We start from the raw sequence: 71,840 nt of genomic DNA, 5'->3' as shown, positions 1-71,840 counted from the left end.
AATACAAGTTGTATAATTCTATTGAAATGAATACCCCAGTTCTGCAGGCCAGACAAGCTGGGTCAGTTTCTGATCATGAGTTCCGTCCTGAAGTTCTTTTTTCAAAAAACAGCTGCAAATGACCCTCTGGTGCGATTCTAGCAGATAGCATTCAGTTAGGTATGGAAGGTCCTGGTTAAACTCATTTCTATCCTGTCTACATCCCCTTTGCTGGAAGGACTAGGGCAGGGTGTGACCCGTTATCTTGGTTTAAGCCTTCTTTGCTTTAACAGCCCAAAGTAGGCATACAGATGTTCAGGGAGGCAAGGGGGAGGCTAGATCGTGTTAAAAATGGCTGCCCAATCTAACTTAGTTAGCCCAGATGCGGACCTTACACTTAGATCCCTAGTTAGGTGGATCTAAATGCAAACAGTATAGAAGATCAGGAAGGTTACATACGTCTAAAAATGGCCTACCCGATCTAAGTTAACTGTACCTCAGAGGTAGTTTAACTTTGGATCCAGTGAGCCCAAGCTAATTAAACTTCTGTATAGTTCCCAGCACAGTCCTGGGGCTGGGAAAGCCTAGCTACTGGTCCCAGCCCTGAGTCTGCAAGACCCCCAATCCTGCAAGCCACTCCCAGTGCCAGTTTTACCGGAGTTCAGCAGTGCCAGTTGGGCTGGGAGGAAGGGCAGGCAAGACTGGGTGTGGGTTGGTTTACTGGGGGGAGTTGTTCATCTGGGAGTGGGGAGAGGGATCAAATGGCTAAAAATAGCCCCTTGTCCCAGGGAAGGAAGAAGAGAACCACCCATTCCACCATCTGCAGACCTCACTTGCTCCCCCAAACTGCACATCCCCCCGGGGGACCACACTCCCCTGATATCTCCAAAGCCTCCTACAGGCCCCCCTCCCCCTCCCAATCTCCCCAGGGCCCTCAGCTACCACCCTCTTACCTTAGATTGGGTGGCCATTTTTAACTTAATCTAACCTTCCCAAAGTCTGTATGTATCCCTAATGAACCAAAGAATCCCATCTAAGGGGACTAATTTCACAGGTAACAGGAATCTATTTAACCCTCATCTTGTGGATTTAAACTCTGCGCTTTTATTTAAGCAATATTTTGCAATGTAGTGATTTTTAGTTTGGCACAGTGAAAATGTGTGCTTTAAATTAACACAATCTTTATTATGGAATTGTATCTTTAATGGGGGCTGTGTTACAACCTGAGCCTTCAAAGTACTTACTGAGTGCTGCACTGAAGTCAATGGGAGTTAAGGGCACTCAACAAATTTCAGGATCAAGCCCTTATTCAAGATCAGCACATAACAGCACAGAGAGAGACATATAAACACATCAACCCTTCTAGTCAATTCTATTCTATTGAGCTTCTTCTAGCACAGTCATCACTACAGTATCTGAGTGTATTCCAATAGTGCATTAAGTGATGTGCTGTTTGTTCTCTCTCCCTTTTCCCTGAGGGGAGAACAACATACTCTGGAGTATCGCATTTTATTAGACCCTTTACAATATATATTTATAAGAGGCGAGTCAACAAAATGCACCTTGCACTGTGGTGGCAGCTGGTGAAATTTGTAGTCATTCCTGGAGGAGTTCGTTCTACAGTCTTTTGGACCACACCCTGAGAAAGCAGTCTCATCAATATTTTTCTTAACTTCTTGAGCTCTTAAGAATGATGTTACTAATTAATGATAACATTATTGATTGTAAAATAGCAAGATAAAAAGCATCAGGATAGTTTAACTGTTTTGTTAGACCAGTTTTCTGATATAATTCTAATTCTGCTGATCTGAATAAAATCTAGTAAGATAGTGGAAGAGTCCCAGTAAATAGGTGAATGTTGGTTAGTATCATGTTTATCCTGAGCCAGTTACGTATATGAGAAAGGAGTTCAAGACTAAAGCAGGGAAAGCAAGTTGCATAAGGGTGCAATAATATCTTAGACTCTTGCTACCCAGCCTGAAAGTCTGTTCCTTGTCTTACAGTGCACTTCTGGGTCCAGCTGCAGAGTGAAGGGAGACCTATTCTGTTTCTCATGTAAATTAAGTTTGTGCTGTTTCTTGCCACTAGACTGCTTCCAGTACCCAAACATCTCTACATTACAGTATAGGGTAGACATCCCCATGGGAAATACCCTGCCTGACAACAGAGCAGTTGAAAGCTCCACCAAAACTGAAACTCTGGAAATTGCACAGCTGGAGAAGGTTTAAACAGTTCTTCACTAGGTAACTGTAAGCAATGTGTGCTAGCATGATGGCAGAAAGTAGCTTTAGTTCTCCCAATAGCTGTTTAAGAAGCTGTTAATAGCTTTGTGTGTTTTTTGTTTTGTTTTGTTTCAGGCAGAGGAGGCAACTATGAAACTGCAATACAGAAATTTGAGGAGTATGACACACCATGTAAACATGAAGCATACATGTGGTATAAGTTTAAATAAAATATTGAAAACAAGGTAAGGATGTAAAAGAGTTTGTGAGTGATCTAAGGCTAAAGAGCCAAGCTTGAAATTTTGGAGGGCTGTTTGAATTGCTGATAAGAAATCAGGTCGTGATTGGGATCTGGGATAAAACATTCAAAGATAGACTGCTGGCAGACCCAGAATTAACTCTTAACAAAATAAACCAAAAGGAAGTCATCCAGTCTAGACTGAAGCTTATGAAGGGTGGACAATGCTCTGACACTATGGACATAATAAAAGATTTGAAATCACAACATCTGCAAGAAAAGTGACCTGAGACAGAAAGGTAAAGCACAAAATTGTAGGCCACAAAAATAGCACATGGAGCTGTACAAGGTGTGGCAAAGAAAACACATGGCAAAACAATGTCAGTGTTTGTAAATGGTTACAGGCACTCCAGTAGATAATAGCACTAAAATGTCATTGCATGGAAGTTTTCTAGTGCCAGCAAAGTGTTTACTTCCTGAATGAACACAACAACAGGCCCAAAAAATTCTTAATCGAAACAACAGCCAGTGCTCCAAGTCATGGTGACTTGATCATCCATTTGAAAGTAAATGAGACGTTTATTAATTTTAAATTGCACACAAGCCAGTGTGGTGCCAGAAAAAAAATAACATTAGTACCAAGAGAAAAGCCACAAGCAGACTGAGGTAAATGAGTGAAACTTGGGACTTGCCGAGGTGAGCTGTTCCACACAAGCAAGTATATGAAGTAATTTTCTGGGAAAATAACACTATGGAAAATAGACTATCACGAAAAAGTACCCATTATTGGGTTAAAAATATGTGAAGCCCTTGGTTTCATTAAGGGGATGGAAATGGAAGGTAGGCCTCACATAGGAGCTACTTGGCCACCATTTCAAGCAGGATAGAGGAGCGGCACCCAGGCTGCAAGTTCTGTGACAGTTGGGGAGGGCAGTTGGGGAGCGGGCAGCAGCGGGACAGGGCAGGGCAGGGAACCAGGCCATCCTATGGCTCCTTTCTCAGCCTGCATGAGCCTGGTTTGGGGGCAGGGCACAGAGAAGGGAAAAATGAAAGATATGGAAAGCAAAGTGTGGATGGAGAGAGCAGGAGAGGTCGAGACCAAAGAGAGATGCAAAGCTATTGAACAGTCAGTGTAAAATGGAAACAGAGAATTTGGCTGGGATGAAGAGAAGCAAGAGAAGCCTTTGGATGGCTTGAGACACATGAGCAAGGACACAAGTCAAAAGGGACTTCATCCAGATGCAAAAGAGAGAAAGAGAGTGGGACTGAGGGGGTGGATAGAGACGTAGAGGGACACATAGGGAGAGAGGAGGTCTGAGGGTTGTTTCCAGACACCACAAAAGGATTCTGACAGCTGCTTTAAACACAGCTTGGTCTTATACATGCGACAGTTAAACCTTCTTCCAAATGGGATGAGGAAAGAGCCATGTTTGCAACCTGTTATTAAGTTCTTTTCAAACACGGGTCGTCCCACAGTAGGGACAGAGGCCAAAGAGCCTGTGAAGAGGAAGTGTGATAACGGGCATCACCTGCAGAGGATTTGGGGAATAGAAGGGAAGAAAAGGTCCACAATTTTGGATCCCAGCCCTGGTAAAATCTGTGGGCAAGGAAGGAGCCCCCCAGGGGGCGCTTGCCTGCCTGTACACAAATGCCAGGAGCTTCGGGAATAAGCAGGAGGAGCTCATCCTCCTGCTCAGTGCAAACAATTACGATGTCATAGGGATCACGGAGACCTGGTGGGACTCCACCCATGACTGGACCACGGGGATAGATGGCTATACCCTGTACAGGAGGGATCGTGCAGAGAAAAGGGGCGGGGGTGTAGCTCTCCCTGCTATGCGTCCCTGCAAGCCGATATTGGCGACCAGGGTGGACGGCTGGAGACCCTCTGGGTTAAAATCCGTGGGGAACACGGCACAGGGGACACAATGGTGGGAGTCTATTACAGACCTCCCACCCAAAGTCCTGAGCTAGACCAGGAGTTTGCCCAGGAACTGGCTGAGGCAGCTTGCTCCAGGACCATGGTTGTCATGGGTGACTTCAATTACCCAGACATCTCGTGGGAGGATCGCTCAGCAAAATCTGAGTGGTCGCAGAGCTTCCTCTCGTGCGTGGATGATCTGTATTTTAATTACAATGGTTTTCAGAGAGCTGCTCTAAATGAAATGCCGCAGTATCACATGTATTAAGCCCCCAAATGTTTAAAAATGGCTGCAGGATACTTTAACTAAAGCTCATTTGATGAACTTTAGTTTTAGCTAAAGTTCCCTTGTGGCCATTTTGAAATGGAGGCGGGAGGGGCGCTTAATACACGTGGTGTTGTGGCGATGCCAGAGCATTCTAATTAGAACTCACGCAGGTTGAGTCTGCTTCCAAGCATTCTAACTAGGACATGTTGGAGCACGTGTATAGACAGTATGAATGACTGGTATCTTGAGCAGTGAGTGGGGAACTCCTCTAGATGCTGGCATCGGTGTCTGCAGCAGTGAGTGGTGAGCAGGGACTGCCCACAAATGCCGATGTTGGTGTCAGCAAGCGGGGACCACTCACAGATGCCGGTGTCGGCAGCAGAGGCGATGAATGGGGGGTGCATGCAGGTGCACATGCCCCCCCTGAGCATGATGGCACACCCTTTACAAAAAGGCACTGCTGACACTGCCGGCAGCATCTGCAAGCAGTCCGCAATCACTGATGGCCACCAATGCTGCTGGAGGCATCTGCGGGTGGTTGCCAGCCCCTGGTCGGCACTCACCACAACCCCCCTCCACCCCCCGCCACCGACAGTGCCAGTGGTGTCTGCGGGAGCTCCTGCTTACCACCGCCATGCTCCCGCCGCCGCTGTGCCCCCCCAACCATCAGGGGCACACATTCATAGATTCATAGATGTTAGGGTCGAAAGAGACCTCAATAGATCATCGAGTCCGACCCCCTGCATAGGCAGGAAAGAGTGCTGGGTTTAGATGACCCCAGCTAGATACCTATCTAACCTCCTCTTGAAGACCCCCAGGGTAGGGGAGAGCTCCACCTCCCTTGGGAGCCCATTCCAGACCTTGGCCACTCTAACTGTGAAGAAGTTCTTCCTAATGTCCAGTCTAAATCTGCTCTCTGCTAGTTTGTGGCCATTATTTCTTGTAACCCCCAGGGGCGCCTTGGTGAGTAAATCCTCACCAATTCCCTTCTGTGCCCCCATGATGCACTTGGCAGCCACAAGGTCGCCTCTCAGCCTTCTCTTGCGGAGGCTGAAGAGGTCCAGGTGCCCTAGTCTCTCCTCATAGGGCTTGGCCTGCAAGCCCTTAACCATACGTGTGGCCCTTCTCTGGACCCTCTCCAGGTTATCCGCATCCCTCTTGAAGTGCGGCGCCCAAAATTGCATGCAGTATTCCAACTGTGGTCTGACCAGCGCCCGATAGAGGGGAAGTATCACCTCCTTGGTTCTGTTTGTCATGCATCTGCTGATGCACGATAAAGTGCCATTAGCTTTTCTGATAACTTCGTCACACTGACGACTCATGTTCATCCTGGAGTCCACTAGGACTCCAAGATCCCTTTCTGCTTCCGTGCCTCCAAGCAGGTCATTTCCTAGGCAGTAGGTATGCTGGACATTTTTCTTCCCTAGGTGCAGCACTTTGCATTTCTCCTTGTTGAATTGCATTCTGTTGTTTTCCGCCCATATGTCTAACCTGTCCAGGTCTGCTTATAGTTGTTCCCTGCCCTCCAGCGTGTCTACTTCTCCCCACAGTTTTGTGTCATCCACAAACTTGGACAGAGTACACTTCACTCCCTCGTCCAAGTCACTGATGAAGACATTGAAGTGTATCGGTCCAAGGACCGAGCCCTGCAGGACCCCACTGCCCACACCCTTCCAGGTCAATACCGACCCATCCACTACGACTCTCTGGGTACGACCCTCTAGCCAATTCGCCACCCATCGGACTGTGTAGTCATCCAAGTCACAGCCTCTTAACTTGTTCACCAGTATGGGGTGGGATATCGTATCGAAGGCCTTCCTGAAGTCTAAGTAAATGACATCAACCCCTACTCCTGCGTCCAGGTGTTTTGTAACCTGGTCATAAAAAGAGACTAGATTAGTCAGGCATGATCTGCCTGCTACGAACCCATGCTGGTTTCCCCTCAGCATAATTTGTCCTGCCGGGCTCTCACAAATGTGAGCCTTGATAATTTTTTCAAAGACTTTGCCAAGGATGGAGGTGAGACTGACTGGTCTATAGTATTGTTCATGGTCGTCATCAATGAGTGGTGAGTGGGGACCGCCCGCAGACGCCACTGGCAGTATCGGCAGCAGGGGCCAGGGTGGTGAGTGGGGACTACCTGCAGACACCAGCAGTGGCAGCGAGGTGGGGGGCAGGTAGCGAGCAGCAACCACCTGCAGAAGCTGGCAGTGGCTTTGGCGATGCCAATCTCAGGGGGGAGCACCCCATGCCTACTCTACACGTTGCCTATGATAGTCAGCCTTAGTCAAGAGGTAGATAAAACCTAGTGAAGTAGTTTAGCTCAGCAGACAAACAGGTAGAAAGAGGCTGCAAGTTGTGTGTATGGCAGTAGATCAAAATCTCTAAAATTGTGAAACTTCCTATCTGTACAATATAGATCACATTCACATCTTGATTAAGATAATGGCACACCTCTCACAGCTTCAGATGGAGATGTGGGGATGCTAAAGAGAACTTTCAGATAAGGTGAAAAGAAACAGGAAAAGAAATTAGACATGAAATATCAAGAATGTACTGTAATGTATTGTATTGCCAATTGGCCAAAAGCTCTGATGGTTTCAAGATACTGGTCATCTTACACAGAAGAGATATAACCCAAAAATAAACATACAAGATCAGAAAAATCCTGACAATAAAAGCTGCATCAAATATGAAGCAAAAAGACATTACTTCTTATTTGAAGAGGACTGCAGCTAAAGAAAGAATTATTTGTTTAGGCTAAACTGGCCAAGGTCATTCTCAGGCTCTGGGTTTCTTCTTTAATGTTCTCCTAAAGGCTTGATCTGAAACACTGTTGAAATTAGTGGAAAGACTTCCTTCTGTGGGCTTTGGATCAGGCCCTCTACTCCTGATTCAGAAAAATATTAGAATTTAACTCTAGTCTTACACTGGAAAACACTAAAGCAGGTGCTTAACTTCAATTGATTTTAACATTAGTTTAAAAAGTGGTTAAGTTCTTCCCTGAATGAAAGTGCTTTTCTGATTCAGGACCTATATCAATTAAAAGAATATTGTCCAGCACAAAGGAAACAGGAGAGAAGGGAATAAAGCCCACAACTGAACAAAAAAGATTTGGATAAGCAAAAAATTGACCTAGTCCGTCCAAGGAAATAGTAGCGGTTAAAAAAAAGGAACTATCTTGCTAAGGAAACCTGTAAGTTCTCACTTAGAAAACATCAGTACAAGGAAAATAAATATAGTTGCAACCTAGAGAACTGGTGAAATGACTGAATCTGCATAACAGCAATACTTTAACAGAAGACAATGTGATTGATCTGTTTAGATGGTTAGTCTGCTGCTGCTGCTGCTCTTGCTTCTCTCTGCAGTAGGGTGATAGGTAAGCCAGGGAGGGAAAGGTGCTGTGATAGTAGCAAACCTGTAAGTCACTACTGTTTAAGCTGCTGGTTGTTCAAGGTGACTAAACTGTGGCTTCTAGACTTGCCTGTGTGCAGTTGGTCTGTGTTGGTTTAAAACTAATAAGACTCATGTACACATTGTCAGTGTGAACAGGGATACAGTGTAAATAAATAACCTGCATCAAACTTGACTCACTGACATCAATCATTCTCCAAAAACAGAAACTGACCTGGTTTCAGGGTCCTGAAATTGGCCAACAGTTGGCTAAAGGCAACAATACTAAACTAACTTTAATGTTTACACAGACCTGGAATGCTTGCCTCAAAAGTGCTGACTTACTTAAAAGAAAAGGTAGAGAGTAATCACAATTTGTTTTCTATATTATACTCATAGATGTGATGGGCTAGCTGGTAATGATTTAGCCCAGGGGTTTTGAAAGGGTAAAAGATGATTGCAGGGCTTGGGATTCCCTTTCCTTGCCAATCAGGCCCCAGAGACTCACCCTCCATGTCCCCTGATTAGCCCCTTGGGTCACCTGGAGGGGGACAAAAGGGGCAGCACAGCTGACTCAAGAGAGACCAGCAAGGGACCACAAGGAAGGACTTTCAAAGAGCTGGCAAAGAGCTGAGCCAGCAGGGTGGGAGCAGTTGCCCCAGAAGAACTTGAAGGAGTGGGACCTGCAGGCAGCAGTTGGACCCTCAGCAGTGCAGCATGCAACTGGCAGGAGTGGCTCCTCGCTGGGCTCCAGCCAGCAGAAGAGGCTCCCCAGCTCCAGCAAGGATCTGAGCAGCGGCCTGAGAGGTTCCCAGCTCTGCTTCCAGCTCCTCCAGTAAGAGGTCAGGAAGTTTGATGTGAGGCAGGGGCTGCTGCAAGGTCAAGACCCCTAGCAGTTAAGAGCAACACCAGCACTAGTGGCTGTGTGGTAGAGTTTCTGTCTCCCATGTGGGGAAATCTGAGTTCAAGTCCCAGTTGGGATGACTTATGGTGAATGAAATGTTAGGGAGAAGTTTTTGTTGCAGTGGAAAGGAGTCATTGTGTTTTCCCTTTCCCTACTTCCAGGTACCTAAGTCCTATATTCCTTGTTATTTGGCATTTTGTATTTTGCGCCTTTTATATTTCTCCAACCAGTATTGTTTGTTCTGCTGTTTGTGTTTTATATTTTGTTAACCCTGTCTTTTGTCAACTGGATGAATATGTCTATGATTGTAAGTGTCTAACCTTTATAGAATCCTGCCCCCTTGGGGCGTTGTAGTGTCCTCTATACCCCCTGGTTTATACTGGTTATGTTCCCAGTACTGTTCTCTCATTACAAGGTATATGGTTAAGTCCCCATTGGTGATCTGGCTCTGCTCTATAGGGGGAGGAGGGTCCCTACACCTCCCACAGCACTTGTGCACCTGCTCTGATCCCTTCAAGTGGAGAGGGGGTACCTCTTGTAGTACCACCCGGGTTACATATATATTCCATGTAGAGCTTGTTTCTCACTAGGTAAGGCATCTTTATGCTGTTTGAGCAATATAACAGGGCCTTAAGATTAGCAGCAATAACATTTACAGTTACTTTAGGCCCCTTTTAAATTGCTACTCATGTACAAGTGTCTGGGCATAAATGAGAATCAGACCAGAAATTTAGAATAGGGAAAAGCCCAACAGGTATATTGTTCACTTTACATATAGAGTATGATCATGCAAACTTTGGTGACTACAGGTCCACATATGGGTTATTATTTACCCTTCCTACCCTTCACTTATACCCTTCACTTTACTATACTTCACCCGCTCTATATTTACCCTTCTCTTATAAGATTGTTAGATAGAAAGAATGAAAGTATTTAGTTCTTACCTTCATTTAACTTACTACAAAGAGCGTAGGTTTCCTGCTTCTGCTTTTTCATCATGGTCCCAGCTAACACTTCATGGGTTTATAAAGTATATTTTCAAATCCTTTTCTCAAGAACAAAGTCTGCAGCTCTGTGAACAGGCATGATAGTACCACATTTAGATGTGTCAAAGATAGCTTTAATCTAATTATCCTGAGCACCAAAAGTAGTTAGTTCATGGCAGCATTTCAATATGAACTATATAAGTCTGGCAGTGACCCAGGGCAGTTTTTTGGAAGCTGAAACCATACTACTAGATTAAGGCTATCTCAGTTATGTTATACCTCTGATTACAGTGTAGCCATAGCCCCAAACTGTAATATTCATGGAGTGAATTTTCTGAGTATATCTCTTCTCTCTTTCATACATTGCTGTCTTACCTTGTTGGTATCTATTCTGTATGGAATCTCTCCTTGGTAAACTATTTTTTCTAGTCACATTATAACATGGCTTCTAACATTATTTTTCTTTTTTACTGGTGAAGTATGCACTGGGAAAATTCCTCTTCCCCTTATGTTATGAGGAATGGGCATTCACTTCTAGCATCTCAGTGGGTACGTCTACATGTGCAATTAATGCAGACCAAGAAACTCCAGAACATATTGCTCTGGAGTTTTTGCTCCTGGGCATGCCGTCTGAACATGTGCCTGGGAGCAAAAAACTCTGGAGCATATTGTTCCGGAGTTTATTCATATGCACCACATGGTGCCTGGTAGGAACTGGCAGGGGACTCAGAGAGTCAGCCTGCCAACCCAGGATTGCTCCAACAGGGCTCCCTGTGCTGCTGCAGAGGGGGCTGACTGGGGCACAGGGTGCTTCAGCACAGGGGCTCAGCATTATGCAGGGATGGGGAAGCATCCAGCCCTGAAGCACGCTGATCCCCCATCTCCACATGCCTCAGCACATGGGCTCCACACACTGCACCTCAAGATGGGGGCTCTGTAGCCCCTGGGCTGGCTGCTCTGTCATCTCCACATGCAGCTGGACAGCTCCACATGCCTGCTGGCTAGCCCCACACTGAAGCATCTGTGCCCCAGCTAGTTGGAGCAGTGTTTACATGTATGCTGCTGCACACAAAAAATCTCCACAGCAGGGTAGCACTTGTATTTTAACTGCTGCAGAGTTAATTAGTGTCTGCAACCTAATAGGGGCACATGTATAGACTCTGACATGTTACTGCACAGTTAATTAGTCAATTGCTCTGTCAACGTCTTATGTAGACATGCCCAAATGTCTCATGTAGATTCGCTGATTCCCATATGATCACTTCAACTGCAGCCCACAGTTAGCTAATATACTCCTGTCTCTGATGTAACTGTCCTCTAGCCTGAGAGCTGAAAGAGCTCTCTCTTCTATCAGTGTCTTTCTTGGCTGGAAGTCTAACAATGAGACACAGATATCTGAACATATCTTTAGGAGCTTTGCATTTAAGGTAGGTATGTTAATTGAATTTTGCTTTTCATATCTCATTTTTAACTGATTTAGGATTCATCAATTCTACTCTTAAAAACCTATTTTCCTTGTAAATGTACTAGTAATATAGATGGAATATGCACACATGATCCAGGATTTAGATTAGATCTCAACAATTTTGGGACCTGTCTTGAATCAGTTAGACTTATCACTGATCAGGAAAAGAGCTACAAAGTCAAACTGAGACTTTTGGCACAGATAATATATCTTCCAAGATCTAACTTATTGGGTACGTGCACACCTTTGTGGTACCAGATTTATGATCCTGTGGTTTACTTTAAATGGGTGTTGGTGGGACTGGGGGGCCTGCTGGGTCTGTGGGGAGGGACAGTGTTGTCCATCAGGGAGGAGGGGGCTGGGACCTAAATATAGCCTGGTGAGGGTGAGACAAGGTAGGAAGAGTGTAGCCCCGGAGCTGGGGCAACCAGCTGGGTTTCTTGAATGTGTACAAATGTTCCCTATATCAGGCTAATCCATTCCCAATCTAACATGGCTCACATCCTCAGGTAAGTTAGATCAGGCCAGGTGATCTCTGTATTGAGGGAACTTCAGAGCCAAATGGAGAGCTTCCAGGGGATCAAAGAAGCTAGAGGCTGGCATTCAATGCAGGCAAGAAAGCCAGTCAGTGAAAATAGAAATAGAGGTGTCAGCGGGTGAGGGACAGGCTCGGGTGGGCAGGGAGAAGGGGGATGTAGCAATGCAGGTAAAAGCGGGGTGGTACCTGGGGAGTCAGATGTCCTGCAAATTGTAGTGTATCAGAATTCCAATGTCTGTATTGAGTCCATGAGTTTCTGCACCTAGGAGTTTGATGAAGTGCAGTTCATAGACTCTTCTGTGAAAAGTGGTTTGTAAATTCAAACAAGCACTGAACCTCACTAACCTCATCACCAGAAGCCAACTTCCTACAGCCCAAAACACACTGAATCCAGGCCATGCTGTGATAAGACGTACAAAACCTGCCAACAATATCTCCAGTATGGAGATATCTTCACAGTACAATACATATCTCCATCAGGGCACCAACTGCACACCAGAATGAGCGCACACTGAAAATCTATCAAAGGCAACAACAGAACACCACCTGTCTCCAATCTCTCAGGCCTGATCCTCAAAAGGAATTTACAAAGGTAGTAAGTACAGAAACTCATGGACTCAATATAGACAGTGGAATTCTGACACACTGCAACCTGCTGGACAGCTGACTCCCCAGGTACCTCTGCACTTTTACCTGAGCTGCTACATCCCCCTTCCTCCCCACCCCAGCCTGTCCCACACCCCGATGCCTCCATTTCCATGTTCACTGACTGGCTTTCTTGCCTGCATTGCATGCCAGCCTCTGGCTCCTTTACTATTCCTTCCATCCAAGAACAGCACACACACAAACCAACTGCAGGTGCTTTCTTAGCCTGATGAAAGGTTTTTCAATGTGAAACTTGCTAAGATATATTTCTGTAACTATTCAGTTGGTCTACTAAAAGATACCAGATTAGACTGACCCAAAGAACCTTGTCTGCCAGTGCCATGTTCTTAGACTAACACCCCTAGCACCTAAGCGGAAGGACGCAAGGCCCTGGGCACTTCTAAGCTCCAGGGCTGAGGCTGGCAGGGAGAATTCTCTGGCAGCTGCTGGAGAAGATACTCCTTCAGGAAAGGGAAGAAACGCTCTGTCATAGTTTGGCTGCCTGAGATGCTGCTAGTGTTACTGTGCTGCTTACTTATTACCTGTTGTTATTTAAAGTGGTGGACTGCACTGAGGCTGTAGGGGAGGAGGAGACCTCATTGGGGCACACTGCCATGTTGTGTAGAGGCCCCAGCACCAGTGAGGGTGCACCTTAACACACATACAAAGTCACACGTCATGAGTTTTGCTTGTCAGAAGCTTGAGGTGCAGTTTCCCAGAAACCCCTGTACCTATTTCCTAGAAACTTGGCAGTCTTCATGCCCTCAGAAGGGGCTACCATCCCTGCTGTTTTTATTCAAATCTTCCAAAAAATGACAAAGTTGTAGGTAGTTTCATGAGTCCCCATTATAGCCTATGGGCAAAATGTCGAAACAGCATCGAAACAGCGAAACAGTTTTGACGAAATGAAATAGAACAGTGCTTCGAAACTAAACAAAACTCGAAATGAAACACTGTCAAAACAGAAGTCGAAACAAAATGGAGCTGTTTCGCACAGTCTTAAAAGAAGCCTAAAGTATCTCAGTAGAAAACATTATGAGATACACCCCAAACACACATTGGCAGGTACAGTCACACAGCAGATAAGGCTCTTCAGTGGATATGCCCACGTGCGGGTAAAGCTAACCCAGGTGTTTGAGACAAAAGTCAATCACACAGGCTAACTGTAGTGAAAATAATAGCTCAACATGAACTTTGCATCTACAAAGAGTTTGACATAATAGCTCTGAAAGATTTGAATTGCCCTGATCATCCCACTCAGTAGCCCATGGATTCCACACGAAATGGAGCCATAAAATTTATCATTATTCCAAAATACTACAGAATTTAGCATTTTCACAGCTGAATACATTCATCTGAGGCTGTAGCAATTTCTTCTGTCTTTCTGCCTTGCTATCCTCTGACCATGCTTCTCCCTGAAAAACTGGGATTAATAGGGTTATAATGCACTTTCCCTTTCAGTATGTTATTATATAGAATCAGACTGGACAGAGGTCATAAAGTTAGAACTGGAGGCCTAGTCTACACTACAAAGTGTTCCTGTCAAAACTCCTGTTGTAGAAATATAAATATGTGCATACTCAAACCCCACATTGTGTTAGCAGAGCTATTCTACCTCTGCTAAGTACAGTAATATTTCTGTTGCCAGTCAACTCTCGGTTGAAAGTGTGTATAAACACTCTTGCACTTTAGCTTAGCTACCATGGACCACTTAGCCCTCTGAGAGTGCATCCAGATGAGCACAGAAGTGCGGTATGCGACACTGCAGACCTGTTTGCTGGATCGCACCTGCCAAATATGCAGGTGTTCCCTGCACTGCTAATTTGCAGTGCAGGGGAGTTTTTTGATACTGGGAGAGCCCTGTGTCAAAAAAAACTATGCCTTAAAACAGTAGGGTAGTGCATGTGGGGCAGTGTATGCCTCCAGAAACCAGAGCAGTGTATGCCTCTAGCAATGTGAGCCTGGCCAGCTGGAGCCATGCTCCAGAGCTCAAGCACCCACTGAAAAAATTAGCAGGTGCTCAGCACCCATGAAGCCACTTGCAGACATTAAAAAACAAAACAAAACAAAACAAAACATGCACTTTATCAGAAGCAGCAGCATGTTACTTCAACTGGGTTCTGCAGCATTTGTAAATATCAGGTGCTTCAGCGGGACATTTTGGCACTTTTAGCTAAAGGTGATTCAATCAGCTATTTGATAAAAAGCCCCACTAAAGCACTCAACCTTTACAGGCACTGTAGAACTGGATTGAAGTAACATGCTGCCTCTTATGGGCACTGCTTTATACTGCTTTTTTTTATGCCTACAAGCACCCACAAGCAAAAAACAAGTTGGCACCTATGGCTGCAGGCCCCAGAGGCCCTCAGGGCCTCAGGTAAAGGTTGTTGGGGCCCCCACCTCCCTACCACATAGGGCATGTCATGTGCCAGAGCACATGTGCATGGCTGTTTCCTGGTGACAAGCAGCAACGGCACATACTGTATTGTGCCACTGATGTTTGTCCCCAGGGAAACACATATTCCTACTCTTAGGATTGTGACCTGAGAGTGATCTTCAAGCTCTGGTGGCCCAACTGCTGAAATGAAGCCTTACAGAGCTACCACTAGTATACAGGTGTGCAGTCGAGAATTGGGAGAACTAGCTGTGTATGAACCCTGGGCAGGTAAGTAGCTTAGATACCAGAGTAGTATTTGAGGCCTGGGAGACTGAGAACGTGAACTACTGAAACTTTTCATATTCTCCATCTTCCCAATTGGAGGAAGAAGATTCTGAGTTTTATTACTCAAACAATGTTTTGCTTACTGAACCACACAGATCCTGGCTTCCAGGAAAACATAGGAAAAAGATCACTGCTGAACATGAGTTGCAAGTCAATGCAAATTAAAACCTATTAACCATATTTTCAACTCTGAACCACAACATTTTCAATTCTGAACCATAGCACAATTTAAGTTTGGTATGGGAGGGATGTAAGTGATGAGTAATTCATGAAAATAAATAACGGAACGCATATTACCGTGGAATTCAAGAGGTTTTTGCTGCAGAGTGTAGAGGTGAATGCTATAGTTCTTGGTCTCATGGTGCTATGAGGTACATGGTGTGCTTTTTATAGCTCCTCCATCTGGGCCCAGTTCCCTAAGGATAAGTGAGAATTGTTTTAACAGTGGAGTTTATGTTTGAACCATTCATTGAAATGCCTAGGATTTGACCTGTGTGTTACTATTTGAGTTGCCAGGAATCAGAATTTTCATGAAAAATTCCACAATTTCAAAATATGTTTTCATTCTGAATCAGAACAAAACATGTACTATTTTGACATTATTGAAATATTTCTTTTATATTTTTTCGCTAAACAATTATTTTCAAAACCAACACATTCCTACAGAAAGTTTAGATTTTAATGAAAAGTACATTCAGATGGAAAAATATCCTGTAACATTTTAAACTGGCTTTAGTTACTACATTCAATAACAAAAAAAAAAAATGTTAACACATAGTTAAGGTAGTCCAGTGACGTCTATGCTCATCTGAAATGTCAGGTTCAACAAACTTCAAACTTCTGAAAATTAGTAACTATAAAGTTAAGATATAAAACCAGCACAACCTTGTAGCTGGCAATAGACTCTAGAATTATCTTTATGCACTTCAGTTGCATTCACTGTATTAGTTGTAGAGCTATCAAAGGTGGAGGGACTAACTGGAGCAGGTTGGCAGATGAGCAGAGGTTGTGAGACAAATTGATTTGTGGGGACTTTGCCCCTCCCAGTTGGGTCTGAGACCTCCATTCCTGTGTTAAAAGAAGAAGTAGACATGTACCCTTATTAGATGCGGTATACCTCATTTCAGCAATGAGTTCTGTAAATTGTGTCAGTAGTGATATGTAAGAGTCTTGTTGCCATTGATCCCAATGTTAACTAATAGCACGAGATATCAGAGTGGTTTGTGGGAGTAATGATGTGCAAGTAAAAGTATATTTTTATATGGACTCTTCTACCAATACTGGGTTTTTCTAGAGCAGCTGGAGGGGCTTTGGCCTAACCTCAGGGACAGGGTTATATCCATTACCTCACAATCAGAATTTTCCTCCTTGGCATCTTCATAATCTTCTGCTAAGGTGACATCATTTATGACCTTTCAGCTGTGTCTCCATACCCATTGCTGAATCTCCAAATATAGGTCTCAGGGAAACACTACCAAGATGATTTGATCTGTTACCTCAGAGGTAGATCAAACATCAGATTTCAGACAACACTAAGTGAGGTTTGTAAACTTGCAGGCAAGCATGAATTGTGACCTATCTGGAAGTAGCAAGTTTTCTCATTAATTACTAGGCAATTTAATATGATCACTTTCACCAACTCATACTTAAGAGCAGTCTGCCTATTCAGTACAGTGCCTATCCAGTGCAATTCATTGCCTTTCTTACAGGTATAGGTTGTAGCTATATTGATCTAAGGACCAACAAAGCTTGCAAAGAAGAATGTTTCTAACTATTTTAGTTGGCCTAATAAAAGATATCAGATTTACCCATAGAACTTCGTTTGCTTTTCTCAAGTAACGACAGTGCCAGATGGAAGATCCATGAGTCAATTTCCCAAGGGGGCAAAAGTAGCCATTTTTTCAAAGGTCTTAAGGGATTTCAGGATTGTCTTTAAAGGGTCAGCATTGGCAAGGTTAGAGATCCATTCCTTGTGCAGAGCTGAGGTTATACTCGGGGCCACAAGTTGTAGCGGTTAGTTAGAGGTTCATCCACCAGTTGCTGCTATACTCAGGCATTTGGGCTTCTTGCTGCCCTTCTTGGGCTGCAATGTGCACATCCATCTGTTTTTGCTGTGCCTGCATCATCTTCGATATCATGGTTTTCTGCTGCTCCTGGCTTGCTGTTTGTTGTTCCACAACAGGAATGTTAAAGACACCCAACACTCTGCTTCAGATCCATACTGCAGGTCTTCTTGTAGGCTGGATCTCCAGATACGCCAGTGGAAGCGGAGAAGGCAGTGGTGGCAGGGCAAGCAGCAGCAGCCACAAATATTAATGCAGTGGTTATTTGCCCTTTGCTGATGACACATGTCCCCAACTGGCTCCATATTCCAGAGTTCAGTGGCAGGCCCTACCCCCCTCACTTCACCCCCAAATCCCCAGGCTTTCTGGGAGCCCTGCAGGTCAAATGACACAGCTCCATTGTCAGCAGCAATCCCTCAATTCAAGGATGATCTCTACCACAGCTCACTGATGGGTCTTGAGATAACTTAAGAGTACAGTCCTTAAACTATAGACTAGTCTGCAGAAGTTACAGATCTCTCTGCAGGGGAAAGTAGTCTGCAGGCTAGGATTCCTCTCTTTTTCTTCCTCTTTTCTCCCTTCTCTGCTTCAAGGGCAAGACACTTTACCTCAAAATGGGCTGCTGCTTGGTTGGGGTTGTGCTCGATGTGCCACTGCAGACTGTTGGCAGCCAGGTTCTCCCAACTCTTGATATCAGCATCCATTTTCTTGAAGTATGCCTTCAATGTGTCCTTGTAGCATTTCCTCTGGCTACTGAGATCTCAGGCTGTTACTAAGATGGAAGTAGAGTACTTGTTTGGGGAATCGAGAGTCAGGCATCCATTCACAATGTCCAGTTCAGTAAAGTTGGTGCTTGAGGATCACCAACTCAATTCTGTGGTAACACTGGCTTCAGCAAGGATGCTAGAATCCGTGCAGCAATCTTTCCATTTCCTAGAGATCATTTTCTGGAGGCATCATTGGTGATACCTCTCCAGGCTCTTGAGATGACAACAGTAGGTCACCCACATTTCACATCCATAGAGGAGGATGGGGATGCTAACTGCATTGTAGACCTGGATCTTAATGTCTTTCTGGAGATTGTGATGAATAAAGACATGCTGAAGCAATTCCCCAAAGGAGGCACTTGCGCACTGGATCCTGTGCAGGATCTCCCCATCAATGTTTACTCTCTAAGGCAGGTGCCTACTGAGGTAGGAAACTACCTTCCCTTGATGGTAATTTTGGGAGGGGGATCACACTCATGGCCCAGGGCAGGCTGATAGAGGACTTCAGTCTTCTCAATGTTGAGAGAGTCCCAAAGTTCGGTAGGCTTCTCCAAAAAGATCCAGAGCAGTCTGGAGGTTTTACTCAGTGTGTGCAAAGATGGCACAGTCATCACTGTATTGAAAGTCAAGGATGGTTGTTTTGAGTACTTTGGTCTTCAAGCGAAAATTTCCCAGATTGAAGAACCCTCCACTGTTCAGTATTCAATGACAATTCCAGAAAGGAAAGTGGTCCTTTATGAGAACCAGGATGACTGCCAAAAAGAATGGAGAACAGAGTTGGAACAATGATGCATCCTTGTGTGACTCCTGTTTGGATGACAAATGGATGTCTCCAGTCTACTACAAACACTGGTCACAGTCATCTGGTGGTGGAAAAGCCTCAGGACCCTGATGTACTTTTCAAATCATCAAAATCTGACCGGTACTTTCCACAGGGCTTTGCAATTGATGAAATGAAAGGCTTCAGTGAGGTCAATGAAGGCCATATACAGGTAGTTCCTGACACTTTTCTTGGACCTGGCAAGCAAAAAAGATTATGTCAATTGCCCCCTGGGATGGTTCAAAGCCACACTGAGATTCTGCTAAGACACAGCTGCATGGGGTGACTGTGGATCATGTTTGGCACTCCTGCTTTAGATCATTCGTCTGTTGCTGGGGCATTTTACCTCTTATCTGGATTTTAGATAAGTGTCATATGACCCCTAAAATGACAGAAAATCCTATTGCTGGCATTATGTGCAAGGGGGTTCACCTTGATTTGAGTTCTGTTTTTTGGGGGATAGTATTATAGTAAGTCACAATACAATAGCATGTTCTAGTAGACCAGTGAGATCTTAAAATGCTCTTTCCAATCTAAAGATGCTCTTTCCAATCTAAATGGAGTAAGGTCCATTTAACACCAGCATTCTAAATCCTCTGCAGGTATAATAAGGTCCTTGAATAGGAGGACTCAGGCTCTTTCTGTTCCCAAGTCCAGGGGCCCCAAGATTAGGTTTCCCAGCAGATTCCATCCTTAATTGCACTCTGAGCTGCTTTTGCCTGTGGTCCTAATTAGTTTCTTCCTCACCCTGTTCTCTCGGGAAGTGCCTAAGACACACACTAGTTCCATAACTTTCATCTGCTCTCCTGCAAGGTTCCAAATCAAAACTTCTATAACCTGTAGAGGTCACCGTCCGCTCCTGAGTCAGGGAGAGGATGCCATGCAGGTCAAGTACATTGGAGACCTGAAGGCAAAACCCAACCACAGCAAAATCTTCAACGTCACCTCAAAGTGGGACACCAGCAACTACTTCATGCCCCAAGGGAACTTCATGCACTTTGCAGACTGATGCTTCATCCATCTTATCAACTGTCTTCTACTCAGTGATACCATCCATTAAGTCCACGGAGACGAGAGGTGCTGGTGGTGCAGCTATAAGAGCAAGACCCTGCCCCACGTCCTGTGTGGCTGCAAGCCCCATGCAAGAGCCTGGCAACTCCTCCACAACGCCATATAGGACTAATGGTAAAGTCCATCTTGGCATTAGTGAATCACGCAGTTCCAGGCTGCAACAGGCAGCTGCATCCAGACATTGCTAATGGACATGGACAACAAAGAGATCCTGATGATTGACATGACCGTCCCATTTGAGGAGAGGTACTACATGATAGTACAAGTGCTAATTGTTGGGGTACCTCGAGCTTGGAACCTTGAGGTGAAAGTGTCCTGAATGAAAGTGTCCTGTGAATGTGCTGTGAGTCTGCAGAAAGTGTCCTGTGAGTCTGCAGAGTACCCTGCTGCTACTTTAAACTAATGAGGCATCTCATTATATCCAATACCATCCAATGATCAAGGGACATCTGTGCTAAGGATATCACGGGCCATCACCAATATGAAGACATTTGGCTGAGATCACCTGCCAGAAGCAAGACTGAAGGGAGAGAATCAACCTCCCCAATACACATGCCATGGACTTACAGTGACAATGCCTTTGAATATTCTCCACCCCAGCAAGTATGCATTGCATACCAAAAATAGGGTCTTAACAATGTCCTAAAATCTTATAAACCTGTAAAAATATATTTACCATGTTCAGGGTTTTGTTTTTCTCCTCTCATTATAGTTCTTTTCTTCTCTGAATCTCTTCTGTCTTTCTTCTTCTCTTTACAACTACTTAACCCCCTTTACCTCAGGCTACCATAGACTGTATTACTTAGATTGCGCTAATATACATCAACTATGACTGTGCACAGGGTCCTATATTGTCTTCCAGCTCTACAGAGCCATGAAAATTACCATAATTATAAACATTTTGTAATAGTTTTTAATATGTTCCATAATGTTTTATGCTTGAACATCTGGTGATGCAGCCTCATAAGGCATAAACTAATACCTTTACAACGTGCTGCATAGCTGTGTGCTAAAAATATATGACTCTGTTTGCCAATGTGTAAGGGGGGGGCTGAATGTGAGACAACATCAGGTGCTGCTGCCCCCCAAGAAAGTATGGGAGGCAGGTTGGGGACTGCATGTTAGTTGGATGTTTCTGCAGTTAAATAGCAAGGGTGGGACATTTGAAAGGTCAGTTTTAGGCAAAGTTAGCTCCCCACTGTGATGACTAGGGAAAGTTGGAGCTATGGTTTCAGGCTGCCTGCAGTTTCTGACAAAATTACAGTATTCATTTGGGATTTTTTTTTATGTTGGGTTTTACCCTGACCACTGAAGGCCGGGTTTATTTTTCAAAGAAAACACCTTGGACTCGATGACCTCGGGAGGTCCCTTCCAGCCCTGCTTCTCTATGAGCACTTCTCTCAGTTGCTCCCACAAAATGTGGGACTGAGGAACAGGGTGGCCATCATAGAGGACACCTATCCTCTGCCCTCTATTGATATGAAACCCAGCACCCTTATGGCCTCTCTTTTTCTCTTGAAGAGAGGACATAAAGGTGTCCGGTTTCATGCCAGTAGAGGACAACCGACCATCCTCTATGGCCACCTACTGAGGTGACAGGGGGCCGGGGGTGACCTTGAGGTGTGAGTCCCCCAACCCAGAGCAGTGCCCTGGCCGGCCCAGGGGTAGGACAGGAGCCCAGCAGGGAGTCCCGCCTCGAGGTCTCCCACCCGTCCCCCCCCCCGGGTCAGGACGGGCGCGGGGCGGGGGCGCGGCCGCGCAGGTATAAACACGCTGGGAGCGCGGCCATTGGCTGGCAGTGATGTAAGAGGCTGTCAAGGCGCCGGGCTCGGAGCAGCACGTGCGCGCCCTTTTCTTTAAACCAGCGTTGCACAAGAGGCGGCGGCACTGGGGTGTGCGCCTCTGAGCGCCGCCGGCGCTGGGCAGCGCGCGGCGGGGGCGGGTGAGGCGCGCCACTGCCCTGCAGACACTGTTTTTCCTCACACGCCATAAGGGCTTGGGCCGCCCGGTGGGGCAGAAGCAGGGGAGCGGGTCGCCCTCGCGCCGGGCTGGGGGCGCCTTGCGGGGGGGGCTCGGACTGACATTGCACCGTACGCGGGGAGGGCGGCGCGGGGCGGGGAGGGCGGCACCCACGAGTCGCCGCCACTCCCCAGGCGCGGGGGCCTCCCGCCCCCCCGCGCGGCCTCGCTCCCTCCGCCCTCCCCCCCCCGGGCTCCCCCCTCCCCCGCGGTGGCGGCCCCGGTGCATTGTGGGAGCAGTCCGTTGTTCATTTGCCATTCGACCTGGGCCGGGGCCTGTCGGGACGGAAGCGCAGTCGAGCCGGATCCATTGTGGGGCAGCCTGCGGCGGCGGCGCAGGCCGGTCCCTTTCAGCCTCTTCTGCAGCCTCGGCGGCCGGGCCCTCTCCCTCCCCCCGCGGGCAGAGCAGGCGGCGGGCGAGGCGAGGCGAGGCGAGGCGCGGCGCGGCTGGCGGGGGGCGGGAGGGGGCGCGCGCCATGTTCGCGGAGATGAACCGGCGGACGCTGGCGTTCCGGGGCGGCGGCCTGGTCAGCGCGGCCGCGGCAGCCGCCAGCGCCGCTCCCCCCTCGGCCAGCGGCGGCGCGGGTGAGGCGGAGGCGTGGGCCGGGCCCGAGGCCGAGCCGCTGAACGGGCGGGGGGCGGACGAGGAAGTGGAGCTGGAGGCGCTGGAGGCCGAGGCGCTGGAGGCCGCGGAGGAGGGGAAGGAAATGCTGCTGCTGCCCCCGCCCCAAGACGCGGCGTCGCCTGCGGCCGCGGCCGGGCCCATGCTGGCCGAGAGGAACCGCCGGACTCTGGCCTTTCGCGGCGGAGGGGGGCTCCTGGCCGGCCCCTCCGCCAACAATGGCTGCGAGGCCGCGGCCTGGCCGCGGCGGCACTTCAACGGGCGGGGGGCGGACGAGGAGCTGGAGCTGGAGGGCGCCGAGGGCCTGGAGCCCGAGGGCCTGCTGGAAGGGAAGGAGCTGGTGCAGGACGGCGGCTCGCTGAGCGACAGCAGCGACGACGAGGAGGACGGCGAGGGGGGCAGCCTGGGCGACGGCAGCGGCGCGGAGGGCGGCAGCTGCAGCAGCAGCCGGCGCTCGGGCGGCGACGGGGGGGACGAGGCGGAGGGCAGCAGCGTGGGCGCGGGGGAGGGGGAGAGCATCAAGCACTTCCCGTTGGCCGCCCGGCCCAAGTCCCTGCTGCAGAAGCTGCACGTCTCCTTCCAGGGCTCCTGGCTCAAGGAGTTCCCATGGCTGCACTACTGCCAGGAGACCGGCCTCATGTCCTGCGCCTGGTGCGCCACCCCCGCTGCGCCCGCCGACTTGGCGGCGCCCGCGCCCGGGGGCCACGACGAGCTGTGCAAGGGCACGCGCAACTACAAGCGGGCCCTGCTCCTCCGGCACCACCTCTCGGCCGAGCACCGCCTCAACGAGCCCGTGTCGGCGGAGCAGGTAAGGCGAGCGGGGGGCGGGGATCGCGGCTTCGTGCCCACGTGTGCGTTGAAATGGCTTCCCCGGGCTCGCCCTGCCTGCCTCCGGCCTGGGCCTCCCCCGCTGCGGGGGGGCTGCCGCCATCGCGCCCTCGCAGTAGGCCCCTGCGGCTGCTATTCGCGGCCCGGCTGCCCCTCGCCTGGCTGCTTTTGTGGAAATCAGTTGGTGACAGGCATTTCCAGAACAAAAAACTAGCGGCTTCCTCCGGGGGAAGGGGGGTTTCAGCAGGGTCTAGAAACAACCTTCTCCAGATGCCTGCTAGGAGGGTGCGTTTCTGGTGGGGCCTAGATGACAAAGTGTGTACCCTAGCAGGGTGATCGCTCCAGTGCTGTTCCTGCTCTGCTTCTCTTGTATTCTTCCTCTCTCTTTTTTTTCTTGTTTTGCCTAGCAGTGATTTGGATTTCGTGTTACTTTGCATGAAGTGTGAAATTTCACGATGTGGATCTCAGATAAACATGTGGTTTCCTGAAAGCCTAGTTAATATGCCACCTATCTTTGAAGGCTTTGGAGCATTCGTTGCATGTGAAAGAGTTGTTAGAACCTCTTCCTTGGGCCTTTTCCCTTAATGCTTGGCTCTTTCATGGGCCTTTTGTACCAAATTTCTGAAGGGTCTCTGGAATGTCAGCACATTCAGCCCTTCTAAAAAGCCTGTAATGTTTGTTTGTGCTGGGCTTGATACTCGGGCAACAATCCACAGGTTGTACTTCATTTCCTGTGACACTGTTATAATGCAAGCTATATATTGATAGTGGAATGAATATGTGACAGAATTAAGTGGGAGGAAAAGGTTTAAGTTGCTTTGAATGTCTTTCTAACCAATCAAGGGTTAGATCTTAGAAACTAAGTAGGGCTAACTTGGGTGTCTAGGTATAGGTGTACCTAAGGAATACTACATCATTCTCTGCAGTAAATTTTTCCCTGAGGTTATGTTGACACAAAAATAAGAAGTTTTGTTAATACAAGTTAAAATAAAGCTGACTTGGGTTAGTAAACTCTGGTTCAAACAAAGTTACTTGTGTATAAACTAGAACTTGAGTCCTGGCCCAAGTTAGATTCACTTCACTGCTAACTTCACTTTAGTTTAATTCAGTGTTTCTCAACCCGTGGGTCACAACAGGGTTGTAAACAGACTTTAAAAATGGATTCTCCTTTTTAAAGGAGAAAAAACATGGGAAACAGTGGCTTTTCCCTTGCAGGCTGGTAGCGTTCCAGCCTGTGAGGGGCTGCTTGGGACCCCTCTGCACCACACACTGGGGATATTGGGTCAGGAGTCTGGGGCACTCAGTCAGGACTAGTCATCAATGTTTCTGAATGGGTCCTGGTACAAAAAGGTTGTGAACCACTAGTTTAAGTAATGCTGAGTCAGAGTTGAAACCATGCCTTTGGGCTCTTGAAAGAGGCAGGAGCACTTCTGAGAGGAGCAGGCATTTCCAGCATGTGGGTGGATATTTGTATTAAGATGTGTATGTTAAGAGAATCTGGATTCTTTGGCATGCCTTCAGTTGGGTTGGATATGCAAGTTTCACTACTTATGCAACTTCCTATGTCCAGGGGCTGTGTTGCTGATCAAGGTGGCTGTTTCTGTATTAAGTGAAGTGACTTGAGTCATCCCTAAGAAATTTTTGGTTTATATATTGCAAATATCCACCTTCAGAGCAAAGTATCTTATCTTTCTAGTAAAACTGGGAGCAGCAGAGCTTTGGTTTTTGAGATTTGTGTGGCAGTGCCATGAAATGTTCAAGCAGTTTGTCAATTATCCTGCACTTTGAGGCTTACTTGTCAGTTTCCAGTATCTTTTATTTTAAAGTAACTTTACTTTCTATTATGATCATATTTTCTTTCTTAATTTCATGACTACTTGTTATCCTCTTTGCTCTAGAGCCATTGGTTTCTTTTTCTTGTTTATATCTTTCAGTTATTTAAGAGTGATTTGTCCTGTAGTGTAGTAAGCCTGGCTCATGTCACATGATTCCTCCCCCCCTCCTCCATTGACCTTGATGTGTCACTGGATTTTGCTGCTTTCTTTTGTTCCTTTTAAACAAATGGAGTAGAAAATAGAAAAAACCTTTGTCTCAAATTGGCCACATGTGTTCTAAGTATTTTCATTGCTAGATATTTAACATAATTACTTCTGTGGACTTCCTATAGTCTATATTAAGATCTTTTATACTGAGGGGTATATCTTTGGCTTACATAAATTCATACTGGCTTTCATGAAGCAGTGACACAGTTATGACTCATACCACTGGAGGGTCAGGGTGCTGGGGATTTTTTCATAACATGAAATGGCCAGACCAGTCATCTTTTCTTTAAGCTGTCATGAGTACCCATAAATTTCTAAACATTTGAATAGGTGGACCACAATAATACTTCCATATTCTAAATAAGGGGAAGCAGACTGATATTTGAAAACACTTGTAAATAAAGAAAAACATAAAATTTAAAAAATGGAGTATTAGTACACTTAGAATCCTCTAAGTTTAACTTCATAGGTTAATATTTTGGAGCTACTGGTGCACAGGGGTACTACTCACCCCACCCCTTCTCTCCTCTCTTCTCCTCTCCTCTCCTGTCCTCTGTTCTTGAGGTCAGTAACTGTCTTCTACTGTGTTCCTGAGTATTACCTTGGATAGTGTAAGCCTCTAAAGGGTGGCTTCAGGAATTGGCCTTACAAATTGGAAGCCGCCCCTTGCATCCTTAAACAGTCAATGTCATAATCTCACCTTGTCCTCCGGAGAGCTTTTAATTTAGATGAATTTTTCAAACAATGTGTGTGTGTTTGATGTTTTTTCGCATCTAATCTCGAATTTGGTTAAAAATCAACTCTGCATTTTTTCTTCTGTGTTTGAATTTCCGTGTAGCTTTACACCTAAGATCTCTTCCAGTTCCTCATCTCTTAGGTTACTGCATTCATATTAGCATAAACTTATTTTTGTAATAGCCCTCTTCAAGTACTTAAAACACAAGTATGTGATTTGTGCCCCTTCTCATACATTCTCTCTCTCTCTCTCAAAATTTTAAGAAAATATATCAAGGGGGGGAAAAGGGGTTTAGCATTAATGAAAACTGAGAGAGCTTTCAGTCTTTGTCTCAGAAGAACAGCATACATGTATTCTTCACTTGACAAGCTTCAACTGCAGGGCATGTTTAACAGCTGCTAATAAACATATGGCATGATGCCACTGTTCAGACGTGGAAAGGAAATTGTAGGTGTTAGATACTAAAACACTGGAAATTTCTATAGGTTTGTTGGCTAATACACATGGAAAAAAATGAATAGTGATTTCACTTTAGTTTAGGGATACACTTAATTTGGAATGCCAAAATAAATGACAAGTAGTTGTAACTGTAAATTCATGTGTTTTGAGCTTTGAGTTGATGCCTTCTCTTTGAGCCACTTATCTCAACTCTTTCCTTTTAACCTAGCTTTTAAGTAAACTGTAGTGGACCAAAAACAGGACTTCGCTAATATGTGGTAATTTAAGACTACCTTCAAGATTTTTTTTTTTTTTTCCAAAGTATTTGGACCCTTTCAGTGGAACACATTTACAGAGGGGATTGAGAGTCAGGTTAACTTGTGATTTGCTATGCTTTCTTCTGCTGTTAAGTAGATCCCTGAGATGATGGCATTCCTTCCTCTATTTCCCTCCCTACACACACAGTCCATGCATCTTAAATTTGGGCCTTGAAAGTAACATCACAAAGAATCTTCCTTTTGGCATCAGACAACTTCTTTGAAAGTAATACCACATTAAATGCTATTCTACTTTTTCCATGTGAACTGATTGCTTCATGTTAGGCAGCAATAGGAAGTAGTATTAAACAAGCTGCAGTACTAATGTTAGCTGCTTTGATTACTGCTTAGTCACGTTGATAATCCCCCTTCTAAAGAACTTAGATTTAAAATAAAAGTGAATTATTACATCTCTGTGGTGGGTTTTACCACAATGGGGACCAACCAGACTGAAAACATGTCACAAAACTATAATATTAATATTGACTACACATTTATGTTATGCTAGTGCCTACTAGACAATCAGCTGGCTATTGATGCTGCATTCTGCTTTAAATCTCTTGGATTCTACTAAGACCCTACCAGTGATGAGAGTCCTGCAGTCTCTTCCTCTTACTGGGTCTGCTTGGGGTTGGGGGTGGTGAATGAAGAAAGAGTTGATCCCATGGGATAAGGATGGAAAGGTCCCGCAAGGCAAAATGGAGCAATATATGGAGAAGAATTTTTAAAAACGTGACTGGTACTTTTGTTAGACATCTGTACAGAGAGGAATAGAGAGCAGGGTAGGACCCTCTGGTTGAGTTCGTTTGATTTCTCTTGGACGCACGGTAGTAGAGAAGTATTCAGGTGGTGAGGAAAGGGGTAGCATCTTCAGTAGATCTCTTAGTAATCTGTTGTATCTCTCTTTCTTAACCTTCTTATTTAACATATTATGCACACTAAATAGCCAGTTACAACTGGTAGCATTCAGTTGACTTCAGTGAGTCAAGAATCATTTTGATACTAATTTTCCCAAAACAATCCATATTTCATAGATTCAGTTTGATATGTAAGGAAGATGTATTAGTTTTTACACGTTTGTTATTTTATGGGTTCTGTAATCCATACCAACCAACAATCTTGGCTTTCAAGATTTTCTAAGTACCTCATTTGGAGTTGAGATGGCTTGTGCTTGGAGGACATTGTCTCTTCATTGTGTTTCATTTGAATCTAGACAAGTGTATTTTTTTAAGAGCCTCCTTGATTCTGTTTCATAGCTGAACAGTGCTCTTTAGATTGTCATGTGCATGTGTGCTGTAGCATACATCTTGAAGTATATTCTTGTATTTCCCTACAATTGTTACCTGAAACAATTCTACGCTTAAAAGGAAGCTAGTGGGTTAAATCGGTTAAAGCCCCTGTCCACAGCTTGTTAGTAATTCATTTTCCTCTTGAGATGCATTTTAAAACTTGTTTTTACTTGGTTCAGACAAATTAGGTAGTGCTCTGATTTTTAGATGCTAATATAATAGTTGGTTCACAAATACTACAAAGAGTTGTTTTCTTACAAAGAGAACATAAACCTTTTATGTCACTCTTCTTGAGTTGTACGTTTTGTAAAATTTTGTCTAGATCCTACATCGGTGACTCTCAACCTCATTAGCACCCCTTGGACAATGCCAACTCTTAGGTTTTTTTGACTACAGAAAAATGATAGAGCAGCTCTGCTACAGCAAAGAACTCAGACCACAACAAATCAGAATGCTTTTAACATTGAGTTCCTTTTGAAATCTCTGGGTTTATTGTGTGAATCATGTTTGTATTAACTATGCTAGCACTGTGTGGAACTCCGTGGCACCTTGAAAGGATCTCAAAGCACCCCATGGCACTGGCACACTAGTCGAGAATCAGTCTTAAATATTGATCCCTCTAACTACCTCTGTCTCCCTTTATTAAATATGACTGCTTGCTTGTCAACAGTTAGTCATCTTATGTTGTCTTCATAGTAAACATTTTAAACTTGTGTACTTGTACTAATCTTATAAGTCTCTGTTAGCCAACTTAAATTGATTTGACAGTCATTTCCCTGAAAAGGCATCTCATAAATCTTTTTTTTTAGTCTTCTGATGACTCTCTCTGGATACTGTCCTATTCTGAATTGAAAGTTACTCCTTCACAACCATATATCTGGGCCTCTTCATGATGCAGTACTTAAAGTCTTACTATAGAACAGGAGTGATTGAACTGCAGCTTGAGTCAAATATTGCTCCTATGCAGGTTAAATGTGGACTCTTGGAAAAAAAGAGAAGTAGTTAGAAAAAAGAATCTTTATCTGTTCATCAGGGTGGACTTGATTTAAATCAAATCAACTTTAAAGCATGATTTAAATCACTGGTCAGGAAGCTTCGATTTAATCATTGTTTTCTACAAAAAGTGCGTTCTTGTTTGATATCCTTTATTCATTTTAACTTCTTGAAACTTTGCACTTTCAGAGAAAGGTAAGGTCTTGATTGTGTTTACACACTTGCAGAGAGACAACAGGGCTGATGGGTGGGTAATCAGGTTCATTATCTCTCATCTTCATATACTGCTGTTAACAAGAATGTTCTCTCTCAAGACACAAATCCACGGTTTCAGAACTGAAACTAAGCATCACATGCTTAATGGGATCTTCTAGCTTGAGCACTGAGTCCCATTCAGTAGAGTGGTTTTCTTTAATCTATAGGGAAGCCTCTGGAAACGCCATAAGATTGGGCCCTTAATATAGTCCATGGCCTGTTGTGACCCATTTCCAGGGCTGTCCCTGGGGAGGCGAATCAGGGCAGCCACCCCAGGCCCCACGCTTTGGGATGCCCTGTGGAGCCAGCTAGAGTGGCCGCAGTGACTCTGTGCTGCTGGCTTTGCATCTGGCCACTCGCTATCCTGCCACCGCTGATGTCACCACCAATGGTGGTGTCTTCTTCATGTCCTGGGGGCAGGGCCCCGCACGAGCTCATTTGCCCTGGGGCTCACACCCTTATCTGGTTGGCTCTGCCTATTTCTAAAACTTTTTCTAAAAAGGTTACGTTAATATATTGTCTCAAATTATATATACAGGTTTCCCTTGCTTTGTTGTACATGCATTCCTGGAATGTGCATAAGGGGAACCCACTTTACAGTGTAACAGATGGGGATATGTTCCAAGACCCTGACTGTATTGACCCCCAGACCCATTTCTACCACTTCTAAAAGACAGTTTTGGTACTCGTCAACAGCAGACAGTACACACAAGCACAAGGTGGCAGTGAATGTTACCATATTGGGGATGGCAACTACAGAAACAGGTGTCGCAGATGGTGACGTATAGATCCACGCAGGAGACTATATTTTGCTGTGCATCACTCCTACAATGCACTGCACAAAGCAGCTGACTGTAGGCTTCCACTGCACCAATCACGTGAGTGAAGTTACCTTGCGTGTAACAAATTTTAGTATAAAAAGGGTAATTTCATGAAAGCAAACTTGCACATACAGAACCTGCATAAAGCAAGGGAAATCTGTAATTAGAAGTTATAATCCCTATTCCATGATGAGTTTTAACACATCTTAAATTAAAGCTATATAGTTTTGTTTTTTTAAGAAAAGTGTCTTAAAAATTAAAAAAAATATGATTAAATAAATCCAGTATTTCTTTATTTTATTTATATATTTTTATCCACCCTGCAGTTCATTGTATTTTATTTCTTTAAAGTTTTTGCTGCTAATTTACTCTTAAGTAGTAGTTTAATAAGTTATTTGACATGGAAAAGTGTGCAGGTAACTGATTCTGATACACAACTCCAAAACTTGTCTTGTGGCTCATGACTACAAAATCAGGTTTGTGACTAGAAGTGTTAGGAAGTTTGGGCACTCCTGTTTTAGAACTTGCTATAATAGCCTTTCACAAATAATAAACTTTGCTTGTTGTGTCTGCTTTCTGTTTGCTGTGCCAGTTTTCCAAATAGTGAGTTAAATGTTTATAAGCATCTTCAGGTGTTGTCACCTTCATTTGTTTTTGTTCTTGCTACTCCATGGACCCATGTGACAATCTTTCTGTCCAGGCTTTTGGAGCCAGCAACACTGTCCCCAAATCCTTTAAGAACTTAAATTTGCAGAATTGGAGTTGCCATCAGAAGTATGGTACACTGTTGGTGTAAAGCAAAGTCTTGTTGAGACCAAGTTTGAGGGTAGTGCTCAGATGTACCAAATAAGGTATTGGCAAATAGTGAGGTTCAGGGGAGAAATCTTTTCCATCAGTTCTTAGCCGCAGCCCAACTTTCTACCTCTTTTACCAATGTCATCTCTGAGGAGAGTAATGGTTTGAGAAAGTGAAGACTAACTTAGCGTTGGAGCCACTTGATGTTGCACTGCAGCAGAGGTTGAGACTCTAATCCTTCTTCCTTCTCCCTTTCTCTGTCCCCCCAGATTGGGGCTGTAAACAGATTACTCATTTCTTCCCTTCCGGAAAGCCTCTTTGTCCCCAGATGCTACAGACATACAGGTCCACTGTGAAGTTTGTGAAAGCTTACAGATGCACACTGCGCATCTTTCAGGCTGTGTCCTTGCTTGCCACTGACTGGCAGAAGAGCAGCAATACAGCTTGGAAGGCCTGTTGCTCTAGTTTTTGATCTGGGCCAAAACCTAGGACTTTTGGGACCACTTCAAATGATATGTCTGTTTACAGCCTAGGGGGAGAACACTTTGAGCAGTTGCTTTTTGATTTATATGAAGATTTGGTCATGGGCATCTTGATTATCCATGTTGAGGTTGCAACACTTGTTAACATGTTAGGTCACCAGCTCAACATATTACTGTGGTGAGAATGCAGTCTCTCTGTATTATGGTAGGAATTGAGGCATTTTTGTTGTCTTCAAACCAGAATGATGCAAGATATCTTGTATTTGGTCTGGGGGGAGAGTGTTTCTTGCTAAGTATGGGGTTAATGGTGATGATATTTTTATGATTTCTGTCCCCTGGATAAGGTCTTAATAGTGTCTACTGGCCATAAGTCTGTGAATTATACTAGCTGGCGATCATACTATTTTTCTCTTCATAATTTGACATCTGAAAACCAGTTTCTTGGTCTCTCAATTCATTCTAGTTTTTGAAACATCTACTTTTCTAACCAGTAAGTGGAAAAAAATTCCATCTGCTCTCACCTGGAAGACCATTTTTTGCTCTGCTATGAAATTGCTGCTGTAACCTTCAGTCCTGTTTTTGGAAATGCCTCAGCAAAAAGATGGCTATACTAAGTATCCCATCTTGCTCCCTTTCCAATTTTTTTTTTTTTTGCTTCTTGTTTCGAAGATGGTCCTTTGCTGCTGTTAATCTGCTGGTAACTTCCCCATCCATCTTCTTTTTTTAATTTAGCTCAACTCTGCCACTTAACTTCTCACTATTTGAAGTAACCCTGAGTAACATCTTAATTTCTGGCATCTCTTTGTCTGATGTCATTATTTTTGTCTTCAGTAATATAACATGGTTCTCTGAAATTCCCTAGTGAAAAATGTCCTATAAAAGCAAAGTATTGTAATTTTCCATCTGTACCATAAGTGTTGGATTTTAAGTTCTGTTATTGGCAAATCCATATTGAATGTTGATTCAAGGCACTACTCAGTTAAGTATTGTCATGTGTTGATCCTTGCAGTAATTTTCTTCAGTACCTGTCCCTTTTGAGCTACAATGTAACGTTAGTCTGCTACAGTTGGCAATTAGACGATTAAATATTTTTGTCAAACTATTTCTAGAAGTTAGAAAACTTGTGTTCAGTGGATCATAGCATATTGCAGGTGATCTCCAAAGGAGGTGGAGGGTATTGGGCATTAGTTTTACTTACCAAGCATTCTACATGCAGTATTGTAAGGAGGAAGGAAGGAGATACTGAGAATCTGTTGTTCAAGATCCATCTTCCTATTAGTGCTTCAGGCCTCTGAAAGAACAAAAATCTAGTGTATAAGAGGCTTCAGTCTTTTTCCTGCCCCTCCCCCCCAATCCATCTTTACCTGGATGAATGGCTAGGTGTATTTAATGGAAGGAAGTTCTTTATACTTGAAATGTATACATTTGTGTTAATATAAAAAGCTATGGCTTGTACAGAAATTATGGCTTTGTTTATCTTAATGCTAGGGATATGTATAGGTAAAATATTCCTTCCTTTCGACTTGTATTCTTTTTAAATTCAGGCATTTGTATTAAAATGTTAGGTTTTTTTAAATAGTTAGCTAACCAGTTGTTCTCCTTGGTTAAAATTTCACTTCCTTAGTATTTGTGCCAGTGCAATTATTTTGTATAGAAGGGTTTTTTCCCTATGCCCCTTCTTCCCATTACTGGGGGGAGGGGGAGAGTAAAAGGGTTTCAATATCACTTAAAGGGAAAAGGAAAATCTGAAAATTGTACTCAAGACTGCCTTTAATGTAGACGTGTATTCAGACTGTTTATAAATTGCATTTGATTTTATAAACTAGTTTTACCACATAGCTATGGAAGGAGAAATAGGGAAGAAATTCATTTAAAAACTAATTTTTTTTTTTTTTTTTTTTTTTCTAATTGCAGGAGTCAGAAATACCATCAGAACTGAATAATGAGGGATACTGTGACTATAATAACCGGCCAAATGAGAACTCTTACTGCTATCAGCTCCTGCAAGAATTAAATGAACAGAGGAAGAAAGGCATTCTTTGTGATGTCAATATTGTGGTGAGTGGGAGGGTCTTCAGAGCTCACAAGAACATCCTGGTTGCAGGCAGCCGCTTCTTTAAGACTCTGTATTGCTTTACGAACAAAGAAAGCCGTAACCAAACCACTGTTACCTATTTAGATGTTGTTGCTGTTCAAGGTTTTTCTGTCATCTTGGACTTCTTATATTCTGGTAACCTTGTGCTTACGAGCCAAAATGCCATTGAAGTGATGTCAGTGGCCAGCTACCTTCAGATGACTGAGGTTGTCCAGTCTTGCCGCAACTTCATTAAAGATGCCTTAAATATAAGCATAAAATCAGAAGCTCCAGAGGCTGTAGTGGTGGATTATAATAGAAGATCTGTTAGTAGGGATGGTCTGCCTTCATCAAGGGATCAGAAAGTTGCCAGTTTCTGGGCAACAAGAAATCTCACTAACTTGGCAAGTAGTATAAAAACTGAAAATGATGGTTACTGTATTGATGAAGGCCAAATTGAAAACTACCAAATGAATGACTGTAGTTGGGTACAGGACAGCTCACCTGAAATGGCTGAAAATGAATCTCAAGGCGAAGGAAAAGTTTTTGTGTGGAATGACATGGGCTCTCAAGGACAATCGGGTCAAGAACCTGGAAAAGCAAGAAGGAAAAATCAAACTGCGAAGAGATTTATTTATAATATACCACCAAATAATGAAGAGAACTCAGAAGATTGCTCAGTGATGCAGCCATCAGTTTCATACCCAGAAGAAGACTTGCAATTTATTAAGGAAGAAGCAGGTACGCGTTATACATTAGATTATTTAAGCTTTTTAGTATTGCTTGGGCCCATTACAGGAAAACATTTCTATAAATTTGTATTGGATGAGATCCTGTAGTAAAGTCAACAAGCAAAATTAATTAGAAATATTTTTCTTGGTTATTGTGGGTCTTGCTGTATATTATTTCGAAAAGACTGTCTGCGCTCTGTGTACTGACTGTTGCCGTGGTGTGTAGACAAAGAAAAGTTAAAACTCCTTGTTCATGTTGGTGAGAACCAATTTTCATTTTCCTCCTAACTAGGAGTCATTTGGTTACCAAATAAGCAGAGACTGGTGAAAGTATTTTTTGGAAAAATTTTACTTTTGCTCCTATAGTAAAATGCTTGCTTCTGTCAAATGATTGTGTGTTGTAGCTATTTACACCACATTAACTTAATACATATTATGTTTTAAATCTGCAGTAATCTTTTTTTTTTTTTTTAATTGAGCTAACAATTTCCTAATTTAAATTGCCTTCCTGTGGGAAGAAAGTTGATTCCTTAAATGGAATCTATTTGGGGGGGAGGGAGGAGGGTTGTTTTTAATGACCATACTTTCCTTGGGATAAGGTAAAGCTACATTTTTTTTTATAACTTCTCGTTGTTACTATTAAATCAGCGGCTCTTGAGAGAAGTTAATGTCTTTTCTATTATGACTTGAAAATGGCTTTGTTTAAATCACACTTTAATTTTTGTTTAAAAAATTAAATAAGGATCATCAATTCATTCTGATCTAGGGTAGCTTCCAAGCTGGCTGGCTGTAACAAGGGAGAGAACAGTTGGTTTTGCTGTTCCCTTCTGCTGTAGCAGGGAAAGCAGGACGGAAACTTGACTTTCTTTCTAAGCTTTAGGGAACTCTATCATAAAGGAGGCCTCTTATTTTCCTTACAGCCAGCTAGGACAGCCTAGTAAAAGAGAGAGTGTTCTGATTCCATGGCCATACCTTGGATCAGTCTAACCTTGCTTTAGTATGTGCAAGCTGACTCTGACCAGGAACCACACATGTATTGGAAACAGCTCGCATATGCTCTAGTGATTCCTCTGTCTGCACAGGGATTGTACGAAGAAGATGTAGGTTCCTGTTATGCTAGCTCTAAGTTCCTAAGCCACCATCTGAGGCATTAGAAGTAATTCCCATTCTTTCTACTGCCTCAGTGGTGCAAGAGAATGGAAAACAGACTCTAAAGTACTGATTGTGGCCCTTTGATTTCCTAGGAATGTTTAATCCTCATACTAAAAAAGGCTGTTCTCCACTGCTATTTGAGCATCTATCTGAAGGAAACAGAAAAAAGCTGATAGTTGGCAACATTTTTTTTTCTCAAATAATGAAACATAGTTGATGTGTCTTAATTGCAGAACTTGCAAAAAAAATCCAAAGTACAGTTCCAAAATTGAAATCCCTTTCTTTTGATCTCTAAAGTCTGCACTTCTCTGTGTACAAACTTTAGTTGATCTGTTTCTTTTAATATTAGGTCAGTGGGAACCTTAGTCTCTATAATACATCTCTTGCCTCTCTCAAACGGGTTGGTTGTGTGTAAAACTGGGCTTAGAATTCTATGACTGTCCACTTTTATGGTCTTCAAGAAAGGAGAGGCTTCTATAGAACAAAACTCATAATGGAGTACTATATGGAAACTGCTGGGGTTTTGGTGACATTGTCTGTTTCCAACAGCTGTTCCAAACAAAAATGCAAGAGGGGAGGAGGAAGAAACAGAAGGTGAGGAGAACTGGAAGACTGGCAAAAATGGGGTGGAGAGTGGCCTGCTGTTCAAGTGGTAAAATGTCAATAGGGGGCAGTATTCTTGGTTGGGAAGATAAAATGCCAAACATACAAGGGTTTCTTGCCATTTAAAGGGAAAAAAGGCAAGAGAACTTTTCAAAATGAATGTTTTAGAGAAGAACTACAGGAAGGAAAAGAAAATATGATGCTCTTACTGCAAAACCAAACAGTGTGATCTTCGGTTGCTAAGAGGAAAGGGCTGGACTTTGAGTGATTTACTATAGCATCAGCTATGGTTAGATGTCTACAATTTTGATGTTAAGAGCTTTTGCTTTTTCTCTCTCCTCCCCTCCCCTGCCTGTTTTGTGTTTTGTTTTTTTTTTAGGGGGGGGGGGGGAGAGTGAAATATTTATCGCAGTACCCCTGGCACACTTGATTAATAAGTATTCAGTAGTTTTTTAGAGGGCTAATGAACATTAGTACAAGAAGCACTAATTTATTATTAAGGCTCATCTGCTGAATTTCCTGCAGCACTATTTCAGTCAGATGAATTGTGCTTGCTTGTCTAAAGGTGAGAATGAACTTTTATCAGTTGACAGGACCAAAACATTTCCATTTATTTTTCTCCTGAGAAGAAATTTGGACATTCCTCCCCCCACCAACCAACCAACCAAACAGACAAAAAAACCCAACTCCATTCTGTGAAAGTGGGGATAAGTTTTATTTAAAGTACTTATTGATCTGAAATTCCTGTTTCACACGTGTTTGTAAAACAATAGCACAGGATGGCAGACTGGTATGCTGGATAATGAATTAGGTGTTCATTGAGGTCTACAAATAAGTCTTTTTATGTCTTTCCAAGTAGGTTTACCAGGTTGGATGAAGTTGCAGACTTTCTTGGAGGGTAGGGCTAGGATCCAGAATGACTTGGATAAACTGGGGAAATGGTCTTCAATTAGTCCAGCAAGGACAAGTGCAGTCCTGTGCTTTATCATGGAATGGTTGGCTAGGCTGCAGAGAAGGACCTGGGGGTTGCACTGAACCATAAGCTGAATGAGCCAACAGTGTGCTCTTGTTGCCCAAAAATGTCATCAAGATATTTGGTTGGCATTACGGGAGTATAGCTTGAAAATCAAGGGATTCTTCTACTCTGCTCAGCATTGGGGAGGCCTCACCTGGACTTCTGTATCTAGTTTTGGACCCCACACTTCACGAAGGATGTGGATAGATGGGAAGGAATCCAGTGAAGAGCAGCAGAAATGATTAGGGCCTTCAGAAGCATGACTTGTGAGGAAAGACTGAGAGAGCTAGGTTTATTTAACTTGGAGAAGAGAAGAGTCGGGGGGAAGGATTTGATAAGTCTTCAAAACCTGAGGTGCGATTAGAGAAAGTATGGAGATCGACTTTTCTTTGTGGCTGCAGGCAGCAGGATTAGGAGCAATGGCCTCAGGCTGCAGCAGACAAAATTTAGGTTGGAGATTACTATGCACAGGAGTTCTGGTTGTCTTTATCAGTAATGTCTGTTGGGGGGGATAAATGTGTCCCTTCTTGCCTTTGCACTTTCCCTCCCAGAGGGTATAAGGAGTGGGATGACCCCAACCATTACTCTGTTTCTTCTTCCTGCTGAGGGCAATTATTTGAAATAGTCTTAGTGTTCCTAAATGACTTTGTCTTTATGTGGATATGACCTTCTCCTGAACATGGGCTTTGTAAGCAATTTTCAAACTTCTCCAAAATCCAGAGAGTAGAGATCTGAAATCTTTTCCTGACAAAATTTGACTGGAGGATCTCACTCGGAAGTTACCTAGATGAAAGAAACTCCTGCTGCAGCTGCTTCTGCAAAAGTGGTATTGCCATTGCTCCATCTAGAAGCGATATCACTTAAGGTGTTGAGGGCATGTCAGAAAGCTGAATCATCTTAAAAGTTCAGATATTTCTTGGACATACTTGTCAGTCAGTTACCTCTGGCTCTGTGGGAGAAAGGGACTTGCAGTTTGCTCCTCTTCAAAACTGCTTCCCCCAATTCAAGTACTCAATAACAAAAAGCCAGAATCATCCCTCCCTTTCTATAATGGTGGTTGGACCTTTGGCAGTGATTTTACTTATTGGCCCTGGTTCTGATCCCACATGGGGCAAAGCAGGGTTTTTTGTTGGATTTATGAGTTGTCCTGATTATCTATTGAGCGCTCTCCCAGCATCATCTATAGTAGCAGCATCAAGAATTTCCAAGGTGCCCTTCACTGTATGTCATTTCACTCAGGACTGATAATGTTTTATGGATGAGTGGACTTGTGGATAGAAAGCTGGATGGATCGTCAGGCTTAACAGGTAGTGATCAGTGTCTAGTTGGCAGCTGATATCAAGTGAAATGCCCCAGGGGTTGGTCCTAGGGCCAGTTTTGTTCAATATTTTCATTAACAATCTGGAAGGTGGGATGGAGTGCACACTTTGCAAGTTCATGGCCAGCACCAAGCTGGGGGGAGTAATAGATATGCTGGAGGGTAGGGCCAGGATTCAGTGTGACCTAGACAAATTGGAGGATTGGTCCAAAAGAAATCTCATGGGGCACATTGAGATGAGCGTGCATGTGCCTGTTGCGGTGCCTCAAACTAGTTTGAGATGCCACAAGAGGCACACTAGAAACAACAACAACAAAAATGTTCCTGCGCAGGCTCTAAATTTGATACTGTGAAATCCTAGTATCAAAAAAGCTGGGGAAAAAAAGCAATTGAAGGCTAGGTCCTCCAGAAAGATGCTCTGGTGCCTTGGTGCCCCCACATGCTGGGAAAAATAGGAGCAGAGCAAGGCTGCAGCAATGGATTGGACCTGGGTGCTGTCCCAAGTAAGCAGAATAAGGGGGTGGGGGTGGTGGGGACTGCTCGTGAAGGGTGGGTTGCTGTCCTTCCCTACCGCAGCAGCAAGGCACATGCAGGCAGGACCCAGCCTGGCCTGAGGGCGTACAGCTTCTGTCTGCAGTGCTGGAAGCCCCAGATGACAGCAGGAGCTGGCCTGGTTCTGTCCAAGGGTTTGTGGACTGGCCAGGCTCAGCGGCTGCTGCTGTGGGGGAGGACCCACCCCTCCTGAGCAGTCCCCCATGCTGCCCTCACAAACCCCACATCTCTCACCCTGCGTGCCCAGCTGCCAGATGAGACAGGACCTGCTGGCAGGAGCCGCGGCTGCTGCGGCAACTGCCATGCTGCAGCCCTGCCTACACCAGTGCTGGGACATGGGGCCCTGGCCTTTGGGGGCTCCTGGTCCAAGGAAACTTGGGTGGGGTGTGTTGGGCTGGGGTTAGGGGTGGAGGAGGCAGCAGGGGTTTACAACAGAGAGGGAGATGAGGGTTGGGGGTGGGGAGTGTCCTGGGTAGGAGAGAGTGCCTGAGCCAGGCTTAGACTCCCTGCCCCCCTAGAGCAGCCTGTGCAGGGGGATGCCAGCCTGGAAAGGAAGGGGCTTGCCCAGCCCAATCCCTGAGTCCCAGTCGAGGGCTTCCCAGGAACAGCATGGAGACTGTTCTGCTTCCTGTGACCAGGCCCCAGCACCAAGGGCTGGCACTGCTCAGAGCCACAGCAGTGGGTGGGACAGCTGCCACTGGACTCATGTCCTAGTGCGAGGATGGAGCTGCTGCCAGGAGGGAGCTAGTGAGCATTGGGAGGGGTTGTGGGTTGAAAGTGAGGGGCAGGCACTGGTATATTGGTGCTGCTCAGCACCCCACATGCTGGTGAGCAAAGGGTGGAGGGGCAGCTCTGATTTTATTTCTGTGATAAAACCAAAGGCAAACACCAAAATGTATAGATATTTAGAATTTGTTTTATGATGATGATAGTGGCACTGATAGGCTTCCAAATTGTTTTACACTTGTAAATATATCAATAAAACATTGCTGAACTGATCTCTCTATATATAGGGGTGTTTCATTTTAATTCCAGAAGAACATGGATTTTGAGTATTTTAATGAGAGAATTTGGGTTTTATTTGTCAGAGAATTTGCCATTTTTAAACAGGGAATACCAGGATCCCTGCTAGTGAGGCAAGTAGCAGGACCCTGGGCAAGAAGCCTGCCCAGGACCAAAGCCAGAGACCCAGCCAGAGGGCAAATGAGGTGGCTGACCTCCTGGCCATTTGGGGCCAGGAAGGCACACTTCAACAGTTTAAAGTGGGCCACTGCAAGAAGCACATCTTATGGGCAATAGCTGCCCAGATGGCAGAGCAGGGGCACCAGAAGACATGACAGTAGTGTTGCCCAGAGGCCTGCTGTGTAGCCACGGCCCACTGGTAGCTGGCCCAAATGTGCAGGCAGCTCTGCTGCAGTACCTGTACAACAGCCCAGGCAGCTGTGCAGTCCCCTTCTGGGTTTGGCAGGCAGGCAGCCATGGGAGGCAGGTCCAAGGGGGCAGATGCTGTCACAGGTGTGCAGCAGGTCACAGCTAGGCAGCAGCCCCCACTGCCAGACTGCTGCAGAGGGTAGAAGGTGCAGGGGCCAATTTAGGTCAGGGCTAGCTGGCACATGGGTCTAGTGTTCCCAGATACCAAGTGCTCTAGTCTCAGAAGCTCATAAAGGCAAGTAGCCCTGAGCTGCTTGCCAGGGCAGGCTTTTATATTGCTGCCTGAAGATCTGGGAGCATCTGGGAAGGGTCATTTTGCCCCAAGTGGCACAATTTGCCTCACACCAGAGTTCATGTTAAGGCACATGTGCCGAGGAGCAAATCTCCGGCACAAACTTGTGCCACTGCTATTTGAGCTGCTGCGAGTGCATGTGCCAGCATATGTGGATACACCCATGAGGTTCAACAAGGACAAGTGCAAAGTACTGCACTTAAGACAGAAGAATCCTGTGTATTGCTACAGGCTTGGGACCAACTGGCTAAGCAGCAGCTCTGCAGAAAAGGACCTTGAAGTTTACAGTGGACAGTAAGGTGGGTATGAGTCAGTAATGTGCCCTTGTAGGCAAACAGGCTAACAGCGTATTGGGCTGCATTCATAGCAGCGCTGCCAGCAGATCAAGGGAAGTAATTATTCCCCTCTATTCTACGCTACCGAGGCCACATCTGGAGTACTGTGTCCAATTTTAGGCCCCCCCACTATAGAAAGGGTGTGGATAAGTTGGAGTCCAGCACAGGGCAACGAAAACGGTTCAAGGGCTGGAGCACATGATTTCTGAGGAGAGGCTGAGGGAACTGGGCTTATTTAGTCTGCAGAAGAAGACTGAGGGGGATATTTGATAGCAGCCTTTTAACTACCTGAATGGTGGTTTGAAAGAGGGTAGAGCTAGACTGTTCTCAGCGGTGGCAGATGACAAGGAGCAGTAATCTCGTTGCAGCAATGTCAAGTTGCAGCAAGGAAAGTTTTAGGTTAGATATTGGGAAAACTTTTTCTCACTAGGAGGGTGGTAAAGCACAGGAATAGGTTATGGATCCATCCTTGAAGGTTTTTAAGGCGAGGCTCAACAAAGCCTTGACTGAAATGATTTAGTTGGGGATGCTTTTAGCAGGGAGTTGGACTAGATGACCTCCTGCGGTCCCTTCCATCTCTTATTGTCTATGATTCTATGTTAGCATTAACAATATTGATTGGAGTGTTCTTCTTAAATCCAGTGATGTTAGGATTACCCTGAAACTGAAGTGTTTCTTTCCCCACTGTTATAGATCTTTGTCTCTGTACTTATTAAGAAGCTCTTCATCCAGTCACCTGGAACCTGAAGAAGTCTGAGAGCTTGCCCCAGATATTTCTCTCTGAAAGTGGATAGATCTTTGTCATTTGCTTTCAAAGATCTATCAACTGTCATCTGCAGCTTCCAAAAGTGAAACTCTTGACCAAGATCAACTTGGTCTCCCCCGGATCACTTCAGACACCATTATTATAAGAGATGTTCACTTTGCTGTCCCTTAGTTATAAGTCGCATCCATGGGAAGTTCCAAGCTGCTTGAATACAACCTCCTTGGTATAATATGCGTATCCATATGTCGTCTTGACCTGGCCATGTTGATCTTCATGTGTCTCTCACACGTAAGAAGTACAGACCTCCTTTTGTACAGCCTCAGAGAACCTTTATTTCATATTTTGGGATTATGTTATTCCAGAATAGCAACAGAGTAGCTGAGTGGAAATGATGCAACTGGTTAGCAAGGGACTGCCTGTATCATCTTGATAAGACAGTGGTGACATTAATTTCTTCCAACATCCAGAATTTGTAAGGCCTCCTGAAAAAAGTGGCGGAGATGCTACAAGGAAGTTTTAAGAGCTCTTGAAGCAAAGCAGCGGTCTTTGCTCACAGGGTCTAATTGCAGTTTGCAAAAATAAAGAAATTAAACTATTCAAGTCCTCATAGTTGCTAAAACTGTTTGCATATGATACATACTGATTTCTGTCTAAGGAGTTAAGGTGTGTGTGTCTGGTTTTATTGAAAATTTTAATGCACAATCTTCAGTGGTAAAGGCTAGCAGCTGGTGATCTAGGTAATATGGACTAATGTGAAGGATGACAAGGCATAAAAACAGAATGTCTCAGTGAAGATAGTCATTTCGTTAGAATAATCCCATATTTTTCTATTTTGACTTTCAGACAAACCATGGAGTAGGCTTTCTTTGCCAGAAATGAGCAATGTAGTTTATGGATAAAATTACAGAAAAGTAATGGATGGGGGGGGAGGGTTGTTTACCCCTCTGCTTGCCAAAATCATTCCTGCAGTGTCTAGAAATACCACATCTTCGAAGATAGAACTAATGGCAACAGGTTATAAAAGGAAGGTACCTCAATGAAAAAGGTGATTTCACTTTTTTGGTCTGGACTTGTGAGACTTTGCATCCTTTGAAGACTTAAATCAACCTTTCCATCTCTTGGTTTGTATGCCTCTGCTATGAAGACTTCGTTTGAAGCTGTCTGAGCTGCCTAGAGCAATGGTTTTCGGCCTTTTTTCATTTGTGGACCCCTAAAAAAAAAAATTGAATGGAAGTGCAAACTCCCTTTGGAAATTTTGAATGGAGGTACAGACCCCTTTGAATTGTAAGTGTGAGTATTTACGTACTTTTGATCATAGTCATCTTTCATGGACCCTTTAGACACAGTCTGTGGACTTCTAAGAGGTGGACCACAGGCTGAAAACTACTGGCCTAGGGGATAACAACATCTGAAAAGGGAATTACACTTTCTCTGCTGGAATCTTTTAATTAAGTCCATCCCAGACATCCAATTTGATGCTATGAAAAAATCTTGAACTGATTTACAGGGATCTTCTTGCTCTTTACCTGCTTCTTGGTTCCTTCCTTCCTTTGTTCGTTTGTTTTTGTGTAATCCTTCAGGGCAGCGATTCCCGAAGGGTATGCTGAGGCACAGAAAGCAGTTAAAGTGTGTAGCAAAAACGATATTTTTATCAGTATCAGATCTGGCCTGCAGAGCCATGTCATATGGCTGGTGGGCTTCCCACAGGTCCTGAAACTTTTTGCATGGGGTAACTGTGGTAATTAAAACTGCCATTGCTGCCAAACTTCCAAGCTCTGCACAGGGGTCAGGCCCTTTTTCTCACTGCTGCTGTCTCTTCCACTCCTCCTCCCCCCCCACAAGATCCGGTCCATGGGCCAATAGGTTGACAGCCCCTGATCTAGACATGTCTTGGTTGGGGGCAGGGGGTTGTATCTAAGAAGGATATTGACATTGGATATTGACATTAGATCTTTACCTCAGTGACTTGATTTGAGGGAGAGAGTCTCTGTTCAGGGGTGGGCAATTATTTGTGCCCAGGGGCCAGCTTTGGCGAGCTGTCATAGGCTGGGTCCACCTCCCTTCCCCCCAGGCACCAGGTGATCAAAACTCCTTATGTGGCTCAGGAGCAGCATCCAGGAGTGGGCTGGCTGGGAATGGATCACAGGGCTGTAATCTGCTGCCCACACTGTTCTGCAACAGGCGCCAGTTCTGCTGGCAGGGATGTGGGGAGCAGATCACAGCTCTGCCCCAGCCCTGTGTGGCCAGGCAAGTGGGATGAGGCTGTGGGTGGGCAGGGAGCTGCGTCCAGAGCTGGCTCTGAGGTCTTGGGGTGGTGACAGTATAGGACCACGGCCTGGTACATAGTCACAATCAACTCCCTTCACACCCCTGTCTGTTGCAGGACCATGTGGGGAGCAGATCATGGCTGTGCCCTGGGCCCATGCTGTCACTGCCCCAAGATCCTGGCCATGCCTGCCCATGACCGCACCTCATTCACCCAGCCACCTACCCTGCCCCCAGCAGTGGGTGCACGGCAAATGGGCTGGGGTGCCCAGGCAGCAGGTCCACATTCTTCAGCAATGAGAAGGAGCTGTTACTGTGCCACCAAGCCCCACTGTATGCCTGGAGGCAGTGGGACCGCCTCATGCACCATGGCCTGGGCTGCCCTTGCACCTAGGTAGGGTGGAAGCGGGGGGGTAAAATCCCCTGACTTGCTGGATTCGGCCCACAGGTTGCATCTTGCCCACCCCAAGCCAGTTCTTCAGGCTCAAGAAAGGAAGACCAGCTGGAGGCCAGCTACAACACTTCAAACTGAAATTGCACTAAGTCAGGTAGAAATAAAGGGGGTAGCATGATATCCTTTTTTATAATAGCATCTTCAAAACAATGCTGTCTTCCAGTTTATCAAGGTATACGTCAGATTCCTCTGGCAGTGGCTTTGTGCTTATAAAAAACATTTGTTATGTTTCGCCTCAGACTAACTTCAACTACATCTGAAATGGTCCATCAACCAAACAAATACATTAACTAAACATTTCTGTGTATATCTTGACATCCCTCCACTCGGTCACATCAGCAAAATATTTTCCTGCAAGTACAATTTGCAAGTATTCCCAACTATCTTGGTGATAATGGATGTCTACCAGGATTGGGAAACCTTATCGGAATGAGTCTGTCACATGATCTGTGGTATCAAACAGATATTCAGAACATTTTCTTGAGTTTAGGAATACAGCATGATACATTTTAGGAACAATTCTGAGTCCTAACATTGTGTGTCAGAGAAGAGTTTTATGTAGCCCAGGAGGACTACATAAAGATTAAGCTCTTCTGTCAAGAGAAATTAGGCTTATGGTGCTGCACCTACTGAAGAGGTATGGACCAATGAAGCAACAGGATATCATAAATAGTTTCAGAATAATTTCAGAAATTGCATTTTGAAATAAGTCTTTTTAGAATGGGGATAAGCCTATTTGCATCCAGCAAGTACTGGAAATGTTGCCATCTTGAAAAAGAAATGAGGTTCCTCCATAACCAGTTAAGGTTGCATGACGATACCTTCTTTATTGGACTAGAGAATCACCTGACGTAGGCTATTTCCTTAACTTGGAGGTACTGTGGAAGGTGTGTGTGAGGCCATTTCTTGGTACCAGTCTAATTCTAGTTCTAGTTTTGTTTTGTGGGGCGGGGTTTGGTGGGGGGAGGGGGGGAATTGGATCTTGTATGCAAGTTTACCTGTCTTCAAGCATCATGGAACTGTGAATTGATCTGAATTTCTTAAAACTTGAGTAATTATGCACTGTCACTTGGCTTTCCTGCACCTGGTAAAATAGTGTGGTGGCATCTTAAGAGCCCCTTTGTGACTAACCAGATTGCCAACATAACAAACAAGTTTTCAGCTATATTAAACAGTCTACGGGCAATAGGGGTGTGCGAAATGGGCCGTATTTGGTTTGGATTGGACCCGAATCGGAGACGGCAATTTGATTTGTTGATTCAGATCACTGTCCCCGATTTTAATTTGGCCAAATCCAAATCTGAAGATTCGATGCTGATTCAGAGAATTCAGCCGTAGACACAGCTTTAAATGTGTTTTCTACATACCTTGAGGTACCAGGTGCAGCTTGTGAACACTGCGATGGTGGGGCGGATGGAATGTCCCATGGGCTGTGGGGGAGAGGGCCGCGTGCTCAGCGGCGAACCCGGAAGTGGACTGGAAGTGCTTCTGGTCCATTTCCAGGTCTGCTGCTGAGCATGCTGGGGGGGACCCCGTGCTCCCGTGGGACGCTCCATCTGCCCCAGCATCTCGACATTCATGAGCTGCCTGGTACCTTCAGGTATGTAGAAAAAACATTTAAAACTCTGTCTGTCCGAATTGTTGAATCTTTCTGAATCTCTCCAAATTCGATTCCTACCTTTGATTTCCTAGAGCCTGATGAAGGGACTTTGATCCCTAAAGCTTGCAGAAAAGGACAGTTTTCTTGCCATTTTCCAGTTGGTCTAATAAAAGGTATAATTTTGTAACCAAGGGTTCTAGTTTTTTGTATGTCTTTTTGTCTCAGACCAACGTGGCTACAAAGTACACCCCTAATTACTTTATATGACATGCAGGGGTGCAGGTGGTACTTAAATTTAGTGCTGGTAGTACTTAAGGTTGTATTGTTTTAAATTGGTGCGCAGTCTGTCAGAGTTTAGGAACCTCTGTCCTAAGCAATCTACAGGAGCCATACAGTTCAGTTCCAGTCTCTCTCTCTCTCTCTCTCTCTCTCTCTCTCTCTCTCTCAAGTGACTTCCTATTCAGATCTCCTGAAAAGCGGTGACTTTTGTCACATGACTTTAACCTTCCCTCTGATGAGATTGTTTTCATAAGTTTATTGTCAAGGATAATTGCATCTGAATGGTATGGCAGTGACCCTCTATTGTTAGTGCTTTGTCCATGCCCTTTGGGAGTTTTCTGAGTGTTGTCTAACAGAGAGTAAGGCAAAGATCAGTCTTAAAAATAGAATTTGAGACTATTAACTCAGAACTGCAACTTAGGTGTATACAGATTCTTTAAATCATCTTACTTGCTATGCAGATGACGTGAGCAACTGCTCGTGTATATGTGGAGTTCAAACCTAATAGGTTTGTATGCACTGCTAAATGGAAATGCTTCTCTACAGATGTACCTGCAGGTTACAAAACAATTTTGGACTATTTAGTTTTTCTTTAAGAAGAAACACAAATGCTTTAATTTGATCAAAATATTTGGCAGTAGTATCAGTTGGGTACATCAATTGGAGTGTTCTTGCTTGTGTTCTCCCTCTTGGCTTTAAAGTTTTGGCTTGTTCTTGTTTTTGCTTGTTTCCTACCTTGAAGAGAAACTTTTGTGGGATTTGAACTTGGTGTTCGTAACATTGGATGTATGAACCTGAGGCACCAGATCTTTGGCATTTTTGCCATTAAAGATGCAATTTTTATTTTTTTTTTATTGCACAGAATGAGTAGTCTTCAGAATAAGATGGCATGTCATTTATAAGTAGTCTCTAATACTGCATGCTTTTGGAGTTGTTTGGTCAAGAGTTCCTCAAATATGCTGCCTTTAAAGTTTCAGGTTTTATAGTCATTTCCCTCAACTCTGTATAAAGAACTGTAAAGTTTGTTCCCGGACTACCCCTGACTTTAGCTATTAAATGCTATCTGTGAAACATCAAGATTTTACTTATATCGGGGTTAATGATTCACACTTATAACTTCTTCACTTGGTAGCTTTTGTGAACAAGCAGTAAGTACCCTATAAATTTAAAAAAAAAAATTAATGTAAATTTTTGTCAGGAGTAGTAAGTACACTGATCACAACAGTACTTTTGATCCATCCTTTAAGTGTATCTTAGTGCCATTTAAGTTAGCCAAGTACTGCCTTGAAATCATTTTAGTTGTATTGAGTTTATGATGCAAAGCTCAGTTTGACAGTGAAGAGGAGCCTAAGTTGATTATGATAGGTACTTGTTGACTCCTTAAGAAGGATAATACAAGAGTCTACCAAGAAAGAAGCATTTTCCAGGGCTAGCCAAAGTCACAGAAATGAAGTTCCATAGGAAATAAATAGAGGTGCACCGATTACATCAGTCCGATTTATTGGATCGGTACTGATATAAAGAAAATTTGCTCTATCGGATATTGGGCCGATAAATGCCTGTGCTTGCACGCAGCACGAAGCAGAGGCAGCAGCATGGAAAGCTGCTTCCAGCTGGTAAGTCGGAAGGGGCTTGACGATGGGGGACATATCAACGCCCCTGCAGTGAGGGAGGGGTCAGGTGCTGCCTGGGGGGGAGGAGGGGGCATGGGGTGCAAGTGTGTGATTCGTGGCGGAGGGAGCTCTTGCTGCTGCTGCTTGCACTCTGGGAGGGTGTGGGGGGGGGTGCCTCTCAGATCTGTGTGGGTGGAGGGTTGAGCTGCAGCCAGCACTGCATGGGGCTCTTCTTAGCAGGGGCTGGGCTCAGAGCAGGTGCCAGCAGCGCTGGGAGGGGCTGCAGTCACCCCAAATTTCACTGCACCTTCACTCCCAGCCCTGTACTACCAGGCACAGCCTGGCTCCATGTCCTGCCTCCACCCATGCAACAGGAAGAGCTGAGGCAGCTGCTGGCAGTGGTGCTGGAAGCAAGGCTATGGTGAAATTTGGGGTGGCTGCAGCCCCCTCCCAGCGCCGCTGGTGCCCACACCTAACCTCTTCTGGTCGGTGCTGCACGGAGCTCTTGAAGGGGGTGGACTCAAAGCAGGCATTGGGAGAGGGCTGAGAGCCACCCCAAATTTCGCTGCAGCACTGCTGCTGCTGCCAGCTGCCCAGCACAGCCTTGGCTCTTCCCGACATGTGGATGGAGGTGGGACATGGAGTCAGGCTGCACCTGGTGGTGCAGGGCTGGGAGCAGAGCTGTAGTGAAATCTGGGGTGGCTACAGCCCCTTCCAGCTCTGCCAGCTCCTCCTCTGAGCCCAGCCCCTGCTGAGGAAGGGCTGCACAGCGCCAGCTGCAGCCTGCACCTCCGCCCTGGGCAGATCTGGAGGGCACCCCCTGCCTGGCGAGCCGTGGTGGGAGCCACACCCCCCCCCCTTGCCCTGCCTGGGCAGCTTATGCCCCTTCCCTCCTGCTTTCCCTTTCACCAGGACAGACTTACCACTTGGAGGCAGCTGTATCGGATATTGAATCGGTATCAGCCAATATGCTTCCTTTAAATAGCAGCTATCGGTATTGACCCCCCCCCGCCCCCCCCCAAATCTCTATCGGTGCACCCCTAGAAATAAGGCTTACAAAGGTAGTTGTCTTCCATTCTTAAGTGCAAAATATATGTTTGTTAGATAGATAAGGTTAAAGACATAAAGAAGGGTGTATGTTACAAAAAAAAAAAAAATCAAAAATGAAAATGTCCATTGCAAAATGCTCTTGCCACTTGAGAGAGAACTAGGGGACAAATGTCTGTTGTGTGTTTAATTATATTTAATGGGACACTGGAAGGCAGTGGAACACCGTGGTGTGTTCTAGACTCTAATACCAATAATAATAGAAGGTATTGTTGAACTTTTGCAAGGCAGTGCCTGTGCTAGATGTTGCTGGTTTCATTGTCAAGATAAGCTATGCATAACATCTTAGTCTGATTTCATGTTGCCCTCATCCTCCCCTCTTTACTCTCTACTTACTTAATCTTGATTTGAATCAAGGGCGATCTCTTAAAAATGTCTTATAGCACAATTGAAAAAGTGATATTCTCCTAGCAATGTCTGTGGAATATTATGGTTTGGGATTCTTATTGCTGTAGAGGTTTTTATTGACAAAGATTAATAGTACATTATCAGTTTAGGGTTTTGGTGGTCAAGCATCCAGCTGAAAACCTGGCAGTCTGATTTAGAGAACCAGAAAGCCTTCCCAGCTAAGGATGTCTACCTGGTTATGGGAGAGTGAAAATTGACATGTTTGCTGAGAAGGAACTTATTAGAATGTCTTGGTTTCTTGTCTGAAGGTTCATGGAAATCCTTCAGTGTGGTTTTTAGTGACTAGCTTCAGGCATCTTGATTGCTAACATGTTGGGTTTTAGGTTAAGATGGTGAAAGTAGGCAACCTGTTTTTGCATTTCCCATTGTGAAAAGTTTTATATAACTAGACCTCAAAAAAAGCTTGTCTAGACAGGGAAATAGCCTGGAACAGTATTTCACACTCTTAAGTGCCTTGTTTAATCCACTTATAAGTTTGATTAAACCAAACTGCAAAAAGTAGGGTTTTTTTTTCCCTATAAGAAGTGTCTCAATTGGGACCTAGTGAAAGTGATGATTGTGTTAAATTCATGTAGTTCCTTTGTGCATAAATGACCCTTTAGATTGGTGTTTTTCAACCGTTTTTTAATTTGCAGACCCCTTTTTGATGCAAGTGTGGGTATTCACATACTTTTGATTTATCATAGTTATCTTTTGTGGACCCTTTAAACATAGTCTGTGGACCCCCAGGGGTCTGCAGACCACAGATTTGAAAACCACTGCTTTAGTTATTGAAAGTTCCTCTGAGCTGTGCATAATGCATGAGATGTAGTTTTTTTTCCTGCAGCAGTGACTTCCTTTTGGAGTGACTAAATATTGGCTACAGATATCGACAGTTTAGATCTAAATTAGAGATTAGGAAGTTTGTAGTACTCTTTGCCTTCGTATGCTAATGTTAGTGTTCTTTTTATGCTTCATGTTGAGGCAAGTCTCCCTTTAAGCTTGTGGTAGAAAGGTATTTATCTGTATTGGATTAAGCTCATAAGTCCATTTTTGGCTTTCTATGGAACCTTGTACTAAGCTCTCAACTCTTAGAGCTGGTGAAAAGGGCTGGCTGACTGAAATGCAGTTAATTTGGTGCACATTTATAGTCAAATCTTTTGTTTGTGCTTGTTTGCAAAGTCGTTACACTTTTTTTTTTGTGCTAAAATCTTTCAAAGCTTGGTTTGTCAGCACTGCAGGTAACTTTTTAGCCTCGTGTTGCTAAAATATTTTTGGCTGTAATCTGTCTCTGTCCCCCTAAGTGTCTGTGGTTGTAATTCCTTTAAACCAGGAGAAGCCAATCACTGGCAAACATGCCAGAGCATGGCACGCAAAGGCATTTTGCTTGGCATTTGTGTGCCTCTGGGTGGACAGCAGGGGAGCCATGAGGGCTCAATCCTTGCTGTGGCAGTGCAGCCCTGGCCACTTCCAAGAGGCTGCAGGCAGCTGCACCAGCATCCATGGAGCCCCAGCCTGGCCTGTTTCTGGCAGTAGGTGCATGCATGCCTCAGGGCAGACAGTGGGGACAGGGCTGGTGTTGAACTGCCACAACAAGGATCAGGGCCTCCATTGCTCCCCTGTCGTCCACCCCTGGTACATCAACATCTTACAAGTCAAGGTTGTGGGTGCTTTTTGGCACTGCCCAAAAACGTAGCTGACACCTGCTTTAAACCATTTCTGTGGCCCCTAGCAGATGTGCAAATAAAGGCATGGTGGGCTTTAACGTAGATCTGACAGGATCCACATGCGTATGGTAGAAGGCATGATTGTGGGATCAAGCATCAGATAGATCCAGGCTCCCCCTGCACTGGCAAGTAGCAAGCTTCTGTGGCTGGGAGCCCTGTCAGCCAATGTATCCACACAACGCAGCCTACAGCTTCCCTTCTGCAGCAGCGCATGGCACAGACCTGTGCAGCTCTCCACGCTGCCGGCTCTACTCTCTGCTGAGCTGCAGCTGCATGCAGCAAGGGCATTTATTGGCCAAATTATCAGCCCCATTGGGCTGATATCAGATAGACAATTTTCTTTATATCAGTACCGATCCGATATCGGACCAATGTATTGATGCACCTCTGATCCTGGATTTGTGGGTTGCCCTCTTCATTTAGTTTGTCTGTGTAAGGGAATTCTACTTTACCCTTCAAGGAAATTAGTAGGTTGGGGTGGGGGGGGGGTATGTGTATATATTCAATTACATGTGCTTTTTGAGATGCCTCTGATATCATTATGTCCATCTTTAAGCACCAACTCCCTCCTTTTTATGTAAAAGGGAAAAAATGATCTGTTGTTTCAAAGAGCAATTTATTACAGTATTTATTTCTCTCAGTCCCTTACATCTTGTAACAGGGTGGGGGGGGGAGGAAGCAAAGTTGTTGCCCTGCTGCTGTTTCTACCTCCTTTTCTTTCTTTCTTTTTTTTTCCCTTCATCTCTTCACCCTGGCCTCCTTCCCCCACCCACCCAAAGAGAGAGGTACAACCCTGACTGGAAAGCTGAAAAATTAGAATTATCCCTTGTTCTCCCCTGATCTCCCTGAACTTTTTTGAGAAAAACCTACATGGCAGTGGAGGGGAATATATTCTCGTCCGCTAAGCTCTCCCAAGTTTTGTGACTTACTAAATTTGTTTGAAGTCAGTTTCATGATCCCACCGGGCTTTGGTTGCAGCCAGCTAACAGTGTGTGCCATAGCAGTTTCTACTTCTTTTCTACTTGCCAGGGTAAATGAAACTACCAGAATATTTGGTTTTGGATTTTGTTTTCTGGAGCAAGTCAAAAGCAGTCATGTCCCATCCTTCTCTCCCCCCCCCCCCCCAAAATTCTAAGCATATACAATAAAATTTATTTTTTGAATGAATAATGGAAATTTCTGTAGAAATAGTAAAAAGTAACATACAAGAGAGAATTTTAGCCAAAAAAAAAAAAAAATCTAAACTTTCAGTCCTGAGAACTTCGCAATGAAATTGGATCCAGAAATTTTGAAGCTCCTGGCTCTGCAGCATGACTGCAGAAGCTGAGATCTTTAGCTGCTTGGAGATGTTTAAAAAAAATGTGCTTCATTGGAAGAAGTAGTGCGTTACTTCGACCCAACTCTGCAGCGTCTGTATAGATCGGGCACTTCAGTGGGGCTTTGTGGCACTTTTATTTAATAGCTGATAGAGGTGCACTGATATATCAGTCCATATCGGATTGGCACCAATAAAAAGAAAATTGATGTTCTTGGCAATTGGATTTTTTGGCTGGTGTAGCTGATTAATGACATTGATAAATGCCACGTGCATGCACGCAACCAGTAATGCAGCCGGAGAGGGAGGGAGGGTGTGTGTAGCAGATCAAGGTCCGCGCGGTGATTGAAGGAGTAGGCCAGGGGCAGGTACTGCCCAGCCAGGGCAGTGATGGGAGTGGGGTGGAACCATTGGCATCTCATCTGCGGGAGGAGGGGGCAGGGAAGGGGGAACTCCCTGCCACTATACACATCCCTGAGGGAAGCATGGGCAGTATGTGGCCCCTCCCCCCCCCCCCCCCGACTTGTGTGTAGGGTGAGGGTGGGCTGCAAGCTTGGGGTCAGGGGCTATGCTGGCTTCTTCCTGGCAGGAGCTGGGCCAGGGTTGTGCTCGGGGCAGGTGGGGAAGGGACAGGCGATGGGGGGCTACGGGGTGGTTACAGCCATCCTAAAACTTGCTGTAGCCACTCCTCCCAGATCTGCCACTGCCGGCCCTGAGTGCAGTCCTGGCCTGGTCTCCCCACCAGGAAGAGGCCAGTGCAGCCCTGAGCCCACAGCAGACAAGCTGCCTTAGCCCTACACACAGATCCAGGGGGCACATGCCCCTCATGCTTGTCCTTTGGGGTGCATGCAGCAGTGGAGAGTTGCCCCCCCATATATCCCCTGGACAAGCTGCCTGTGTCTCTGCCCCGTTCCTGATGGGGGCGCATTCACCACCCTGGAGGGGCAGCGCCAGCCCGGTCCCCAGCTGCACTCCCTCCATCACCATGGGGGTCTCAATTTACAACCCCATGCCCCTTACCTGCCACAGGCTTACTGGCCTGACACTGCTCTCCAAGCTTCTGGGCTTCATATTGACTATGTATCGGGCAATATGGCTGGTTAATAATCAGCCATTGGTATCAGCCAAAAAAATCTTTATCGGTGTACCCGTAATAGGTGATTCAATCACCTGTTAGATAAAAGCCCCACTAAAGCACTCAGTCTATACAGACGTTGGGCAAGTTGGGTTGCTAGGTCCAGCTAAGGCGCTGCCTCTTCTGGGCATGTGCTGGGCTCAGCGCAGGAATGTGCCAAATTTAAAGCACTGCTTTTTTTAACATCTGCAAGCTCCTTCCTTCTCATCAGCCACCCTGAAATGAGAGTGATCCAGACCTAAAGCCCCTTCCAAGAAATGTAAAGGGAAGCATGATGGAAATCCATCAAAGCTGTGGTTTTGGTTTGTTTGTTTCAGAAACTTATTGAAACTGAAACTTCTTAAATGTTTTCTCAATTTCAGTAAATTGGCTATTTCCCATTTAAAAACCTGTGTGTCAGAGAATTCCTTTCCCTCTTTTCACTTCACTCCTTTGCTGCTATAGCAGTTCCAGAGGTATGGCATAGTTTTTTAAGTTTCTGGTTTCTTATTGTACCCCCACAGGACGTTCTCTCTTTCTCAGCAAACAAATGTGTCAGTGGCACTTTCCAAAAGTGCAGAATTGCTTGCAGCCCTGCTTGGTTTGTTTTGTTTTAGTGTGTTTTAGGATTTAAATTCCCACTAAAAAGGGGATCAAAATATGACTCTCCAAATGTAAGCCTCCGTTACCAGTTGAGAAATGGTGGAAGTGACTTGGTATTGTGACAGTCCATCAGATTTCAGTCTGCATGTTGTCTGCTTACTAATATCAACATGCTTGAAAATGCTGCCCATGCAGTCAGGATCTGCCCATTGTGAATTGTGCTGCCCTCATTCTTGTTTTAAGAACTGAAGCAATGGATGAGGGAGCTGTACTCAGTTGGTTGCTGACAGATCATCATAATATGGCTTCCAAGTAGCCTTTTCAGCTCTTTTAGGTATAAAGTAGCGGGATTGAATGAAAGGATAAAGAAAAAAAAGGAGACCAGAAGAAATGGAACAGACTATAAGCAGAGTATAAGTTTTGTTCTCTTAGAATGTGACTTTTTTTTTTTTGGGGGTAGGGTGGAGGGGTGGGGAGAGAAGATTTATAAACCCAAATTATAATTACAGGGAGAGTTTTTAACAGTGCTATTCTTGGCTTTGAACATCGTTTAAAGGAATATTTTACATCTATATGCTTTTTATAAAATGGGAGATTCAGAAATATAGAACCTGCTAGGTCTTTTAAGAAAAGTAACAGGAAAGAATTGTGTACATGTTTAAAAAAATAAAAAGTGGAAAAATTATCTATAAAAACTGTGAAACCAGCTGAATAGAAACTGGCAGGCTATTTTAAATATTGGATGCAGTTGGATAACATTTGAAAAGCAGTAAGTGGACAGTGTTTCTTTTTTAAACCACAAATCTCCTTTTTTGAATAAAGGCCTTTTTTACAGACATACCTATTTACAAAGCAGACTGGACAAGGAGCTTGTGTAAAGATGGTTAAAATGTGATATATTGTTGGTTTATGGCTTGCACAGTTAAAATGGTAAACCTTCTAGGATTGGCATAGGGAAGTCATAACCAAGCTTAAATCAATATAACTTATTACTACAATGTTGAAGAATGTTATACTCAGGTGTTTATACATTCAGGTGGGAGGTAGTACTGAGTTCGTTCAAACAGTGTAAGGAACATGGTTGGCTGAATAGGTTTTTTTTTTTTTTGGTTTTGTTCACTTGGTGGTGGTGGTTTGCCTTGTTCACCAGTATAACCTTGTAAACCCAGCTGAACTTTCCATACTGAACAGTCTCACTCTGAGGAAACAAGGCATGGAAAAATTCCTTAAAAGGAAATAACGTTTTTATTTGTTCCAATGACAGCTCTTAATTGTGGGGGTGGAAAAACACTTGGGTATACAAAATTAAAACTATGGAATTAGCATATTTTCTGTTAGAAGGAAAATGGAAGCAAAGATATGGAGATAGGAGGAAGAAGGTGAAGAACAGGGAGTGACACCTTAAGGGAGGGGCTCTTATGGCGCAAAAACATCTTTGCATCATTTCCCAAAATAGGGAGGAGAAAGTTGTTCAGAGGGATAATCTGAGAATTTATAATTTGATAAAATTAGGGATTCATCTTGATTGTTGCGCTGATTTTTAACATAAGAGATGGTCCCAGTAATCCTCTTGTGTATTAGGTTTTAGGGTGGTGATTCTTATGAAAAGTTTAATCTGTTTTCTCAAATTGTTTTGCTATATTTGCTGCTTCTACAGAATGCTCTTGTATAGTGGTTTTTGTATCCATAAAATTAAAATAAACACTATATTTCTAACAGGCACTTCAAACGATTTCAAGTATGGATTGTTGCCAGGCACTTCAAACGATTTCAAGTATGGATTGTTGCCAGGCACTTCAAACGATTTCAAGTATGGATTGTTGCCGGAATCTTGGCCAAAAGAAGCTTGGGAAAATGGTAGGTAAATTTTTGTTTCTCATTTCCTGTTTCAATGTGGGCCCTCTGGTTTTGTGACCAACTTTTTAAGGCTGCTTACAGACTTTTAACAACAGCACTTCATCGAATGAAGCAGTTCATTACTTCAACCCAGCTCTGGGGTGTCTGCTTTTAGCTAAAGCTGAATCAATCAGCTACTAGATAAATGCCCCGATTAAAGCATCCGATCTATACAGATATCAGGCTAGCCAGGTCTAACTAAGGTGCTGCCTCTCTTGGGCACGCATAGGACTTGGTGTGGGAATGTGCCAAGTTTTAAAGTGCTGTTTTTGGTGGGTTTGGGTTTTTTTGGTAATGTTTGCAAGCAGCATAGGTAACTGCTTAATAGATTCATACAACTGGAAGGGACCAACATGATTCTTAAATCTGGCCACCTGCATAGTGTAAACCATAGGACTGCTGCCTATAATATTTTTAGGGGAAAACTATTTTTTAAAAATTCCCTCCTCCATTGGCAGAAAGACACCATCATTTTTTTTTTTTTTTTTTTTTTTTTTTTTTTTTTTTTTAAACAATACCACGTCACCTTTTCCTACTGCAAGCTGACGATTATTGTTAGTTTTACTTAAACAACATCAAGCTATTGCCAGGCTTGGATATGTTGATAAATGTACAGAAAAAACTAAGATTGCTGAACAGGCTTCAGGTTTTAAAATTGAATGTACTGATTCATAATTCTAGTTAGTGCAGTGCATTGTTGCTTCGCAGTATAGGTAAAAACATCTCTTGGAACTAAATCAGATATTCTTCCTTTTTTGAAGAAAGGTTCTCCTTGCTGCATAGACGTGGAGTTTGGGGATAGCTCTTCTGAAAAAATCTGGGAAGCAGCAGTCTATTTTTATATCTAGATCTATATCTACAGTAAAAGCTGTGTTAACCGGCACTTTATTAGCCGGAAAAATCTTAACCGGCATCTGAGCAATGCGGCAGAAGCAAAACTGGAAGTACCGCTTCCGGAGTACTTCCCACTTTACTGCTGCGAGCTGAGTTTTTTCTTTGCCACTTTTTCGGCCCAAGCACAGGGCAAAGCAGCCTTGTGCAGGCTGTGTTTTCCGCCCCCCCCCATCCAGCACATTTGACACCGGGGAGTGCACCAGACGGTGCACATTTGATTAACTGGAATATTTGATTAACCGTCATCCCCCATTCTCAGGGGATGCTGGATAACAGAGCTTTTACTGTATATATATATATATATTTCATAGATGTCACAGACTTCGGGCTGGAAGGGACCCTGAAGGATCATTGAGTCCTGCACCAGGGGCAGAAAGTCAGCAGGGATCATAGGATCCTAGCGAGATAAACATCCAAATGTGTCTTGAAGGTGTTCAAAGTGGGTGCTTGAACCACCTCCAGCAGCAGTCTTTTCCAAACCTTGGGGGCTCGGACAGTAAAGAAGTTCTTCCTTGTGTCCAGTCTGAATCGGTTGCGGCGGAGTTCGTGACCATTCGATCTGGTCATCCCTTGGGGCGCTCTGGTGAATAGATGTTCCCCCAGATCCTGGTGAACACCCTTGATAAACTTAGGTGGCCACCAGATCGCCCCTGAGCCTGTGCTTTTCCAGGCTGAAGAGTCCCATGGCTCTCAGCCTCTCATCTCAAAGTCTGTTTTCCTGACCTCTGATCATGTGCATGGCTCTCCTCTACACTCTCTCAAGCTTCTCCACATCCTTTTTGAATTGTGGAGCCCAAAACTGGATGCAGTACTCCAGCTAAGGCCTCACCAAGGCAGAGTACAACAGGAGAATGATGTCCCGGGATTTGCTTGAAGAAGCATCTATGGATATAAGCCAGCATTTTGCTCGCTTTACTAGCCGCAGCATCACATTGAAGGCTCATGTTCATCTTGTGGTCAATCATGACCCCCAGGTCCCTTTCATCTGTAGTGCTAACCAGCATAACACTGCCGAGCCTATAAGGATGTTGCAGGTTTTTTTCCCAAGGTGCAGAACCTTGCAATTTTTCAGTATTTAAACCCCATCAGGTTCTCATCCACCCATTTCCTGAGCCTTTCAAGATCTGCCTGGATCACCCTCCTGTCCTCAGGTGTGGATGCTTTACTCCCAGAATTTGGTGTCGTCAGCGAACTTGGCTAGCCCACTTCTAAAACCAATGTCTACATCATTGATGAAGATGTTAAAAAGTATAGGCCCTAGGACAGAGCCTTGAGGGACCCCACTGGTCACAGCATACCACAACTATTGATTTCCGTCAACCACTACCCTCTGGGTCCTACCGCAGCGTCAATTCCCCAGCCAGCAGTCGTGGTGCGGTCAAGGCCGCAGTTAGCCAGTTTTGCCAAAAGGTGATCATGGGCTTTTTTGAAGTCAAGATATATGACATCAGTCTCTTACCCCTTGTCCAGGTGATGGGTCACCTGGTCATAAAAGGAAATGAGATTTGTTGTGGGTAGGTCTGCTTGATCAACCCGTTCTAGGTATCACTCAGGATATTGCCATCAGCTAGTCTGTTAAGAACGGCCTTTTTGATAATCTTTTCCAAGACCTTCCCCAGGACAGAGGTCAGGCTGATGGGCCTGTAGTTTGCCAGATCTACTTTCTTCCCTTTTTTGAAGATAGGCACCACTTGGCCTTCTTCCAATCTTCGGGCACTTTGCCAGAGCACCAGGAGTTCTCAAAGATCCATGCCAGGGGCTGAGCTATGATGCTAGCCAGCTCCTTGAGTACCCTGGGGTGTAAATCATCAGGGCTGGCTGACTTGAAGGTATCCAGTTTGTCAAGGTGTTCCTTTACGAGGTCAGCTTTGATGGAGGATGTAAGGAAGCTCCCTCACCCGGGCCTCCCTGTCCCGCAGTGGGCAGGGGCATCCCATGGGACTGGTGGAAAAACTGACGCAAAGTACCCATTAAGAAAATTTGCTTTTTCATGGGCATCGGTTGTCAGTTGTCCCATCTGGTTTAGCAGGGGTCCAATGTTCCCCTTGCTTTTTCTCTGGTTCCCCACAAATCTAAAAAAGGACTTTTTATTGTCCTTGATATTTGTAGTTCTATATCTCATAGATACATCTATATCTCTATTTTAATAGGTCTTTAGTGCACATCTATTCTTCATAAAGCACTTGCATCAAATTCTGTGTGTTCCTAAGATGAGTAAAAATAACAGCTCTTACGTACCATATTTTGAGATCTAGTGATGAAGGTTGATTGACAGATTGATTTATTTTCCCCCCCCCTTTTTTTTTTCTCTAAGTTGGGTATGTTCCTAACTTTTACAAGTGAGGAAGTTGAGGCCTGGAAAGGGTGAAATGACTTACCAGAGGTTATCATCAGGCCAGTAATAGAGTAACATTACAAAACCCAGATCTCTTCTAATTATATTTGTTTTTCACTAGCTCTAAAATGCCTATCTCTGTCCTTCTTCTCTCCTTAGAAGCCCAAATATAAAGTAGCATGGGGGTGTGTGGAGGGTTCCAAACAGAATGCAAATTTCAGAAGTATATAGACTCCCCTTCTATGGCAGGACTGAAATTTACAGTATAACCCACTGTCTTGTTTCCTACCCTTCCCTTTTTCTAGCTTCACTTCATGTTGTTTCCTTTTCTCTTGGATAAATACATTGGGAACTTTCTTTAATAATCTTCCTTTCTGATTTAACTAAAAGTTACAGATTGCCACACCTGGAAGTTCATACTTCCATGGTATAGGTAGGCTATACCTACTTGAGTCTGAAATTAAAATTTGTTCCTTGAAGTATAACTTCCAGAATAAAGTAGTATAAGTGAAAATGTATATGGAATGTGGTATAAACTGGATTAAACAATTGACTAAAGAGTCAAATCTTTCACACAGAGTCTTTAAACTAATGCATAAAGATAATCCCTGCTCCCATTTTAGAAGAACTGGTCTTCATATCATTCATTTTCATTCTAAATATTTCAGTAGAGACTTTATGGGCATTCCTCATTTTAGTAAGTGGTTTTACAGAAGGGGTATATCTACTTACTTGTCCTATCAGTGTTGATTAAACTTAATTCTGTTCCAACTAGAGTTGATTCTGATACTTTGTATAGGTGTCTAAAAACCTACTTTCTGTGTGTACTGTATGAGCTCTTCTGTAATATATTGAAGTAATCTTTTTTTCATTATTTTTCCTTTTGTTAAATACCTTTCTAGGCGATACATCGGCTCTAATCATGAACAAACTGAAGTGTCCACACTGTAATTATGTAGCCAAATACAGAAGAACACTAAAGAGACACTTGCTCATTCATACAGGGGTGAGATCTTTTAGTTGTGACATCTGTGGAAAGCTGTTTACTCGAAGAGAGCATGTAAAGAGACATTCCTTGGTAGGTAAACTTTATGCCTCCTTAATGCTCAGATATTTGTTTTTAATCTTGTATATAAATGATTTTATGATACCTGACAACCTTTGAATGATGTGCCTTACTGTGAAATGGATAAATTTATCTGGTGGCATGACAATTCTTTCTCTCTTTTGTTTTTTAAATTCCCAAATGGAAAATGGAGTATCCTTGAAATTTCTTTCCAAACCTCTTTGTGTAGATGGTGCAAGCCTTTTTGTAGGTCAGTGGGAATATTTTTGAAAGTGATAGAAGCAATAATGCAATTGTTTTAGAAGATAGTTCAGTCTATGTAGAATTTGTAGAGTACTTTCTTTTAAAAAAATGTTTTAGACTTGGCTTCAGTTAGTAGTTGCTGTCACTCGGCAGATCTCAATAATGAGTAGTTTGTGGATTTAGGTGTGCGGCAATACAGTGAGTCTAACGTACGAAAGCAATATATCCAGTGGTTTTGATAACTGGTCTCCACCTGAGTTGAACCTGAGCCATCTGCATGTTGCTTTTATCCATCATGCATGCTGAAATGACCCCCCCCCCCATAAGGATTTTTATCTAAATTATATATATATTTTAGTATAAGAGCAGAATTATTAAACGTAGTTGTACCTTTTTATAACCTTTGAAGGTGACTTGGTTCAGAGTATCTTTTTTTCTTGTTTAGCTTATGCCTTAATTTATGTTGTGGGGGATGGTGGGTGGAAAGCTGTTCCTATAAATGTCAGCAGTATTATTCAGGAATCCAAATACTGGGTCAGCAAAGCATATGTACCCATGCTGAAGATCTTCAGTTGTTTTCATTTTAGTTGTTCTTATATAAATGCATACTTTGGTGGCTGTTTAACTGATAGCTAATTTTCATCCTTTAAACTTTAATCAATGATGTATTGGCTACAAAACAATCTATTTTTTTTGTATCTGGTCTGTCCCTTTTTACAGGTCTTGAAAAATCCCTTCTTACCAAATTGGGAAAATTTTGGTTGTGAATAAAGGCTGCTTATAGACCCTAACTCCTCCCTTCCCCCCCCACGAAAACGTCACTTTACTTTAAACTCTGCGTTAGTTGGATCCAGCTTGCCCAGTGTCTGTGTAGATCAGGCGCTTCAGCAGGGCTTTTGTCACTTTTAATAGTTGATTGAATCAGCTTCAGATAAAAGTGCCAAAATGCCCCACTGAAGCACCTGATCTACATGGATGCTGTGGAACCCAGTTGAACTAATACACTGCTGCTTCTGGTAAAATGCATCTTTTTTTCCATGTCCGTCAGTGCCCAAAGAGGCTTACATCTTCAGTTCATACAGGATGTGTTCTTGCTTGTTTTAAATATCTGGCCATTAAAATTTAGAAGCCTACCTTCTAAATGAGAACTTGTTCTAGTCTCTCTACATTATTGCATCACACATTCATACACTTTAGTCACTCAAAGCCCTGTAAAGTTGAAGTGAAATTGATCTTAAATGTTTCTGATCATTTATTTACTAACAGCTTAAGCTGTGAATAGTAGCTAAGGCCACTTTATAATGCTGCCTTTCGACCCCCTACCAGTGTTCATATTTCACCTGGCAAACAAAAGCGTTTCTGGCAAACTTTTGATATTTGGGTCTTCTGAAAAACAAAACCTCCAAAAAAAAGAAACAACTCAGCTTTGGTGGCATTTCAAGCAAATGCAGCAAATTTGCCAAGTTTATTTAATTTTTTTTTGTTTTCTGTTTTTATTTAAGGTGCACAAAAAGGATAAAAAATACAAATGTATGGTGTGTAAGAAGATCTTCATGCTGGCAGCCAGTGTTGGAATAAGACATGGATCACGACGCTATGGAGTTTGTGTAGACTGTGCAGATAAATCTCAGCCGGGAGGGCAAGAAGGAGTAGACCAAGTGCAGGACACAGATTTCCCTAGGGATGAAGAGTATGAGGAAAATGAAGTGGGAGAAGCTGACGAAGAGCTAGGTGATGATGTAGAAGAACAGAATGACCCATCTAGATGGGATGAATCCGCAGAAGTCTGTATGCCCTTAGATGACTGACCAGGCATACTGCTTATGGTTTCTGCAGCTGGACACTATGTGGATTGACCATTTGAATTCTTGGACTGAAGGCTTGCAAAATATGGTACAGGCTGGATGGTAGTTATGTTGCTGTGAAAATTGTAGGGTCAAAGCCTTATAGCAAAAAAGGATTATTAAATTTTTTTATGATATTTGCACAGGACTGTACAGCTTACAACCATTTGGTTGAATTATACAGAGTCCTCACATCTACAGTCAGTTATCAAAAGAAAATGTATTTTTTATTATTTATAGGATATAGCTACTTGGGTCCTTTCAAACATAGTAGTAACTATACTTATTATGTTACACATTCATGTATCCTTTTTAACATGAATGAAGAAAATTACAATCTTGGTATGGAAATACAACAGCTTCCCCAAAACAATCATAGGTTTGACTGACAGTGAGCCAGTGAGGCTAATTTGGGCTAGTGGCTTTTATTTCCATAAATAGGGCTTTGTCATACCACCCTTGCTTCTCGCTTAACTTAATGGGATAAAATTAGTAACTAAATTATGCATTGTAGATTATATCATCCTCTTAATGAATTGATTTAAATTATTTGGTTCTAAGTCAGCATGTGGTCTAGGTGACTAGCACTGGAGAAGTTAATATTGGCATTAATGGCTATTTCCTTCATATTTCTTTTGAAATTGCAAGAAGGCTATTACTCTTTTACCAAATGCGGAATAATCTTTAAAAAGGAAAAGCAAAATGACTAATATTCCTAATACCAGGAGAACTGAGATCTGATCATTGCTGTGTTCCTAAAAACTGGCAACCATGACAGGTGTGTCAAGTAAAATTTAGCTTTTTTGGCATTAATTCCCATAAGCTTTGTCTCTTATTTGTGTTTTCTTTCTCCAGTGTATACCTCAGTCCCACACAAAGCTTAAACAATCCCAGCAATGGAGAAAGTGTGTCATAGAAATATTAAGCAACCTTTTAGTTTTAGTTTACCTGTGTCTGCTTTTGGCGAGCTTTGTTACACAGTATAAATTAGACACTAGGCTCTTGTGCCCACTGCTGTTTATCCAAGTGAATACACTTTTTAAATTATTTTCTATTTCTTGGGTTGTTGCTAGTGTTCAGTTACTAAATAATGTCTGTCTTGGCAGCTTAATTTGCTAGAATTTAAAAAAGAAAAGAAAGAACTCCGCCCCCGCACCCCAAACATAATGATACTCTTTTGAGTTGGTGTACCCCATAGAGCTATATATACTCCCAACACTCTTTTTACTTCAATTTTTGAGGAAGCATTGAAACTTGAATTTTTGTAGTTATTGATTTTTTTTTTTTTTTTTTTTTTTTTTTTCCTCCTAAATTAGTAAGGCTATACCAATGATGTTCAGGCCTCTTTCTGAGGGAGGGAAGGGTATTGCACCTTTAGCTTAAATTCCTCTGCTTCATCTAGCCTAATGGCAAACAAATTAACCAATTTTTGGACACTGCGTTTGATGTAATATGTCACTATAAATAAATATGCACAGCATTTACCATAACACACAGCTTGGCCAGTGTGACAGTACTGTATGAAAAAATTGAAGGTCACCATATTTTCAGCTTTGTTTTAATTTTAAAATGAGTATATTTTCCTATTTTATATCAGGTAACTAAATTATGTTAGTTGAGTGGAGAACTTTGAACTATGCTTTGACAGACAGAATCCTAATGGTGCTCCATCTGATCAAAGTTGGTATATATTTAAAGAGACAAGCTTTACTGTTGTCCTTTATTCCAGTAGAACAGTGGCTTAATGTTAGACATTGTCTCTGCTGGATGAAACTGAGATAAGTTTGAACTACAGTTATATGGGTATTAAAATGCTTTTTTTTTTTTTTTTTATTATCCAGTTGTTTCATTGGTAGTTTCCACATCATTGTAAACCTGACACATGACTAGTTCTTGGTTTTTGCCTTTTTTTTTTTTTAAACTGAAGAATACATCTTATTCTCATTGTTCTAAACCTGAAATGAGTAACGTGTAATTCTGGTGGGGTCCAAAGTAGAAATTAGTTGGGCAAAGATCATATGAATGAAAAGTATTTTAAACGTTAAAGTAATGTTCTGCTTTGTGAATATGTAAGTATAGCATAAAGATTTTTTTTTCATCCCATTTATCCCCTTTAAAACCATAGTTTACAATTGGTAGATCTGTCTATATATATTAAATATATATATATCTGAAATTCACCTAAATCTGCTTTATTAGAGTACTGCTCACCGAATGCTTAGAAACTGGACCTGGCTTTACATTCTTAATGTATTTTACTTTTTTTCTCAAGGTATGAACTTATTCTCTTGGAACTGAATCTTCTTTTACTACTTAAATCATTTATGTATATCTGGTAAATTATGACCAAATTTGTTGTTAGATTGCATACAGTAAATTGAAATATACACTTGGTACACTACAGAATTGTTGTGCTTTTGTTCTGATTATATTTTGAACAGCAGGGCTAAATTTAGATTAGAGTAGCTTATAAATACTCATGTATTAGTACGTTTGATTGGCCTTAAACTCTTTCATTGTGACTGGTTATTTCCTTGGCAACATTTTGGTGTCAGAAGTTTTTGTTTTTCTTAGTGTTTTAACAGGTCTTTAGTGCAAGATGGTTAAATTTTGGAGATCCTATTCTCACATTTGAGAAGTGAATTAATTTGTTTGGAATATCGTTTAAAAACTGAATAATCCGAGTTAATTATTGCTCAGTTTTCCACTTCTTAAATTTATGTTAGTGGAAGAAATTGTGTGGAGTAAAATGTGGGTTTGTTTTGATATACCCTTCCACTTTTTTCATGATTTTTTTTTTTTTCATATCTGTCTTTGCTCGCAATTTATAGCAGAAGTTTAATTCTTGTTTACCCATCTTGAACTAGAAGGATTGACATAACTAGTATCTGCCAACTTTAAGTTGTAGGCAATTAATGAATAATGCTCTAATTCTAAGTCGAAACAATTTAGATAAATTGGTGTTTGCAGTCACACATGTACATCTTTTTGATGAAACCATTAATCAGAAATTATACTTATTCCACCTGCTTCATCATAGGTCACTTTTCTCAAGCTACCTTCTCACACCAAAAAAGTCAAGACATAATGTGTTTCTTCTGACTTCCTGTACTGCAGGGAAGCTTTTTTTTTAATTCAGAATCTAAAATAACTGTTACAATGTAGGAAACTTTCCTTTTATTTTTCCCCTTTTAAGTAGTAGATCATGAGGTAGGATGATGGAAGGTACTGTCACTAATTTATACCACTCTAATCGGTAGTCTCCAGTCTCTCAGGGGTTGGTAACATTTGCCTTTGCCTCTACCTTTGCCCATGCTAGGGTTGGGCATTGAGGAGCTGCGTATGTTGCAGCTCTTTCCCACTTCCCACTTGCCATGGTCCCTGGCTGCAGCCTGGGTGCTGCTTCCAGTTGGTGGGATGCATGCTAGTGCCAGGCATTTGAAAGTAGTGTCCATGCTGCAGCTGAGGGGCTGGTGGGGAGTGGAGAAGCAGCTGCACTGGATGCAGCTTACATCTGCTTGGCCCTGGTACAATTCCCCACCAGCTGGAAGCCGGAAGAAGGGGCTGGGAAGAAGTAGTGGCAGCAGCATGAGCACCATTCCTAGCTGGCAAGTTCCAGCACACCTCTCCTTTGTCTAGAAGCTGTGCTCACAACCAGGCTGAGAATGGGGAGCTTGGAAAAGCAGCAACACAACTTCCAGGTGCCTGGCCCTTGCAGAAGGGGGTGTCTGCACCCATGTGTCACTGATGTGCTGACTGGAGCTGGGATCATGAGCGACTGGTGCCTCCTGAATCTGGGGGAACACCCACAGAAGCTGCTGATGGTGGGGGCCCTGTCAGGGGGGCACCAGCTCTACCAACATTATCAGTGTCGTCTGTCGGGGGGCGCTTGCATCCCCTACCAGTCACCTATTGCTGGGATGTTCCAGCTAGTGACTTGAAAAGATTGTTAGCCCCTCTCCATCAGACTAGATGTGCTACAGCTAAGATTGATGTAAGATAAATGCATAGTAAATTTTAGGTCAAGGTGTAATGTTTCTGTAGAATTCCGTAGTTTAAAACCATCTTTCAACTGCAAACTTCAGATGTATGAACACAATTGTTCAGTCTAGTTTGGGTACTTCTGAGTTAAGCTCCTACCGTGGATCATTAACTTCTGTTTCTGTGCAAGAGCCCTGGACACACAGGGTACTGACAGATGTGTGGGGGGAAAAAACAAACAGTGCTTTACCAGAAGAGGAAGTGCATCAGTTTGACCTGGCTTGCCTAGTGTCTGTATTGCTCATACACTTCAGCGGGGCTTTTTGGCATTTTTATCTAATACCTGGTTCAATCATTTATTAGATAAAAGTACCAGAAAGCTCCACTGAAGTGTGTGAGCTATACAGGTTCTGGGTCACACTGACTTGATTCCTCTTCTGGGCATGCGCTGCGCTCAGTGCAGGGGTACACCAAGCTGAAAGTAAAGTGCTACTCTTCTTTTCCCCATGTCTGTCAGAGCCCATATATATTTCATCAACACACATAGTGCAGGTAGCAGGGATTGAAACTACCATTCACTACAGTCGCATGACTTTTAGTGCTTCTCCCTGCTTTTTATGGATATCTGTCATGGTGTGGGGGGGGGGGGGGAACAGGGTGTATGGCTTAATCAATATGGGGCCTTTAGCTTCCATTTTTAAGGGGAACATGAGTACTGACTGCAAGTGTGGTGTGTGTGTGTGTGTGTGTGTGTTTGGGTGGGGGGGTTGGATTTTTTTTTTTGGTTTTGGTCCAAAACACCAGGTTCTTTATATGGTTCCAGTTGCTAACAGCAGGCATATTCTTGTGTAGCTGGGCAAAATTTTATGTTATTTCTTAGATTCTAACTTTAAATTTGTAAGACTTCTTCAGTGAATTCTTGTTTGTTAAATAGGTTTGTTTCCCACTTTTTTTTCAGTTTCTTGTGTTTTTCCTGTAATGTTGCTTTTCCCTTCCATACCTGCCAACAAAACAAATTTCCTGGGTCTTCTAAAACAAGTGTTTGTAGTCTTAGGCACTGTGGAAAAAATACTGATTCCTATTGCAGAGCTCGCTTTGCAACTATAGTCACTTTTGGGTTACCGTCGTTTTGTTGTTTGTACAGGGCCTGAGGGTCTGGTAAAAGAAATGAAAGTGGGATAATTTCTAGTGATCTTGCCTCCTGAGGGTTTTCTGATGTCAAAAGGAAGTTACAGGGAGGACTGATGGAACAACCAAAGGATGCAATTGTGATACATGAGCTTCAATTACATTATATCTTTGCTTGTATGTATCGATCGGTCAGCTGGCTTGGAGTTTAAGACCCCAAGACAGACTAGGTTTACAACTCTCAGGACTTTGATTAGACTTCTAGGTTCATTTCTCCATCAGAACATTACTTGGTCGTTTCTAGAAAGCAACTCAAATTTTGTTGATTTGTACAATGAATAAGGCAGTTTCATAGAACAACAGTTACTATGTATTTCACCTTTTTTCTCTTGGTATGTTAGTGTTAAAATATTCATTTTGTTCATTATTTATGTTCTGTGTATCTTTTTTTCATTTTTTTGGGGGGGGGGGGTTGAAACGTTCATAAGCTTTCTGAGACTGAGATTTGCTTTTGAGGAACTGTTGATCACGTTGCTTGTGCTCCAGAAAAAAATATAATCAAGATGGCGCATCAATATGCTGGATAAAAATGGAGTTTAGCTGTTATATATTTCATTTACAAAGTCCATCTTATAAAAACAGCAGGCTTGAAATCCAGGGCAGGGGAAAAAAAGTGGAGCTAAGAGTGAAGCCGTTTTGGGGATTTTTGAGAATACATTTTGTCAGGATCCAGGGGTAGCAGTACAAAAAAATGATTTTTCATAAAACTAGTAAAAGTATGTTTGGGGGGGGTTGGGTTTTTTTTTTAAGAGAAGCATCATACAAGATGGAGAATAAAAATGGACAAAAGCAACTATTAAAACATTTGTTTATAAGCCAATTTATTTAATCTATAGCAGTTTGAAGCCAAAAATTGTTTGTAGTAGTTGGCAGTTTTAATGCGAGCCATATACCTTTTTGTCTGCTTTACTTTTTTTTTATTAATTGGAACAACATCTCTCAAAATGCATACATGAAGTAAATAATCACATTTTTAATATTAATTCGGTTTTATAACTATTTTATATATCCATCTATCATTCGTTGATGCACCTGGACCTCGGTCCAATTGAGATCTAAAGACTTAGTGGCCATCCAACCTTGGAGGCAGTTGAGCCACCTAGTAAGCTTCCTTGTTTGACCAGGAAGTTTTTTTTGACACCTAGGCTAGGGACACATTCAAAAAGCCTGAGCCTGGATTGATTCAATCTTTACAGGTTAGTCTAACCTGGGTAAGGTTGTCTGTCTGGTTACAAATATTCTCTCTGGACTGAGGAAATTCAGGCACATGCCCGCAGTGGCTCAGGCTAGAAGCTGGGGGGGGGGGGGGGGTGCTAAAGAAGCCCTCCCTTCCCTTTTACAGCACTGAGTTGGTGGGGATGTGGCCAGGCGCTGGCAGGATCTCTGATTGATTTAGGGAGGTTTGCCTGCACCATCCCAGGCTCTTCCCCACTGGCTGCTCAAGAGGCGGGCATGTTGCCAGCCCCAGGTTAGCACTGAGGCAAGGGGTGTGTGCGCAGTGCATGCATCTGTTGTTGATGCAGAGCTTTTCAATCTCCCTCCCTGTTTCTTTATACTGTGCAGCAAACTGACAGGCAAGCAAGTCAGCAGGAAGCTGATTACAGTGTTTATCTCCCCATATGCAAAACAATAGCCCCTCACCATTAATTCAAACTCTTCTTAAACAGCTTACCAGCTGACCTGTTGATTTAGCTCCAAAAAGCCCTAAGCAGTCACTGTTCTGTCTGCCTGTCCCAGTGAAATTGGAGACACTCGCACACAGACACTTTTCGGCATTAGCTAGCATACCACATGCCTGGGGTCTGTGCTGTGGAAGGTTGGAGGGAAGGAGGGGGTATCCCTGCTTGTCCAGCAAGCAGCAGGGGGTGGGGGGGGGGAGCCGGGAGAAGCCAGGTAAACCCTGCTGTCTCTGCTGGAGCTCCTGCCAGGGAGCCCTGCTGTTGAGCAAACAGACTTGCCCAGCCCAGAGAGCATGCTGGGATGCTGGGAGTATCTGGTTTATCTTAAACCAGCAAGGGGTCTGGGACAAAAATTGCATAAACCGATCTGACCCAAATCAGTTAAACCTGGTTGAATTGTAGCATCAGACTCATCTTAAAACAGTTTCAGCCATTTGCAAATTGGTTTATGCGCTCTGAACATCTGTTCAGTTACAGGCGAAAACCAGTTTCTGATCACTTAAACCAGTTTGTGTGTAATGTCTGTCCCTAGCTCTAGAGTTCAGCTACTTATCTGTTCTGGTCTGAGCAGTTTAACATCTAGTTCCTGTCTTGGCCCACTGAAATGGAGAAACTAGGTGAAGTAGTGCTTTGGAGTCCTCTCAACATATATGCACAAACTCTTCCTTTTTAAAATGTGAGCAAAGTAATTATAATAATTCCCATCTATCTGGAAAATTAGGTTGTGGTTAGAGTAGTTGCATGGTACCTTGGTATCCTTCTTTTTATGACTACCTCAGACTGATGTGATCAGGACAGTGTTGGACTCCCTAGGCTTTAGGCTAGCCTAGGTTGGGGCATTCAATTCTTCCTGTTGAAGCAATGTCATTGTACTGGGTCATTGTACTGGGTTCTAGTCCCTGGCCCTTCTGTGTTTAAATTAAGAGTTATTAAATGACATTGAAATAATCCTTGGATCAGGCCAGAATCCAGGACTCTTCCCTCTTCTTTGTGAATGGTCTAACCACTAGCCAACAGTCGTACCCCGTCTTGTGCTTTTTATGAATCCTTTTTGCACAGTGGCATAGCTTAAGCCTTCTACAGAACTGGTGAAGAGTGCCCCTGCTGTGTCTAGTCTGTAGCGTGGTATTTAAGATACTCTGAAGGGAGGTGGGAGATGTGAGCTGAAATCCACGCAGGCTGTCAAGGATGTGGAACCCAGGCTTCTAGTTTGGAGCGAGTACTCTTAACTGCTATTTCTATACGAAGGGTAGTCTTTCCTCTCAGCCACTGGAACATGTTTTTAAAAGAAAAGTATGCTCTATTTTTTTCATAGCGTAGATGAAAGTGGCTATTTCCAGACTCTTAATCCTGATGATGTGGAAGTTTCACTAGTGCGGACTCAAATGTTTAAGGTCTGGAAAGGGACAGGTATTTAAACTAAACCCTTGTTGTATAGCACTTGCTTTTGGTGTCTTTTTAGGTGTTGCAGCTCCTACATACTTTATTGGATCCAGTTCTAAATGCAAGTTTCTGCATTGATACAATGGTGAGTTAAGAATTTTGATGAACAGGTTATTTTAAAAGGTTTGTTTGGAGGGAATCTATGTTTTGCAACATGCTTTAAGCCTGTAAATTAAAGTGTCAATTAATGCTGTTTGTTCTATTAAATGTTCATTGCTCTAGTGAGAAGCAGGGATTTCTTAGTGTGGTATCTTTAGACCTACGGTGTAGTTGAGATAGAATTAGACAAGCATTGGAATGCAAGGCATTCTTCATAAGGTCTGACCAGAACAAGCCAGGCACAGCTCAAGCAAGAAGGTTGAGAGGGTCAAAGCAATAAGGTAGGAAAATTTATCCTTTGCAGCAGCAACCTTCAGAATAGATGAGAGTCAGGATTGCATTTGTCAAGGACTGGGATTGCTTGCTCTTTTTTTTTTTTTTTTTTTTTTTTCCCTGCAGTGTAATCAAGTAAATACTGCTGCTGCTTTTAAATTCTTGGAGAGACCAGACATACAATTTAAACTTTCAAATTGGGCAAAGCACTTTTTCTTCTCTGAAGATTTTAGACCAGCTAAGTCTGACACTTGAACTTGAAAACTGCTCCAGTTTGAGTGCTTTTTTACTGGAAAACTTTGCCAATATCAAAATTAAATATATTTTTTACAAAATTTTATGGAATGGCTGCCATTGTTTTGAGATTTATGCTAAACTGAAAATTAAGCTTTTCTTTTGAAGAATTTGAGAATGTCCAAAGCCATTTCAATCTTAATTTCAGAGTTAAGGTAAGTAGTGTACTAGTAACTTGTTCAGCACAACTGTTTTCCTGGAAGTACTAAATGCCAAAAGCTTTTAAATCAGATT

The 71,840-nt window shown here is 43.6% G+C and overlaps 1 protein-coding gene across 2 annotated transcripts; it reads left to right on the top strand.

Annotated features, from left to right (window-relative positions):
- Positions 1-22,232: 22,232 nt before the first annotated feature.
- Positions 22,233-65,055, top strand: ZBTB10 (zinc finger and BTB domain containing 10). 2 transcript variants are annotated; one of them, XM_059723949.1, is made up of 6 exons: positions 22,233-23,450; positions 33,553-34,453; positions 36,145-36,189; positions 56,091-56,228; positions 60,399-60,574; positions 62,308-65,055. In XM_059723949.1, the coding sequence occupies exons 1-6, from the start codon at positions 22,497-22,499 to the stop codon at positions 62,611-62,613; spliced, it is 2,520 nt and encodes an 839-aa protein (XP_059579932.1). In that variant the 5' UTR covers positions 22,233-22,496; the 3' UTR covers positions 62,614-65,055. The 2 variants fall into 2 exon arrangements, with proteins under 2 accessions (XP_059579932.1, XP_059579933.1); XM_059723950.1 differs by lacking the exon at positions 36,145-36,189 and having other exon boundaries at positions 22,238-23,450.
- Positions 65,056-71,840: the final 6,785 nt, after the last annotated feature.

The sequence above is a fragment of the Alligator mississippiensis genome, chromosome 3 (genome assembly GCF_030867095.1).
Source record: "Alligator mississippiensis isolate rAllMis1 chromosome 3, rAllMis1, whole genome shotgun sequence".
NCBI classification, from domain to species: Eukaryota; Metazoa; Chordata; order Crocodylia; family Alligatoridae; genus Alligator; species Alligator mississippiensis.
This window is presented reverse-complemented; position numbering and strand designations above follow the sequence as displayed.

Bases quoted from the DNA above. Each gene is read 5' to 3' on its own strand.
- ZBTB10 (XM_059723949.1), top strand. From the start codon at position 22,497: ATGTTCGCGGAGATGAACCGGCGGACGCTGGCGTTCCGGGGCGGCGGC. The intron at 34,454-36,144 runs GTACGCGTTATA...TGTTTCCAACAG, and splicing joins ATTTATTAAGGAAGAAGCAG to CTGTTCCAAACAAAAATGCA. The intron at 36,190-56,090 runs GTGAGGAGAACT...TATTTCTAACAG, and splicing joins GGAGGAGGAAGAAACAGAAG to GCACTTCAAACGATTTCAAG.